Here is a 65,308-nt window from a genome sequence, read left to right on the forward strand (position 1 = left end):
ACAGAGCAGCCAATCACAAGCCCCGGGGGAAACAGTCCGAGGTGATTGATGCGCCGTGGAGTGACCTCAGACTGACCTGGGACACCGCGTCAGAGGTGGGCGGCCCGCGCGCTGCAGCTTCTTCTGTACTAATATCAGTATCACGGTTTCCAGAGGACACACAGAAACTAATACGAGTTCATATGTTGGATCATATAAACATCCGTGTGTGACACTCAGTAAACACGTGTTTCTAAAGGTGATCTGTGATTGGTCATTTCAGAATTTAATCATTTCTTACATCCCAGAATCTAAAATGTGATCAATGAACACATCGTCTCCGATCACTGGTGCTGGAAACTCACTTTTAGATAGTATTTGTAATAGAAAACAACCCTTTGAGTTCATCCTGAGGTCCCTGCGGTGGCTCTCAGAGCCACCGCAGGGACCTCAGGATGAACAAATCAGGACAAAATAAACTATATATATACAGACAGGGTCCTTTATTTATATACGTACACCTGTAAATGAAGCGCACGTTGCAGCGATGACTGATGGTAACATGTATTTGAACAGTAGAGAATATTATCCTGAGATATAAGTACTTTGTACAAACATGATGTATTTCCATGAAGAGCGCCACAGTAGCCGTACAGAACAATCCCGCACAGTTACCGGCTGCTTCTCCTTCCCGTCATCATCTCGACGCCCCAGAACCTCCAACACAAACACCATAAATCGACACCAGCTGAAGGCCGACGGACATCTGAAGAGACTGATTAGTAATCAGTTACTCAGTCTGATGGGCCCCATGAACACCTGCTCTACACACAACTGTCCTTATTCACTCATTAAAACTGTCCATGAAGCTGCATCTGCGCTCTTTCACCAGGACACTCCTTTTAACCCAAACACAAAGAAATCCACTTTCCACCTGGAGATGAAATGAATTCATTAAAATGAGGTTTAAGTCAGTTTTGCTATAAACGACCTGCTGACAGGTCGAAGCTTTAACTTTGAAATAACCGGGCGGAACAAAGTCGGCGTCGAGGAAACAGAAGCTTTATTGAATAGAAGACTCAAACACGTGACGGGTTATTGATCGGGCGTCCTGTATCGCTGACTCAGCAGCCTGGCGAGCGTCCCCGGGCCGATGCTTCGTCCTCCGACCTGCAGCTTCTCCAGCAGCAACACCTTCTCTGCCAGAGCTCGGCACTCGCACAGACGCCGCACCTGCGAACGCAGCATCCACCCGGTGAAGCAGCTCTGCAGCGGTACTGCGTTAGACTGATGAAATACTCACTCGGGCTCAGCTGTACGTGACAGTACTGCAGCTCAGGTGTACCTGCAGGCGGATGTATTTGGCGTGGCGGCATTCCTCCCGCAGGTCGCAGCCGCAGAGACGCAGCTGATCCTCCATCGTCCTGCATGAACACAGAAAACATCTCCAGAACATCTGACCTGACAGCTGATTCATTTACTGAATCTATCTTCACAGCCGGACAGCGATCAATAAATCAAACGCGCTGCCTACAGTAATATTTACCATCTAAATGTTTTCAGCCTCTGCAGGCCACTCTTTCTGTTCATGCCTTATATTCACACACGTTCTACTGTGTGATGAGTCATTTCTCCTCTTTGTGAGCATTTTGTTGAACTTTTTCGGGCAGTTAACACCGTGTTTGTGTGCCGGGCAGAAGGCGAGGACACAGAGATGACCTGCAGCGTGACCTGCAGATCCAGGTGCAGCCGCCAAGAGATGACAGAGCAGCACGGACCGTCCGATACCGCCGCTTTCAGAAAAAGGGACTAAACGTGGTTATTTGTCTCAGAGGTGCCCTTCAGCGCCTCTGAGACGCAGATGAGAACGCGTTGAGCGGCACGGTGGCTCTGCGTGGGTTTCCTCCGGGCGCTGCGGACATGTTGTGGCTCTGCAGACTACACGACTCTCAGCGTGACGTTCACGCCGGACGCCCACTGCTGCCTTTTGGGTTAAAGCTACAGGAGGAGATCAGAAGAAGTTGAAAATCAGTTGTTACATGGCTTCATGTCAACTCTGTCGACCTCCGACCCTCCCGGTGAAACGTTTCTACTCTAACTGGTGTTTGTTTTAAAGGTTCAAGCTTTTTTCTTTCGGCTTGAACTTTTTACTTGGACACAAGTCTGCCGTTCAGCTCCAGCGGTCTCTGCTGGTTTCTTCAACGTTGCCTCCCTCAGTTTCAACACGTACCTGCGGACCAGCTGGCTGGATTCCACATCAACCCTCTGCAGCAGGAAGTCCCGCAGCCGGGCTGAAGTCACGCCGGCGCTCCGCAGCAGGCGGCAGGCGGCCAGACGCAGCTCGGCCTCCTCCGCCGTCTCCACGCAGCGCAGCAGCGTCTCCTGCACGTCCGGCGATGACAAACCCAGCGCGCCCACAGCTGCAACAACCACACACACGTTTATCAGCTGGAAGTCTGTGAACGTGGATCCAACGTGTCGGACCTCGCTGTGCAGCACGTTTCTGTTTCTGTTCTGAAGACAGTTGCTTTAACTCTGTGATGGACGCAGTTTTCACCTCTGAGCGCCGACAGCCGGACTTCCTGCGCCGGGTCGTTCTCCGCCAGCTCCAGCAGGCGACTCACAACCTGAAACAGGAAGTCAGACATGACGCTGACGTCAGTGGCTCCCTGAAACAAAGTTCAGCAGGAGTGAAGGGACGAGGCGGAGAACATGTGATGACAATATATGAAACTCTTATTTAATAAATGTAAAGAATTAATAACAGATCAAATTAAACTGATCTTTTGCAGAAACAAATATTTGTTTGTGTTTATTCTCCTAAATCATGTTTCTTTCTCTTTTAAAACAAACGGCTGTTTATTTGTAGAAAACCAGCTTGTTTTTGTTTAGCAAATAAACGTTTATAATATTAAATCATTTTATTTTATCTTATAGGCCTATAATACTCTAATAACTCTCTAATACGCTGTTATGGCAGAAAATTGTTTCCTCTTAAATTTAATCATTTAATCATTTTCTTTTATTGTTGTGTCTTATTTGTCTATATTGTTTTTTCCTTAACCTTTTCTTATCATCACACTCTTCATTTTAGTCTGGCGCCAGGTTCAGGTTCGGAGCTGTGAGAGTGTTTAGTGTTTGTTCCTCTCCTGGAATATTCATTCAAGGCCTTGAGAGGAGACCTGGACTGTGTAAATGATGATGCAGCTCTTTGCTCGGGCCCAGACGCCCGAGCCGCCCTCGGCAGCAGGTCTCTGGAGCAGCTGTCTATGTGCCGTAGTCCTTCTCTGATCATTCTCTTTTTATTAATAAGTACTTCATTATTTTCTTAATCCCTCACCAGCAACATACAAATTTCCCCAGTTTCTCCAGTTCCCGTGCCAGCCGCACTTTCTCCCGTCAGGTTTGTTTTAGTAAATCCCAAAGTTTGCTCCGGGTCCAGAGAGCTTTAATTGTCTGTAGACCTGACCCGGGTCTCTCTGGGCTCAACACGCTCAGCGGCGTTACAGAGCTCTGCAGAAAACTCGCTCACCGTCTCGTCCTTCAGCTGCAGAAACTCGGCCGTCAGACAGGCCTGTTTCCGGACTGCAGTGAACTCGTCACTCAGGCGGCTCACAAGAGGCTCGAGCAGCGTCTCTATCTTCAGGTGGCTGATTACATCCAGAGCCTCCATCCTGAACTGGAGACCCCGCCCCTCCTCCAGCTTCAACCTGCAACCAATAGGAGAGCTTTAATCTACGATGACACGTAATGTTGAGTGAGTAATTTCTGCACCTTAAACGCCACAGACACGAGTTCACAGCGGCGACAGCCGTCATCTCGGCTCGAGCTGAAGGAAAACTCAGCCTGGCTGACAGTGAGGCTTTGTGGACGGGTGGGAGCCACCGCGGTCCAGGAAAGGGTGCGCTGGATTTGTGACACAAGACAAAACGAGTGTCATTGTGAAAAGGCAGGAAGTGCTTTTTGGCTTGTAAAGGGAAGTCAGTTTGTCAACGGACAGATCTAGCGTCAGCAGTAGGTAGTGGTTACTTTAGCAACAAGTATCTGTCCATCAAGACACTGACTGGCGGCTCCACCCGGCCTGGGAGCCCCGGGCTCTCCAGGCGGACTCAGCTGAGCTACTGCGACCCTCCACCAGCACGTAGAGATGATTGCTGTGTTTGTTACTGCAGTACCATAACTCTTTGTAAACTTCCTGCGTCTTTCCCAGCTTCATCAGGGCCTCTGCAGCGGCGAGACGCACCGTGCGGCGCTGGTCGCTCCACATCAGACGGGTCAGCTTGTGCACCACATCCTGTCACAACACAGGGAGACGGTTTAAACCGGGGCCGGGCAGGCAGCAGGGTGCCGGTCCTTTATCATCTCATTACCTTATTAATGGGCCCTGCGAAGCTGGACAGGATGTCACAGGACAACAGTCTGCTTCTCCACTCAGAGCTGTTCAGCTGCTCGGCCAGCAGGGAGCGCACAAGAGTCTGAAGCAGAAAGTCAAGAGGGAGACGAGTGAAGCTGATCTCAGACTCAGGTCACCGGCAATGAAACTAAAGCAACACTAAAATCATCTGACTGCAGGACAAGTTGCCCGAGTCCACAGCTGCACATTTACAGGCACACATACAAACACACACACACTAAATAAAAGGAAAAAACCTGGAAATTCCCTGAAATTAAAGTCACAAAAAAGCCAAACCACTCGCTGTTTTCATCTGAATACGTCCAATCCAGCCTCTGGAGCCCCAGTGTGGCTGATAATATGGTGATGTGGCTGATTCAGGAGTAGAATAATCTCATTTTCCACTGCAGGTTTAAGAGACGGCAGAGGTGTGTGTGATGTTGTAGCCTTGCAAAGTGAAGCCGTGTGGTTCTAATTTTCAGAGAGTTTCTCTCAGAAATGTGTGACTATAATTTCAGAGAATATTCGAGCTGTGGGTCTGACCGTCTGGCTGCTGAAGCAGGTCAGCTGGGAACCGAGCAGCTGGGCGTCAGGCCGGCGGTCCTGGCAGAGGAGGAGCTGTGCTGAAAGTGTCTGGAGGGACTTCCTGCTGTGGTCTCCATCCAGGGCTGAACACTGTGCCGCATGTGAACCTGCAACACAGCACAGCAGCAGCCAGGTGCAGGAGCTCCAGTCAGGTGAGAGCCTGACTAAACCGGGATAAGAACCGATCAGCTCGCACTTTTCACGAATCATCTGATCCTGGAAAACCTGTAAGAGTTGTGATTTTACTGTGTTTACTGTTTCACCCTGCAGGCTTCATTATTACAGACCAATCGCTGCTTTTCGACCAAAAGTACCCGGGACTTTCAAGCCCCCGGATCTCTTTCCAAGGAGCTAAAAGGTTCCTTCAGCCCTCTGTTGTGTGCGTTTCCACCGCGGTCTAAAGACCTGCGAAGATTAGGCAGATTAACCAGCTGACGTAGGCTGTAGGCCTGCACGCCGTACAAAGCGATGCAGGCATCATTCTTTGTAACCAGGATCCATGAGCAACATTTATACATGAACATCAGATTTAACTGGAATATAATGAAACACTACAGCAGCACACGATAAAGTTTGTTACACATTTAATAACAAAATGGATAAAACCATCACGTTCTTAAAATAACTCCGTTACAGAGAAAACAACGCAGAGCGACTTTGGCTCTGTGGAAAAACCTCCTGACTGATCGAAACTTCAAACAACTCAGGAGCCAGTATTTAGCGTAAACACACCGCTGCACGCCGGCTGCTATTTCCAATATATTTAATGCCAACAAACGATCTCAGGCGACATCGGCGAGACTCGTGTGGCTCGACTGTTGGTTGTGATTTATCGGTTTGCAAACAACGGTGGAAAAGAGACCAGCAGTCGTAAAAAAACAGCCGACATTCTCCAGTTAAAGCCGGCAGCCTCTAAAGCCTCTCGCCCATGCAGAATTTCACTGCAAGCCCCCCCCCAAAGTACCGGTACTTTCGGAAAGTACTACGCCCCGGAAGCAGGGACTTTTTAGGGGGTAAAATGAAGACCCCAGAACTACATTTAGACCTGGTCCCTCCGGTGGAAAAACAGTGAGTTCCTCCAAAGGTTCCTAGTTCTGGGGTCAAGTTCCTTTGGTCGAAACGCAGCTTTGTTTCACTGGGTGGTTTTTGATCATCTTATCAGGGTGCAGTTGGGTGAAGGTTCCTCTGGGAAAGACTTGATCGGTCCCTGCTCCCTTCCTCAGTCACCTGTTTCTTCTCTGGCTCTTTGCAAAGGATAAAACCCTTAAAAGACGTCTGGATTGGACTCTTTATTTCAGAAGACTCACTAAAGGACATATTTCCATTACAGAGTCCAGTTAACCCCCCCCACAGATTTTTTTATACTCCTGAATGAGCAACAGGAAGTCTTAAATGTGGAAAGCTGACAAATATTTATTTAGTAAAAATGGACTTCTGCAGGTGAATGAACTCCTCCACTATACGTTTACCTTTTCCCCTCTTTCTTTTAGTGGAGGAATAACCTATGATACATGTCTGGGAATAACTGTAAAGAATAAAACCAGTTCAGATTAATTCCACACATCTGGAACTGAGCCTGCTTATTTCCTTTGCAGCTGTTTGGAAACGATCAGCTTTTAGACAAACAACGATAAGAAGAAGTGGAAGGTCGGGCCGACAGAACACATTACTATGTTGCTGCCAGGATCCTTGCTCGGTTTTAGTCCGATCATGTGACTGTTGTATGAAAATGTTTAACAAAGACGAAGCAGCAAGCTGGACCTGTGGAACACCTGTCCACGCGAAGGGGCCTCACCGAGCAGGGACAGGATCGGGTTTTGAATTAACAAGTGTTTTTTTATTTCTTTTGTTCGTGTGACACAAAGCATCAAGGATAAAGAATTGCTATTTGTTTTGGTGACCTTAAAAGGCCGCGGAGAGAAACGTACGCAGAGGATCCGACAGTATGAGGCGTTTTTAGAAGTCAGCCATGATGCCTACGTGGCTGCAGATTTGTGGGAGTTTATATTAATAATGACTTTTCCGGACTGCAGAAGGGAACGATCTCCAGCAAACTGAGAAACTCAGTTCAACTTTAACTATTAATTTGATCACTATTTCTTACAGAATACTACAAATTCAGATTGTGTCACTAACTACACGTGAGTGTATCTGAGGTTTCTAATCGCCAGGATGCAGACAAGGAGGACAAATGTCTCTCCTTTAAATTTGACTAATTAATCTATTAATCTATTTCATTTTCTCTGTGTTGCAGTCTGAGAGTCTGATCTGAAGAGGGGCGGTGAAGTCTGAACTGATAATAACAAGATACAAGATAATAAATATCTCCCACATAACTTCAGTGACAACTTCTGGTTTCCAAAAGAAGGTGTTGGAAATTGAATTGGATTATATTCAAAGGAAGAATAAAACATGTTCCATGTGTCCATTAAAAGTAAAAACAAAACAACTGAGTTTGGATTGCTGTCGTCTCATAAATCCTGAGGGAAACACTGGTTGCAGTTTAGCCGGAGTCCACAAATCTAATCCCAAAAGGCCGATTGTTTTAACGCCCCGAGAGTCACTGCGGAGGTCAGGACAAATCCCTATAGGCGCCATTTTAACAACAAGAGATGATCAATGATCGTTAGAGAGGGGAACTGTGACCCTGACCTCTGACCTTTCAGGCCTATAAACTCTAATCAGAGCTGTAGTGAACAACAGATGTGTTTGTCTGTATTTCAGCTCTCTGTAATATTCTGAAACCGCTTCTTCTGCTACGTGACGCTCAGAGACGGAAAGCTTAGCAGCCCAACGGAAACACAGCTTCGTGCACTCTGTCTACCTGACTGTGGCCGCGGTCCTGTGGGGGTCCAGGAAGGGACGGCTGCTGTCTGGACCTGGTCCGCCGGCTCCGTCAGGTCTCTCTTTAGGCCCCCTGTGGTCTCTGAAACACAAAGCTGCTTTCACATCTGTGCTGCTGAAACTTCCGTCAGATCATTTCCTTCACGCTGACGCCACAGATTGACCTACTGTTGTCGGGGGCCGGGCCGGTCCGCCTCTGTGGGCCTGGGGAGAACCACCTCTGCGGGTTTTTGTGGTACTTTGGGGAGTTGTCCCCGGTGCTGTGGTCGTGGTCTCGATGAGCCACCTTCTGGACTGGTTTGGCTGACCCTGAAGCCCTCTTCGGATGGTGGTCAGCAGAACTGACAGCAGTCGCTCTGGCTGGACCGCAGGAACCCTGCAGCAGTTCTGATCCAAGCTGATCCAAAGACTCAGGCGGCTCCAGTACAGGCAGCAGGTCCCCGAATCGCTCGGCCTGTTGGACCTTTGGCCTCGGAGCAGGTCTGCAAAGTTTCCGGTCCTGTGGCCTCCCCTTGGCGGACGGCTTCAGGGCTCCGGTGGGCCTGAATAACGGGCGAAAGTCGGCCCGGCTGTAGGAGACGCCGCCGGCACCGAGGTCCACCACGCAGTCATGGGAGAAGCTGAGGCCGGCGGCCGCATCAGCCAGAAAGCGCCGGTAGAGATTCTTGGATCTGTGCAGCTGGATGGAGCCTGAACCCGACACTTTGGAGCCACAACGTGACGGATCCATCTCACCGGCAGGATCTGGAGAAACAAGAGAGAACAAGTTCCGCGTGAGGCAGCAGGGGGCGGGACTAATATGGACCGCTTTAACAAATCTTGTACAAAACCAGCACAGTATGGTTAGCGAGCCGGCTGCAGTCACGTGTCCAAGAGACCCACAAGTGAATGGACCTAAACTGGACTCCAGCGTTGTGCTGAAAAGGAAACTGACGCCACGAGTCTACAAATAAACTTTAGAATGAGTTCCCTTCTTTTGGTGGGCAGAGAAATTCAGAATTTAAATCTAATTAGTTTCAGATTCAGACTCCAAACCTGAAAAAGAGATGCAGGCTACAGCGTGTAAGATCACATGTGTCTGATCATGTAATATTTGTCAAACTCTCTGTCGCAGAGTGTCGCAGCGTTTGAGTGCAGAGAACCAAACTAATGGAATTAATATCAATGATCTACAGCTGATATATTCAGGACATTATAAAGTCAGGTGATTCTGTGCAAAGGGAGAAATGTTGATTCTCAGTTTATCATCCAGATAATTAAAAAGCTGGATGTTCATCTCTGTAGTAAACTAATATCAGACGAGGTCCAGCTCCATTTGATATGTGAACAGTGAAGTGAAACCAGACTCAGACAGCTGACTGACTCTGTGATGATCTGTTTAGAACACTAATATAGATTTTTGGGTTCATCAGCGGTGAAACGTTTAGACTCATTAATATTTATTACATTTAGGCCGTCTGGAATCAGATTAGTCAAACAAAACCTCTTAAATATCAAACAAAAATAAGAATTTGAGAGAGAATAAAACTAACTGAAGCACCGTCAGCTCGCTGTGTGCAGTTCTGACACTAAAGTCTAACGTGGGCGGGTTTTTCAGCAGACTGAAACATTTGCATGGGATGATGCTTTTGTTAGAACAGTGTGACACTGTGGGACCTGCAGACCCCGAGACAGGCCTAAGATCCAGACCCAGGTAGACCAGTATGTGGTGTGTTATAAGAGATTACCATGCAGCAGAGACATCACAGAGAGAGTGTGTGTGTAAATGAAGGTGGACGGTCATGATGCTGATCGACATCTGCAGAGAACACACCTGATCTCAGAAGATGAAAGTGACGACAAAGCAGCTCGTTGCCGGACTTTCAAATAAAAGTATTATTGTGTAAAATGATATAATAATAAATATATTTATATTATTAGGGGTAAGTTGTCTCACTGTTCATAACTCCAACACTAGAGGCTCGCCATCATTTTGTGTGACGTCTTTTTCTATGTCCAACTTCCTGTTGGTCGCTGTAACCTGAGGTGAGCACAAGTTTATTATTTTTTTGCTTCAAAAGTTAAACATTTGTACTTTACATTTTTACTCCAACCTTATTAGGTATGAATGTTCAAAATGAAAACTTTTGATACTTCAGCTGAAGTGCTATGCTAAGCTAACCTTGAGATTTAGCCCACATTAATACTCACGTCGGTTTGGGGCAAGTCGTCTCATGTGATTAGTTGCCCTTGTACAAATAAACACATGCTCAAACAACTGTGTGAAATTGTGTATTTACCTCTGACACCTGATTAAATGATTCTGTAAATAGAATATTATACTCTGTAGTTTGCAGCAGCAGACTGACTTCACATACGGTCTTATACTGTAGGCATGTAGTGTGTTAGTAGATACAAACACTACATCATACAGTTATTCATTTAGTAGACAGATAAGCTTGTAATTTATTTGTAACTGCAAGGAGAAATGTGTTTTTGAAGGAAGGAAGGAAATGATCAACTGAAGACCTGATGTTAAAGGCAGCGTGGGTCCGTAACCCTGGCCGAGTTCCCCACGCACAATAAACAAGAAATACATAAGAAAAATCAGGAATCTGTTGTCTTAATTCATGAGTTCTATTGTACATTTAAAAAAGATAAAGTGAGCATCAAAGTTCATCAAAACAAGCTATTAATCTAACATCCCCTCCTGCAAACGACTCCTTACCTCCAAGAAAAACTCAGTCAGGCCCCGTGGACGTCATACAAAACTGCACATTGTTGCATTAGTGTGTTTAAACACCACGTCTGTTTAGTTAAGAACTTACACATTCAGTTATCTGCACTCCAGAGAAGGTTTGATTTTAAAGTTCAAAGAAAAGAATGTGTTTTGTTTTGAATTATTTCTTTTCTAGGCTTGATTGTTGATTGATTTTTAGTTGTGGTTACAATATTCCCATTTAAATGTTCTCACTGTTGGATAATGTGACACCTTACCTGCCGATGGGGCCAATTGTCACCAGTGCACTTTCTCTATTCAGCAGACTACAGCTCCGTAATGAGAAACGATATGAAGACGTGATGAATACAAAACTTCTGCCCAAGACTTCATTCTTTCATTTGGTTTGACATTTGTACCATTGTTGTGTACGGTGCTCACAGGGGCCATGATGTTGTGGCCTCAGCTAATTTAAGTTCCTGTATTGTTGCAAACAGGTGTGGTTAACTGAAGAAGAGGAGCAAACTCGGATTATGTTGTTTATTCTACTTTATATGACGTATTATTTATCGCACGCTAAATAAACTGTTGGACAAGACTGGACATCGTTTTTCAGGGTACACGTTAGAAACAATAAATGAAGTAGCGGCTAAATATAGTCAGGACATAATTAATAAAGAAGGGCACAGACTTGGTTTGGGAACTTGAGGGTCGCCGGTTCGAGTCCAGCATGGACCATTGTCAAAGGTGCCCCTGAGCAAGGACCTGAACCTGCTCCCAGAACGGCCGCTCACTGCTCCTCATTAGGACAAAACATTTCCCCTCAGGCATCATCAAGAAGGTATGTTGGAAAATAAAAGTAAATCTTTAGTGATAATAAGTAAATAACTTGTGTGCTTAAATAATAATACATCAGTGAAGATGATCCAGAAATAGTGTCAATAAGATCACAGCACCCGGTATTCCCAGGCCCGACCCAGCAGAGCCACCGGAAGGCTCTTTACACATGAACATCATGTGTTCATTAACACACTATCCAGCCACACTCACGCTTCACCAGAGATTTATGCTTTGTTTTGCTTTTTGCCCAAATGTATGTATAAATGGCCCTTTTTTCATTTTCACAACTAGAATAAAGGTTTCAGAAATCTGAAATAGTCCAGATGTGGCAGGTCTACGCAGAGTGGTTTTTATCTGGACCTGAGCTTCCCCTTACCTGCCAGAAGCTAACTTCAGCCCTCTGATCTGCACCCACCTGCTTTCTCAGCATCGGCTGTGAGTATGTAGGAAATTCTCAATGTGAAGTCTGAACAGCCCAAAACAGGAGCCGAGACGGAAACAGCCGAGACAGAAACAAACAGCCGAGACGGAAACAGCCGAGACGGAAACAGCCGAGACAGAAACAAACAGCCGAGACGGAAACAGCCGAGACGGAAACAGCCGAGACGGAAACAGCCGAGACAGAAACAAACAGCCGAGACGGAAACAGCCGAGACGGAAACAGCCGAGACAGAAACAAACAGCCGAGACGGAAACAGCCGAGACAGAAACAAACAGCCGAGACGGAAACAGCCGAGACGGAAACAGCCGAGACAGAAACAAACAGCCGAGACGGAAACAGCCGAGACGGAAACAGCCGAGACAGAAATAAACAGCCGAGACGGAAACAGCCGAGACGGAAACAGCCGAGACAGAAATAAACAGCCGAGACGGAAACAGCCGAGACAGAAATAAACAGCCGAGACAGAAATAAACAGCCGAGACGGCAGGTGGGTGGAAATCTCGGCAGGTAACTAGAAGACCGGTTTAGCCGAATAATGGATCCACCTGCTGAGGTCGGTTTCGGAGCACAGACTGTATGAAAGAAAAGTGAAAGCAGACTCACCTGTGAGTTCAATCTCAAAACGTTGTTTCCCTGAAACGTTCTGGGCTTCGGGGTCTGTTTTCTCCCGTTTGGTGGGCGTGTCTCAGGTGTTACCCAATCAGCGGCGACAAGTTTGTAAACACACCGGTGTTAAAAATGCAGTGCGCTTGTGTTTCCGTTGGAAAAAACGTTTTGCTAAGTTTTGTCTGCGCTGAACTCGCCCCTGTTTAGCCGAATAATGGATCCACCTGCTGAGGTTGTTGAAAGAAAAGTGAAAGCAGACTCACCTGGTGTTGTTTGTTTCCGGGGGGGGGGGGGTTGCCGGGGCAACAAGCGGCATTCGTCTGTCTGTCAGTCAAATACAAAGAAAAGCAAAGCGACCTGCAGAGGAGGCTGAACCTCAGGACTGACGCTGAACCTCAGGACTGAACCTCAGGACTGACGCTGAACCTCAGGACTGACGCTCAGGACTGACGCTCAGGACTGACGCTGAACCTCAGGACTGAACCTCAGGACTGACGCTGAACCTCAGGACTGACGCTGAACCTCAGGACTGAACCTCAGGACTGAACCTCAGGACTGAACCTCAGGACTGACGCTGAACCTCAGGACTGACGCTCAGGACTGACGCTGAACCTCAGGACTGAACCTCAGGACTGACGCTGAACCTCAGGACTGACGCTGAACCTCAGGACTGAACCTCAGGACTGACGCTGAACCTCAGGACTGACGCTGAACTCAGGACTGAACCTCAGGACTGAACCTCAGGACTGACGCTGAACCTCAGGACTGACGCTCAGGACTGACGCTGAACCTCAGGACTGAACCTCAGGACTGAACCTCAGGACTGAACCTCAGGACTGACGCTGAACCTCAGGACTGACGCTCAGGACTGACGCTCAGGACTGACGCTCAGGACTGACGCTAAGGACTGACGCTGAACCTCAGGACTGACGCTCAGGACTGACGCTCAGGACTGACGCTCAGGACTGACGCTGAACCTCAGGACTGACGCTGAACCTCAGGACTGAACCTCAGGACTGACGCTGAACCTCAGGACTGACGCTCAGGACTGACGCTGAACCTCAGGACTGACGCTCAGGACTGACGCTGAACCTCAGGACTGACGCTGAACCTCAGGACTGAACCTCAGGACTGAACCTCAGGACTGAACCTCAGGACTGACGCTGAACCTCAGGACTGACGCTCAGGACTGACGCTGAACCTCAGGACTGACGCTCAGGACTGACGCTCAGGACTGACGCTCAGGACTGACGCTGAACCTCAGGACTGACGCTGAACCTCAGGACTGAACCTCAGGACTGACGCTGAACCTCAGGACTGACGCTGAACCTCAGGACCGACGCTGCTTCTAGATGCTTTGGCTCAACTCCGTCTGACCTGCCGCCTCTTCTTCTTCTTCTTCTTCTTCTTCTTCTTCTCCTCTGCGGTCCTCCTGCTGCAGGCTCCAGCTGTTTTTCTGGTACATGTCGGGAACACCTGACGGCCAGTAACGAAGTTAACCCTAACCCATGGTGCAGTCACCATGGCAACCGCCGCAGGCTCGCCTTAGAGATGACATCACTTTCATTACCTTACATCACGTTCCCTCACCTCGTGTTTTTATTGGCTTTTACTTTAGTAGGGCAGCGTAAGTTGGTCAAACAGCATCATCAAGCAAAAACTAAAATAAATAGTTGAATAAACTCAGTGTGTCATAAAGTGACTGCATCCCTCTGACTTCATGTGTTCTATGCAGCATCTTAAGTTAAGAAAACTTTGAACCATTTTGACGTTGGTGTCAATGCTTGTTTGTTTACTGTTTTCTTCCTCTCTTAATACGGGGATTTGCCGTGATACTTCCCTCGGTAACCCCTGTGTTTTACGTCATACCGCTATGAACTCTGGGGGCGATTCCCTCAGCCAAAGTCTGCAGAAATGTGGACTTACGAGACGGGTCTATAAAGGGCTCAAACTGTCCGCGAGAGAAAAGATTTGACAGTGGGACAGCCCTGAGCCCTCACAGACTTCCCGGGAACGCGCCTCAAAGTCTGTGAGTCTGAGGGGGGACATTGGGACTGGGCCAGATTCTGCGGGGCTGCGGACTCCTGAAGTGGCGCGTGTCCCGGGGCAGCCAGTCCCGCACTGAAGCCTGTTCGCAAGCTCGCAGGTGTCGTGTCAACATCACTGTTTAACATATTTTGGCAGACTGCATGTCCAGCTTGGTAGGAGGCTGCTGTTATGGCTTTTTGTGTATGAAAAGTTCTGTTTAAATGCATTTGTTATGATAATAATTGACCCTTTAAGGAGGGGGACAATTTCCAGAAATATCCAAAGGCCATGCAACGGAAACATGGAGTACAAGGACAAAATATTGTCTACAATGCTGCATTCAGTTTAATGTACATTTGGAGTCAAGGAGACGTAACGTTGAAGTGTTTTAAACTGATTACTGTGATGTTGATTCAGTATCGATGGCGTATGTAGGAGCAGCTGACTTTAAAAAGGTGACAGTCTGTGTGAATCCAGCTTCTAAACTGTAACATGGATGACAAAGTGATCGACTGCGTGGTCAGTTATAACATCACCAGACAAACAACCTAACGTAACCTCTTGGCCTCAGGTGAAGATACCAACGATGGTCGTTCAGTCTTGGCCTCAGGTGAAGATACCAACGATGGTCGTTCAGTCTTGGCCACAGGTAGTCTTAACGACTGTAACGACTGTCGTCACAGCAACCAGGAACACTAACGAACCAGCGGTATCGATGACCCGGGCCAACGACCCCACTGAGGTTAAATAGCTGAGTTTCCCTGCCAGTCAGTCAGAACTGAAGAAGTCCTTTGGATGAGGGACGAAACGTCTTCCAGTATCTTCAACCAAGTCCAGTTGCCCTTCATTTTAACCTTCGTTGGATAACATCACCAGACTATCGCGAAATAAATGTTTGCTTTACGAGTGAAACTAAATGCTCCTCTTGTGTAGACATGAATAATAGGACGTTCTGTAACACATAGTTTAAGCCTATAAAAACATTGCTAGCTTGTGCTCTACACAAACCTCGTTAATAAAACAATACTTAAACGATAGATTAATCAGCCCACATGGTACATTTTTCATTCACTTTGATGAAGTCGAAACTCCGCCTTCACCGCAGCAGGGGAAACGCTTTCTGTCGGGGAGAACTACCTTGGCACGACAACAGAAGTTAGATTCTAATGGGAGAGATTAGAGATCAGAAACTTTGGTGGAAGATCTCAAACGGAAAAGATGGAAATCTTTACAGAACAAGAGATCTGTTGGAGAAGAAATGTCTGCACTTATTATGCTGTTCACATCTAAAACCATACGTGTCATTTTGTGTTTTGGGGAAATGCTCAGAAAACAGAGCCTAGAAATAAACTAAGAAATAAAGCTGCTGGAGAGTTTAATGGGCGTATTTGAAACATGTAAAGCGTGTTTCATTTCTGGGAGTTAAATTATGGGATGGACTCAGTGATGAGTAGAAACTGTGTAGCTCTCAGTGGACTTTCAAAAAGCCTGAACATGCTAAATGATTAAGTTTTACATTTTGACTTTTGTTTCGTTTCTTCTTCAGTTTCTTCCGTGTTGCTGTTATTCTGCCTTTTCCACTTGTTAGCTGTGAGATTTGTGTGAAATGGATCGCTGTGAGCATCTGTGAGATCTTTGTACTCGTTCTCTCCAGCAGCAGCAGGCCGGACTCGTCTCAGGACCCGGCCTCCTCTGGGGCCCCTGACGTGGTCTGCTTCTGACCGTGGAATGTGTCCAGACCTCCGTTGCTTCCTGCTGTTGCAGTGGAAGGATGCAGTGGCTGTTTTTGAACCCCTTTCCCGGCCTGCTTCCTGCCGTCTTTCTCTCCCCGGAGGAGGTCCAAGGAGTAACCCCAGAGACTTTGAGCCCTCCATCCACAGCCCAACTCAACCGATGCTGAGCACAGCGGACCGGACGTGCTGATCACAGCACGCCAGAGGAGCTACTTCCCTGAGTTTTGGGTAACAACAAGTCACTATATCTTCGGTATTTTCAATTGACCGTACATATAGGCAGAGGTCATAACATTCACTGTGGACGTGAGGGAGGGAGAAAGAAGCAGGCAGCCAAACACAAAGGCGCCACAAACAATCTACACATATTTGAACTACAGAGTGACCAACGAGGAGTCGATGATGGAATCCAGCTCCACACGGCCGGGGCACCTTTTCCGGTTGCCAGGATGGGAGCGGTTCGGTCTCAGGGGTTCAGTGTTGTTTTTGACTGGTGTTTCCTATTCTATACACGTTTGACAAACGTCCACCTGCATCCGACTCGGCCACTCTGGTACCGCATAGTCTTAACAGATCAGAGCGAGCAGTAACACCACGGAGCTTCCCACCGCGGGGGAACGCCTGGTGCCGAGTGCTGAATAGTTCTATGCGCACTACTTTAAATTCTAGTTGCTATGCGTGCAAGACCGGGAAACGGGCAGTTGCCTCTGCCTTACACTGCCTGCACAAATGCGGTTTCCAAATTTAAACCTTTACCACTCTCCAACGCCCGCCAGACCCCAGTCTGGGACCGCATGCTCACACGCAGCTACAAAATCGACACGACCCTGTGAGAAACTAGATGACCACTTCTCCCAGACATGAGAAATGCAAATCCTTCAAACAGCAAAGTAGCAAAGATTAAGACTATGAATTAAAATAGCTAATTTCAAGGGTAATTAAAAAAATAGGTGTTCACACACCTATGAATCTGTAGTAGCCAATAAAATTAGCTGTACACAGGTTTTCTTAACAAATCCACTGTTATGGAAATATTGTTTGACATTAACATATCACACCCTCACAGGGAAAAACACTCTATCACACAACAAGTCTTACCTTACGTGTACATAGAGGCCATTGTGGTACCCAGTGGGGAGCTTGGAGTAACTTTACAGCTGAGTTTGAATCACGTCTCTGTTGATGTGGTTTGTACATTTAACAAAAAATGTGGAGAAAGTGGATCCTTTTATTACAATCAGACGTTAAAGCTTGTGACCAGTAAATATTGAGATATTTACATTTGATTGTCTGAAAGACTAATTTAACTCATTTTAGGGAATCAATTTACAAATAAAGACCAAACTCTTTATTATCAATTCTTTCCGGTAACAGGACCACTAGATTGGTGAGTAATCACACACTTGGAAAAGCTTTATTAAACCTTATATGCAACACATCTGTTCCAAGAGATTGTAACCTGTTAATGTGTTTCTTCTGTTTTGTCCCTGACAAATAAAAAACTACATTTCAGATTTTACTTTTCGCTGATGTCCTGAGTTGCAGCTTGTATTTGACCTTGAGAGTATTTAGATTGTTGGTACAGTGAGACACAGTAACATCTAAAACCTATTGTGGCAAAGCTTCTCTTAGCGACCATGGATCAAAGTGAACTGATGTCACAGGCACAAGCTGACAGAAACGTCTCCAAACATACCGAAGAGTAAATATCAGGAAGTCTAAAGTTATACTGTGGCGTCCACATGGCCGCCTCTTTACTAATCATTAGTGATCCTTAGTAGGATCTGATTATTGATATTTGTAGGAGAGTAGACAAGCTACAGAAGATGTTTATAATTAAATACATAGAGAAGATTCACACAGCCAGGTTGTGATCATTACACAAACTTAGCACAGAGCGTGAAAGTGGAATGAGCGCGGCTGCCGGCAGGTTTCGCTTACACGAATATGAGAATCAAGAAAATGACCACAGCTTCATCTGAATTTTACAGATATGTTTATTGAATACATGGAGGTGAAAATATAAAGTCCAATAATGATGATGAGAAAATAAATCAAAGAAACATAACAAGGACATTGTCAAAGATAATGTTGGAATAATCTGAATTATAACAAAAATATCAGAAGAGATAAAATTCCTCTCTGAGATCTGAAATGCTGGAGATAAAATATCAGAGAAATCCTGATTATTAAACATGACACAATCTATGCAAACACTAAATACTAGAAATAAGATCAAATTAGTGTATTAAATGCAAAACATCAGCGACAAAGTGGACGAGGAGACGTCTCCCTGCTCCGGCCAGAGAACAGCCTGGAGACTCAGAGGAATTTCTCCAAAGTGTTTGAGCAGACTTGGCTGAACGCCCAGTCTCTCCTGGAAACTAGCATTCCTTCCTCAGCCACGTACAGTCGTGGTCAAAAGTTTTGAGAATGACACAAATGTTAATTTTTACAAAGTCTGCGGCCTCAATTCTTATGATGGAAATTTGCATATACTCCAGAATTTTATGTAGAGTGATCAGATGAATTGCAATTAATTACAAAGTCCCTCCTTTCAATAAAAATTAACTTAAACTTAATCAGGCATGTGATTGGCAAAAAAGCAGGAAAATATACTGACAATTCTCATAAGTTTTCTGTTCTTTTCTTGGCGCCATGCTTAGACAAAGTTTTTTTAGTTTTTAGTCTTGCTGACAAAACATCCCTGCATTTCCCTAAAAGGAGTTTGTTCACAAACCACAAGACCCTTTGACCAAACATAAGCATATTTAAACATAATTAAACATATGTGAAACTATCATAATCATTACATATTACTGTTAGGGGTGGGAATCTCTGGGCACCTCATGATTTGATTCAATTCGAATCCAATTCAAAATCCAAAATAAACATCTCCTAATTAGCTTAAAAGGACTAGTTTGCATCCCTAATTAACTTCATTAACCTCAGCTCTGTGATCTCTCATTTCTTCAACAACCATCTGTCAGACTCTGAAAACTGAAATATAATAATCAGGATGTTCAGTCTGTGAACAGGACAGAGCTGCACACCAGTTCAGTCTGAGCTCGTGCCTGATGTTCTCAAACCTGGACAAAAAGGTAAGTTAGTAATGACATACAGCTGAGCTGAGAATTTAGCTAACGTTACATAACCGACGGGACTAAGCAGCAACGGGCCCGACGGGCCTGAAGCACTGCAGCCTCTGCTGTGGCAGATGCAAAGCAGCGGGTGTGGGAGAAGCTCAGAGAAGACATGGAGAAGGACTTTCGGTCGGCACCAAAGTGCTTCTGGAGAACTGTCCGCCATCTCAGGAGGGGGAAGCGGGGAACCGTCCAAGCTGTGTACAGTAAGGATGGGACCCTGCTGACCTCAACTGGGGAGGTAATTGGGCGGTGGAAGGAACACTTTGAGAAACTCCTAAATCCGACTGATCCTCTCTAGTAGAGGCAGAGCTGGAGGCTGATGGGCGTTTCCCGTCAATTTCCCTGGAGGAAGTCACTGAGGTAGTAAAACAACTCCACAGTGGCAAAGCCACAGGGATTGATGAGATTCGCCCAGAAATGCTAAAAGCTTTGGGTGTGGAGGGGCTGTCTTGGATGTCTCTTTAACATTGCGTAACATAAGTCGGGTACAGTGCCCAAGGAGTGGCAGACTGTGGTGGTTCCCCGTTCAAAAAGGGGGACCAGAGAGTGTGTGCCAATTACAGGGGTATCACACTTCTCAGCCTCTCCAGAAAAGTCTACTCCAGGGTGCTGGAACGGAGAGTTCAGCTGATAGTCGAACCTCAGATCGAAGAGGAACAATGCGGTTTTTGTCCTGGTCATGGAACAACTGACCAGCTCTTTACTCTCACAAGGATCCTGGAGTGGGCTTGGGAGTATGCCCATCCAGTCTACATGTGCTTTGTAGATCTGGAGAAGGCGTATGACCGGGTCCCCCGGGAGATACTGTGGGAGGTGCTGCAGGAGTATGGGGTGAGGGGGCCCCTTCTCAGGGCTATCCAAACCCTGTACATCCAAAGCGAGAGCTGTGACCGAGTACTCTGCAGTAAGTCGGACTCTTTCCAGGTGAGGGTTGGCCCTCGCCAGGGCTGCACTTTGTCACCAATCCTGTTTGTGATATTCATGGACAGGATATCAAGGTGTAGTCGTGGCGAGGAGGGGCTGCGGTTCGGTGGGCTTGGGATCTCGTCACTGCTTTTTGCGGATGAGGATTAGCACCTCTAAATCTGCGGCCATGGTGCTCAGCAGGAAACCGGTGGAGTGCCACCTCCAGGTAGGGAATGAGTCCATACCCCAAGTGAAGGAGTTCAAGTACCTCGGGGTCTTGTTCACGAGTGAGGGGAGATTGGCCGGAGAATCGGAGCAGCGGGGGCGGTAATGCACTCACTTTACTGAATCAGAATCTTGCACGTTTTTCTCCCACCCGATTACTGTAATGTTTAGTTGGCCCAGAGCCACCTCCTTACTTTTTAGATTACAGTGCAACACTGTTTACTTAAATGTAAAAATGTGCAAAGTTCACATAAAAAAGCTATAACTTTATTTAGTTTAACCCCGGCGCTCTCACAGAGCTGAAGTGATGATGGTAAATCTTCAGGGCTCAGTCTGCAGGTCCAGAGGGAGCACGTTTAGATTCAGTTAAACTTTGTCTTGAAATGGATTCTTTCTAACAAAAAGAAACCTGGAAGACCAAAACTGACCTCGTGGGATGAGCCAGCTAAGACTAGTTTTACTGGGGTTTATGGCCCAATATTTCTTATCCGTGTGCACCTCTGCCATTATGGAACTGCAACAGGTGCCTGCGTCTCCAGATTGGAAACATGGTGGTCTTGAAGAATCAAAGAGAACCTTTTATTTAAGAATAAATATCTTCCCCTCAGCTGGCGCCAACACGAGTGGATCTGTATCAATTAGATTTGGCTTTGCTTTCTGTCTGAACAAGACCACGTTCACTAACAGCAAATATAAACAGTGAACACAGAAATACAGATATTTTAAGTTAATTCCAGTAAGGACGTGTTCAACTATAACAAGATAGCAAATAATAATAAGTGTGTGACGACAGCAGGATTGGGAGGAGGAAGGACAGGACAGTATGTTGTGGGGTGGTGATGGCGCAATGGATAAGACACATGCCTTTGGTGTCCTGAGCAAGACACTTAACCCCTCGTTGCTCCAGAGGTGTGCGACCTCTGACATAAATAGCAGCTGTAAGTCACTTAGGATAAAAGCGTCAGCTAAATGAATTAATGTAAATGTAGTTGCAGCCACATTACTATACATGCTGCTGAAAATATGAAGTTACTGTTGTGTATCCGTCAGTTTGTAGAGAAGCTCACAATATAACAACACAGCTATCAGGGTAGGGGGAGGAGGAAACAGCTAGCTTTGCTCTGAAGAATGTTCACAACAAAGCAGCGTGACTGTGTTGGTGGACTTTAAGGTGACTACTCTGAGCAAAGATTTTCCCACATTGTTCACACCAGTACGGTTTCTCTCCAGTGTGAACACGTTGATGGATTTTTAGTTTAGATGATGAGGTGAAAGTTTTCCCACACCGGTCACAGCTGTACGGTTTCTCTCCAGTGTGAATACGTTTGTGGACTTTTAGCACATCTGATCTAGTGAAAGTTTTCCCACACCGATCACACCAGTACGGTTTCTCTCCAGTGTGAACACGTCTGTGGATTTTTAGGTCATTTGATGTAGTGAAAGTTTTCCCACACTGGTCACAGCTGTACGGTTTCTCTCCAGTGTGAACACGTTGGTGGACTTTTAGGTTACCTGATGTAGTGAAAGTTTTCCCACATTGGTCACAGCAGTACGGTTTCTCTCCAGTGTGAACACGTTGGTGGGCTTTTAGTACATCTGATGTAGTGAAAGTTTTCCCACACTGGTCACAGCTGTACGGTTTCTCTCCAGTGTGAACACGTTGGTGGACTTTTAGGTTACCTGATGTAGTGAAAGTTTTCCCACATTGGTCACAGCAGTACGGTTTCTCTCCAGTGTGAACACGTTGGTGGGCTTTTAGTACATCTGATCTAGTGAAAGTTTTCCCACACCAGTCACACCAGTACGTTTTCTCTCCAGTGTGAATACGTTGGTGGACTTTAAGGCCAAGAGATTTATTGAAAGTTTTCCCACACCAGTCACACCAGTACAGTTTCTCTCCAGTGTGAATACGTCTGTGGATTTTAAGGTCACCTGGTTTATTGAAAGTTTTCCCACACTGGTCACAGCTGTACGGTTTCTCTCCAGTGTGAATATGTTTGTGGACTTTAAGGTTAACTGATTTATTGAACGCTTTCCCACACTGGTCACAGCTGTACGGTTTCTCTCCAGTGTGAATACGTTGGTGGACTTTAAGGTTAACTGATTTATTGAACGCTTTCCCACATTGGTCACAGCTGTACGGTTTCTCTCCAGTGTGAATACGTTGGTGCATTTTTAGGTGACCTGATGCAGTGAAAGTTTTCCCACACTGGTCACAGCTGTACGGTTTCTCTCCAGTGTGAACGCGTCGGTGGACTTCTAGGTTACCGGACTGAGTGAAAGTTTTCCCACACTGGTCACAGCTGTATGGTTTCTCTCCAGTGTGAACGCGTCGGTGAACTTCTAGGTTTCCTGACTGAGTGAAGGTTTTCCCACACTGGTCACAGCTGTACAGTTTCTCTCCAGTGTGAACTCTCTGATGAATCTTTAAATATCCAGATCTTGTGAAGGATTTGTCACAGTGCTGGCAGCGGTGACATTTGAGTCCATGTCTTCCTCTCCGTTCCTACAGCAACAGAGAGACAGAGATAAAGACAGTAAGTGAGACGTCAGGTGGAGGAAACTATGGCTGGGTATCGAGTTAAATAATTTTTAGGCACCGACCAAATTGCTTTAATACCATCGAGTATCAAAAAGTGTCTTGTCTTTTAGTACCAAATTTCAATACCTAAAAGGTTCTTGTTAACGTCAATGAGCCAATAAGCATGCATCGTGCTTGATGTGCCCAAATCTAAAAGTGATTGGAATTGGCTATGGTGATGTAAAAGACGTGGAGAAAATCAAAAGTATGGCTACATTGCACCGGGCTTGATGCAACAATATTTGCGACGTAAGATAAAAGACCGGCAACACGACAAACACGGTGAAGCCCTTTGACTGTGCATGGAATAAACTCTTTAGTCTTTGACTGCACGAAGACAGAGCCGGTCTCATCGTCTCAGCGCCCTCCTGCCACTGAGCCTGCTTCAACATGCCCACCATCCGAGCAGTGTTGAGCAGTAGCGTCGCTACAAGTAGCGCCGTTACTGCACTGCTCAAAAAAAATAAAGGGAACTCTTAAACAACACTGTGTTGTAACTCCAAGTTAGTCACACTCCTGTGAAATCAAACTGTCCACACTGCCACACTGATTGACAATCAATTTCACATGCTGTTGTGCAAATGGAAAAGACAACAGGTGGAAATTATAGGCATTTAGCAAAGACCCCCCCAATAAAGGAGTGGTTCTGCAGGTGGTGACCACAGACCACTTCTCAGTTCCTTTGCTTCCTGGCTGATGTTTTGGTCACTTTTGAATGCTGGCGGTGCTTTCACTCTAGTGGTAGCATGAGACGGAGTCTACAACCCACACAAGTGGCTCAGGTAGTGCAGCTCATCCAGGATGGCACATCAATGCGAGCTGTGGCAAGAAGGTTTGCTGTGTCTGTCAGTGTAGCGTCCAGAGCACAGAGGCGCTACCAGGAGACAGGCCAGAACATCAGGAGACGTGGAGGAGGCCGTAGGAGGGCAACAACCCAGCAGCAGGACCGCTACCTCCGCTTTTGTGCAAGGAGGAGCAGGAGGAGCAAAATGACCTCCAGCAGGCCACAAATGTGCATGTGTCTGCTCAAACGGTCAGAAACAGACTCCATGAGGGTGGTACGCGGGCCCGACGTCCACAGGTGGGGGTTGTGCTTACAGCCCAACACTGTGCAGGACGTTTGGCATTTGCCAGAGAACACCAAGATTGGCAAATTCGCCGCTGGCGCCCTGTGTTCTTCACAGATGAAAGCAGGTTCACACTGAGCACGTGTGACAGACGTGACAGAGTCTGGAGACGCCGTGGAGAACGTTCTGCTGCCTGCAACATCCTCCAGCATGACCGGTTTGGCGGTGGGTCAGTAATGGTGTGGGGTGGCATTTCTTTGGGGGGCCGCACAGCCCTCCATGTGCTCGCCAGAGGTAGCCTGACTGCCATTAGGAGCGAGATGAGATCCTCAGACCCCTTGTGAGACCATATGCTGGTGCGGTTGGCCCTGGGTTCCTCCTAATGCAAGACAATGCTAGACCTCATGTGGCTGGAGTGTGTCAGCAGTTCCTGCAAGAGGAAGGCATTGATGCTATGGACTGACCCGCCCGTTCCCCAGAACTGAATCCAACTGAGCACATCTTGGACATCATGTCTCGCTCCATCCACCAACGCCACGTTGCACCACAGACTGATCGGGAGTTGTCGGATGCTTTAGTCCAGGTCTGGGAGGAGATCCCTCAGGAGACCATCCGCCACCTCATCAGGAGCCCAGGCGTTGTAGGGAGGTCATACAGGCACGTGGAGGCCACACACACTACTGAGCCTCATTCTGACTTGTTTTAAGGACATTACATCAAAGTTGGATCGGCCTGTAGTGTTTTCCACTTTCTTGAGTGTGACTCCAAATCCAGACCTCCATGGGTTGATAAATTTGATTTCCATTGATCATTTTTGTGTGATTTTGTTGTCAGCACATTCAACTATGTAAAGAAAGTATTTAATGAGATTATTTCATTCATTCAGATCTAGGATGTGTTATTTTAGTGTTCCCTTTATTTTTTTGAGCAGTGTAGTTAACTACATTTCTCAGTAGCAAGGTGGCAGCGTTGCTGTTTTCTGAATCAAATAGCTTTTCAGTAACAAAGCACTTTTATTGACCGAGTAGCTTCCACACACGCTACATTTTCCGAAGCATTTCTGAAGGGTCAGTAAGAGACGCCACCGCCACACACGGACGATTTTTAATTTTATTTAAATATATTAGTGGTGCATGTATGAAAGTGGAGGAGCAGTAATGCTAAAGTGTACCTTGTCTTTGAGAGTACGGAGTGGACCATGGTGAGATAGAAAACAACACGATTGTAAATGCCTATTTTAATATACCACTTATAAGAAATGATACTTAAGATCATTTTCTTTCCCTTCTCTCAGTGTCTGCATCCCGTCTCAGCTTATGAGCTTATTTTCCACACAACAATTCAGGTTTATTTACCCACATTAATACATCATAGTGGCTCAATGCACCATATTGGTGATCACTCAATTCTTACTGGATATGTTTACTCTAATTACAAATTCATATCACATCAGAGTTCCTGTGTGTGAGAACTGTTTGAAAAAATAAAAACATTCACTAACTAACAAACTATCTAGTAACTGATGCCAACATCAGCAGCAAAAGCTGTTGATGAAGTTCCAAAATTTACAATCCACAACTTTCTCAATCAAACCTGTAGCCTTTTACAAAAAAGGTTGAATTGAGAGCAACTGGAATTCTGACACATCCAGATGCTCCCGATTCAACTTTTCTTGGATAACCATGAGTTAAAATTGTGGGCAGGGCAGCGAGTTAAAAATAAATTTTTACGATGAAATTTTAAGCTGGCTCCACTCTGACGAGGTCACGTGCTCTAACTCCAACATTCCGCTCCATCCGCTGCCATTATAAACTCAGAAAGTGCTTGAAATCTTTATAAAACTATAATAGAGATGGTGAAAAAACTGCAGAAGCTATCAAAAACTTGAATACACGTTTAATAGAGAAAAGATTTGTAAACAATTGACAGTTGAATTGATGAATGTAGCTGAAAGTATGCAGAAGCAGTAGCCTTTGAAAGTTGAAGAAGTTTTAAGAGTTGAATATTTCTCCATTCACTTAAATGTTAAAAATTGCATAAAAAGCCTAATAGTTTAAAATGTATAAAAGGTAGAATAAAGTTATATAATAACATAAATGTCCTTAAAAAGCTGAACATTGTAATAGTTGAATAGTTTTTGTAGCACAAAGTATGCAGTAGGAGTAGTCAAGCAAAAAACGTACGGAAGAAGAAGAAGAACTAGAAAAGCTATTTCTGAAGAAATTGCGGTGTGAATGCTGTCTGCTGAATGGCTTGCGCTAAACTGAATTGCTGTCTTGAACAAATTTGAATAGTATAAATGTATGAAAGATGTGGACTGTAGAAAAGCTGACGCTAAACTGAACTGCTGGCTTTAATGTGCAGAAAGTAGCTGAAGGACTATGAAATCTTGGAAACACGGGAAATGTTCTAAAGAATATGAATAAGATTTTAAAGTTGAATAAACTTCAAACTGCACTGATTAATGTAAAACACTTTTAGGTTCTTCCTTGAATACCCACCCATCTCCACTGTCCACAGATTGATTTGGCTGCTCCAGGAACCAGAGCTTAGAGAATCCGACTCGAGTGCGACTTAAGTCGCACACACAGCGACTTGAGACTCGTCCTCAAAAGACTCGACTCGGACTCCAGGTGCAGGACTCGTGAACAATGTTTATTTTTAGGAGATGTCTGATGAGCTTGCCGTTATTCCCTCCCTGTGTTACCTATATCCTGCCTACGTAACACGTAGCATCTGCTGCGCGCGGCCGCACGTGAGAGCGGACAACAAACAGCGGCAAGCGGCTGAGCCGTTCATCAAAAACTTTGGCTTTAAAACTTCATACAACAAGACCCAAACAAAGACGCGCTGAACACAAAATAGGTTAGTAACCTGAGGTGAGTGAACATGTTTAGCTCAGAATCGGCCATCTAACGTAAGCTTGCTTCTTGCTTCAGCTACGACCTACGAGAGGTTAACTCCGACTGTCGTTCGTTATGAAAAGATGAATGAGCGTTTGTTTACTTGCCAAACTTGTGGTGGTCGATTAACGTAATCATTTACGTCCCGCTGGCTGCCGTCACGTTAATTATTACCGTAAGCTAGAGAGAGGTTACAGGTTTCAGTTTTTCCTCCAGGATTTTTTTTCCAGCAGCGAAACCCCAACATGTCTCAGCAGCTCTTGTGTCCATGAGCTTGCGATGCACCTTAGAACAGCTTCAAACTGCAGTGTTTCCCAGTTTAATGTGAGATTTAGATGAATGTTTTGGTGCTGGTTTGGGGGTGCTTCCCAATGAAAAATATGTAATTTCACATCACATTGGGCCGTTATTTTCACCATATCTCTGAACAAATAGTTGGAAAAGCTCGAGCAGATAATAAATAACCAACAGCCAAAGATCCGTCTGCTGGAGGAACGACAACCTTTAGATCTGGAGAAAGTAATTTGGTTGGTTCTGATGCTCCACAGTGATTTTACAGCGATGGCACAGCATGTTTTGGGCATCAGCCCCTAAAACCCTGATAATGTGACCTCAGAATCATTATAGACACGACTGTTCATGTTGCCTTCTGTGACATTTATCTGTAGACATTAATATAAAAAACAGGCAGCGTGAGAAACCTCCTCCCTTCTGAGGTGCATTTTATTTACACATTAAAATCCAGAAAGAAACGTCTCCTCATCAGTTTAACAGGACGAGTTTGCATCAGTAATTAGCTTCACTAAGCTCAGCTCCTCCAGTCTGTGCAGGACGGAGCTGCAGGCTGCACCAGTTTAGTCTCAGTTTGGACCTGATGTTCTCAACATGAACACGTAGGCAGTAATAAAATGCAGCTTCCAGTTACTTTCTATAAATGAGCTAATGTTCTGTAGCTGCTGTAGAAGCTGCTCAGGCTGAAGGGGAGATGTTCGCTAACTCAGCGCTAACAGGCTTCACTTTCCCAGCAGCTGGGAAACAACAGACTTTTCTTGGCCTTGAGAAGCCGACGCTCTGTAACAGACACCGGACATTTACTGCCAGAATATTTTCCTCCGCTCGGACAATCAAACGCTCGCTGCGCAGCTCCTGATTCAGAGCGACGCTGCTCTTATATCATCTGTCACGTGTGTTCTGCACAGAACGAGGACAGGAAGCGAGCCGAGCGTTGAGTTTAATGATCATGTCGTGATTCAGCAGCGCCAGGGGAAACACTGGGTTTATTGTTGATCATGTAACTTTACAGTTTTATTTAGTTATAACGTTACACTGCTTTGAGAGTCTGCAGGGTGTGTTGACTTACAGTAGTTTAAGCTGTCATTTACTGCAGTGCACATTACATGGTTGTGCTCTGCAAGTTAAAAACAGGTTACAGGTTTATTGTTGATTATAGAAACGTCACAGTTTTATTTAGTTAACGTTACACCGGGAGTCTGGGGAGTGTGTTGACTTACAGACTTTCCTTATAGCTCTGCAGTTTTATAAGCAACCTGGATTGAACGCAGCAGGTGATACAACATTCATAATAACCACAACAGACTTGAGACTTGACTTGGACTCTAGCTCAGAGACTTGTGAGCATCTCTGTCACATATCCAGGCCGAGTTCTGATTTGCTTAAGGAAATGTTATACGCACGTGCTGCATTGAAGACATTTCTGATTCAGGACTCTGACCCTTAAATTTGCCAGACAGAATCTAGACTGCCTTCCTAGAGAATATATCACGTGCAAACTTCCCTCCAGATTAGATGCTTTCTATAAGGTCTGGGACCCTTACTTGCAGCAGATTGGGCCCACGCCGCCATCCTCCTGGCTTCCCTACATCAGCCTAGCTGGTCTTTATGACTTTGTTTTTAGTGCTCACTATCTAACAAGCACCTTGTAGCCTTGCTGGGTTTGTGTGCTCTGTATTGATTCTTCTCTGGAGACTGAAAGGGAGGAGGCTGGATGGCAAATGGCTCCGCTGTCATTTATCTTTTATCTCATAATTATTTCCTATTTACTGTACCCACACGCCCACACTCGAGGAAATACGGTGACTGACGCTTCATCAGGAAAATCAGTGGAACACCAAGATGACGGCCTGTTGCAGGTTTAGTAAGGAGGGACACGCTGTTGGGACCCCGGGGACTTCACAGGTGAACTGGTTCATTTATGTGGTCTAAACTGAACTTCTATCAAGGGAGTCACTGAACTCCGGACAGACACAAAGCTTTAACATGCTAACTCCATTTAACGTGGCACCGTTACACAGACCACATACATACAGTGGCAAGAAAAAGCATGTGGACCTTCTGGAATTTCATAGTTTTCTGAACAAATTTGTCATAAAAGGTGATCTGATCATCATCTAAGTTAAAGTTATTGACAAATATAATGTGTCTAAAATAATTTAAAAGAACTTTCAAAGTGAAAACCTCATAATGCTTGTGGAAAAAGTATGTGAACCTTTGAGTTAATGAACTCTAATTGGAGGTTTTAGCACTCCTGGAGTCTCGTTAAGAAAATGAGTTTGGAGGTGTGGCCTCCAGCTACTTTGACTGATAAAATCCCCTCTAACTTTTGGAGTTTGCTCTGTACAAGAAGCACACGCTCATGTGAGCCACGCCTCGCCAAAAAGAGCTTCCAAAAGGATCAACGATCAAGAATTGTTGATTTACATAAAGCTGGCAAAGGTTACAAAGTGATTTCAAAGTCTACATTTTGGCAAACATTCAACAAATGGAGCCACTTTGGGACTGTTGCTATTTCTCTACCAAGAATGGGCGCCCAGTCAAAATGACACCAAGAGCACAACGAAGACTCAACAATGAGGTAAAGAAACAACCTCAAATGACAGCCAACGATTTGAAGGCATCATTGGAACAGGCCAACATCGTAAAACATTAACCAAGCAGGGAATCTGTGGCAGGACTCCGGGAAGGAAGCCACTGCCGGAGCACTCAGATTACAGAGCGTCCATCGAGATGGGGACCAAGGCAGAAGATGATTGAGGTGCTGGAGCAGAGCGAGGCCTCGCGAAGACGCGTCACCTGCTACCCACTTGGCAGGACACGTGTCCTTGAATCTCCAGGAGATCACAGATGATCTTTCTCTCGTATGTAAGCGTTTCATACCTGAAGCCAGTCCTGCATCTCTTTAGAAGCTCAACTCTGGCTGGAAATGAAGAGGACACAGACCTTCCAAAGGTCAGAAAGTCAAGAGCACTTCCTGGAAGAAAGATCCAGTGACCCAGCTACACCGGAGCTTCTACAGATCACTTCATTCCTCGATTTAAGGTTCAAGATGAAGTCCATCAGTCCCAGACATGAAACGAACAGCTGGCACGAAAGGTAACGCTTATACATCTGCAGTCAGGTGAACATAAGATGCAACATGACATGGGAGTGATTGTATTTTTAATGACACAGATTGGCATTTTTATACATCTATGTTTATTATTAGAACTTTAGTCTTTGTAAAAAGTGAGTTTGTTTCAATGTAGCTCGCTTACTAAAAGAAAAACACTTCATCTCTCGCTTCTCGTCCTTAAAGTAGAATGTAAAGTGGTTTTGACGGCGTCTCATGTTGTAATGCTCCATCACACGTTTTATCTCTTACAGAGTGAATATTGAACTTCAGCTAAACTTCAATTAAAAAAAATGTAAAAAACAAATTGCAGATCGAATCATAATCACAATATTGGGCAGAAAAATCGCAGTTAGATTTCCCCCCACAGGCGTCGCTAGACACTTTTTACTGGGACACGCACCCCAGTATTCATGCTCTGTGCCCCAGTAACAGGGTCAAGACACCTTGGCGTCGTTTTTGACCACGTAGGGCTCCGCAGTCAACTTAGCAACAACAGTAATAACATAATAATGTTGCAGGTGTTATTAACAATAATAACATAATTTTCCGTCAATCCGGATTATTAAATTAGCAATAATAAAGATGCAACGTCCGGTTACGCTTTCAAAATAAGACTACAGGTTAAAGTGACCGTTACCGTTTTGAAACGTCGCTAAAAAGGAGGTAAAGGTGAGAGCGAGTGCCTGTAACGAGGACGAGAGGATGACGAGGAGGGACTGTCCTTCTGGGCACAACAAGAACGTCGGGAACAGCAGTCAGGTAAACTTGTGTTCTCTCCACTCAAAGCCTGATGTCAGCGGATCACAGTAATGTTAGCTGCAGCCCGTGCGTCCTGCTAACCCAGCTGGGAAGTGTGTCTGAACGACGTTACAGTGAATTACAACTTTTTATTACGTGTGATAACTGCCGACCGGACACGGTGTTTAGAAACGCGCGTGCATGAAATTAAACTCGGGCATTCGAGCAGCAACATAAGTGGGACCAGTCCAGAGAGACACCGGTGTCACGGTAGGCTACTCCTCACAGCGACGCCGTGCTTTTAAAACAACACAGCGATTATCTGTACAACTCTGTACTAATGCAAGATGGAAAGCAGTGGATTCACATTGACTAATGATTATTAAAATGTTGATTAGCCGGGCAGACTGGACGCACATCTCTCAGTAAATAATAAACAAAACGTATTCAGTCATGTAGTATTTTCCATTTTGAAATAAAAGAGTGGCCCTGATGGAGCTGAGAACATTAATATCTAGCAAGTATTGTTATCTATAATTTACAGGTGCTATGCAGAAGTTTGTCAGTAGATGCTGGATCATCAGCCAGTACCAGCGCAGACCTCTTTAGCAGGTCCCACAGACCAGGTGAGATACAGGGAGCCTCGGCCAGTAGTACAGAAGCTGGAGACACGATGTCCCCACCACTTTATGAAAGTACTGCGAAAGTAACTTAAGCTAAAAAAAGCAAGTTGCTGATTATTATATTTTGTCCTGAATGTTGTTTGTCTCATTCATATATATATAAACCAAACAGACATTAGTCTCCACAATGCACTCCTAATCTGAGAAAATTTCACCACCACTTTTAAGCACAAAGCGTAGACGTAGAGCCAGCAGCTCAGACCCTAACGGAGCAGCAGATTGGCCCCGGTCCTTAAAGAGGACTGCGTTAGTGTGCAGAGGTTCATTCAAACCATTTTCCATCCAGACTTCTTACTGAGACAGACTGAGTTCCGCAGCGTCGGCTGTGACTGAGCAGCGATGGAAAAGTGTTTACATGGCTCACGAGTCAGGTATGAGGGCCCCAAAGCAGAACCTTTTAGGTCCCAGTGAGGTCAGGACCGGCTCAGGTACGTGCGCTTACGGTCCAGTCAAAGCCCTTTCTGACATATCACCATATTTACAATATTACCGTGACGAGGAAGGGAAGCCGGTAAATCCCGACACATCAGACCGTCCTCAGACGTTCATGGGCTCTGTGTTTATTATAAACATCCTCCTACTGCGCCTGCGCTCCTTCTCCGCACAGATGATTGGTGCTCGTGTAGTTTTTGAACCAGGGCCGGATCCAGCAGCAGCAGCGACCCCTGACGGGAACAGGTCTAGTGAACCTGTAGGAAACGGAACAAGGGGGCACGTGCTGCCCTCAGGAGCAGGCGGACCCGGTAACAAGTCCTGAACACTGACCTGAACACCGGGGCTGTCGGAGCTCGAGCCTGCCGCTGGGCTCCCGGGGACCCCGCTCCGGGGCTCCCGGTTCCGCCGGTCCATTCCGGTCTCCTCCGGGACTGCTCTTCAGGCTGAGATCCGGGTCCAAGGTCTGCGGCTCCTTGGTTTCCCGGCAGGCCGCTTCTTCTGTCCCAGCTGACGAAACGCCTCGTGTCGCCCGCGCGCTGTGATCCGCGAGCAGCCGCGCGCTCACCGTCTTTCCGCCATTCGCGTTAGCTGGAGGGCTAAACCGGAAGTTAGCCCGCGCGGGGCCGGAAACGCCGCAGCGCCACCGCCGAGCAGCGTCTGTCGGTGTAACTGCAGAGCGACGCCTGCGGCCAGGAGTGGAACTGAAAAAACATAAAAACTAGTTAGTTTCAGTCATTTTAAGGTATTTTGTCCAATAGGGTGAAGTAAACTTTTTGGTAAATTGCCTTTTAAACAGCCTAAATCAGTTAGAATGTATTAAAATCGTATGTATTTATTAAAAATAGGTTGTTGTGAAGACATCTATGGTGAAATTAAGCCAATTTATTGATTTATTATCAAATTGTTTATCTTTATACATCATCTGTCACCATCTTCGGCAAACTGGAAGCAATCAGGTTGAGTGGGACACTTTATGGGACACTATATTATTTAAAGTTAAAATAAAACAAACACATGAGAAATACTTTTTTACAACATTTAACAACACATTAATAGGCATTTTAAATATTATATTAACATTTAACAGCATATATAATGTGTTGGTGTACAGTAACTCAAAGAGATATAATTTAGTTAAAGATATTCAACAATGTGTGGGAAAAAAAAATCATGTTTGCAAGTAGCCTAAAGACAAAATGTCTTCAGTTTATTAATACTAGGCTATGTAAGTAAGTTATTAAATGCATTTCTGAAACTTCTTCTTTTACCTGATGCCTCTCAGCGGCCCTTTCACTCACTTTTGTAATGTCAGTTTCAGGGTGTTTCATGCCTTGGCTAAAAACCTTACTTATTTATTTATTGCTTTTGCTCAGTGTACTTAAGACATAACAGTAAGTTGTTTTATAAAATTATAACATGCTTATTGACTTGACTTGGCTTTAGCCCCCCTCCCCCGCCTAATAATAATTCTAAGCCGCAAAATAAAAACAGTCAACATTTGGTCTCTAATTTATTTATGCTAAATTTAAAAAAATCCTAACCATTCCTGCACAAAAATGACTGTAGGTTGCAGTTTTACTCGCACATCATAAATCCTTTTTGTGGTTCACACGTATCTATTTTAGGGGCAAATGATTTGATGACGATTTTAGATCCCTCAGTACAGCGGGGACCAATTTAAGTGCGACACACAACAAAACATAATGCTGATCCGCTGATAGCTACAGTCAAAAAGACATTTTCAGGGCGATATCATACCGAATACGTTTACCCGCCAAAACATTTAGACGCCAAATGGAAAATCTACCCGTATTTGGCGCTTGGCAGGTGTTAATTTCCCGCCCTGCCTCCAACTTTTCATCAGCAGATGGAGTCATGAAGGGGTTCAGCTTCAGACCATCTGTAGTTTCCAGCTGTGTGTCTGCAGGGCTGCAGCTCTGGGGACTGACTGCCTTTAATAAAACAAGAACCAACTTACTGGGCTGCTGATCTTCCATTATAGGAGGACTGGCTGCTTTCTGTTGAAGCTGACAGGATTACATTTATTTTTTTACATTTATTTATTTGCACACGTAAAATTACATAGAAATGACAAAGAAAATAACAAATGATATAACCTGCGGAAGAGGCAGGAAACCCAAACGGGCTGATTTAACGCCTCCACCTATAGTTAAAATCAAAGTAAATAATAACATAGAGAGAAAAATATAACTCCATAAAGTAATGACAACATAATAATATAGAAACATCTATAACATCAACAAGTTCATTTTAATGACAGTAACAATAATAGAAATATAAGAACAAAAATATGAACAGTATAAAAGCAAGTTTGTTTCTGTATTAGAATCATAAAACAGCAGTTAAACAGGCTTTTAAATATCTTTAGTAACATTTTAATGAGGAGGAGTTTAATGCCAGGCTGAATCCCAGAATCTGGTGCCCCTAAATCTGAGAGTAAATCTGCACGTAAGAAACTTTGGAGGATGAAGATCTAATGATTGACGCGTTGAATCAGAGTGAACCTGGGTGTTAAAATAAATCTTGAATATTCCATATAAATAAAAACACATGTTTGAGTGATATTAATCTCATGAACAGCGAGGTCTCTGAAATAGAGGGACGGATGAAGAATGGGACTCAGATCGGGTTGCAGTCCTAACAAAGCGTTTCTGTAGGACCAAAGTTCTGCGGAGCGTAGCAGGAAAACTATATTCCAATATGAAAGATGTGGAGAAATGAAACTGTAATAGAGTGTAAGAAGACACAAGATTATTAATCCTCCTAATTATCCCAACAGACTGATTTATTTTCTTGCTAACCCAGTCAGTTTGTGTTTTCCAGACTCTCTGCACACAGTTTGCTCCTCCAGCGACTTTAAAGTGAAAACTATCATCTGCTGAAGCTCCTCTGCTGCTTCCTGTCAGTCTGTTCCTCCATCAACAAGTACATTTACTCCACCGCTGTACTCAAGTACAGCACTCAGGTACTCGTACTTCACTGGAGTCTTTTCTTTTCTTGCTACGTTCTACTTCTACTCCACATCTCAGAGGGAAACGTTGTACTTTTACTTCACTACATTTATCTGACAGCTTCAGTTACACATGAAGAGTTTTACACACAGAACACAGGCAGAGCTTCTAAAATAAAAAACCCAACAGTTTATACAAGTACAGCTGAAAGTATTAGTCGATTAACAGAAAATGAATTGGCCCCTTTTTTGATCGTTCATCTAAAAACATTTTCTGGTTCTCAAATGTGAAGAATCGCTGCTCCGCTTTCCTTTGAATGATTTGAATCATGTTTTTAACAGAACGTTTCCTGGTACGTGATCTAAATCCTCCACGCCAGACTCTACTACTCTAAACGGTCCGTTTAGCTTCAGCAGCTGGATTCTGCTTTCACATGAAAGAGTCATTAAAAGAAACTATTTTAATGCTAAATTATTTTATCTTAGAATCTCAGAAGCTTAAACATGTCGACTCAGCACAGAAGCTGTTGTTTAGGTGGTTGTTAACTTTTCAGGGGCCATAAGGGTCCCACACCCGAGAGGCCCTCAGTAACAACAGAGCCAGAACAGGTAGAATCATTAAGTGCAGCTTCCAGCAGATACAAGCCGAACTGCTTCTGCACGTTACAGTAAGGGAGGAAGACGTGAGCTAAACGACACATTAGAAGAAATCAAAGCAGCTCGTTCAGTCACTAAACGCCAGGGATTTCCTGTCAGAGCACAGCAGCATCCAGAGAGAGGAAAAGCATGAAGGAGAGAGCAGAAGATGGAGGAACAGCAGCACTCTGTTGAAGGACAGAAGCCGGCTTATTTTTGGAAAATCCTCCCTGTAGGGAGAAGCTGTGTTCTGCGGAGCCCTGATCTTCAATCCGTTCCAGAAAGAAAAGGAAAAGAACTTACACGCTGAGAAATGAGTAGATAATTGAGAGAAAAGATGAAGAGAGAGTGAGACAGAGGGAAGGAAGTGTTTTATATCTCGGCCTGAGTGATCTGCAGGATCCTCTAGTCACCTGTAAACGCGCAAGTAGGTGGAGAGATCTGGATCAAAGTGGCCGCGGACAGACGTGTCCTGGTTTTCTCTGTGGTGTCTGAGGGTTTTTGGGGTTTCCAGCTGATAAGTTAGGTTTGCAGCGCTTGTTATATTGCTATGGACCCGAGTACAGACTGACTAGAGAGACTGGACTATGGATTCAGAGTAAAGTGAGGACTGAGTCTGAATCCACTCCCAGATTATCTTCACCAGCTATGAAATTACATTAATGGGACAAGTTGATAAGTGGGTTGAAATGGGTTTCCTGCAAAATGGAAGCTTCAGTCTAAAAGTATTGAACCAGCTTAAGACATGTTTGGAGAGAAAGGAGAGCAGAAATGCAATAGAGCGCACAGAAATAAAAGTAAACATGGGTAGGCTATATGAAGACAAGAACTGAGGCAGAGAGTCCCCTCGTAGCCCGCCGTCGACCCTGTACGGACCCACAGAGTCCCCTCGTAGCCCGCCGTCGACCCTGTACGGACCCAGAGAGTCCCCTCGTAGCCCGCCGTCGACCCTGTACGGACCCACAGAGTCCCCTCGTAGCCCGCCGTCGACCCTGTACGGACCCACAGAGTCCCCTCGTAGCCCGCCGTTGACCCTGTACGGACCCACAGAGTCCCCTTGTAGCCCGCCGTCGACCCTGTACGGACCCACAGAGTCCCCTTGTAGCCCGCCGTCGACCCTGTACGGACCCAGAGAGTCCCCTCGTAGCCCGCCGTCGACCCTGTACGGACCCAGAGAGTCCCCTCGTAGCCCGCCGTCGACCCTGTACGGACCCAGAGAGTCCCCTCGTAGCCCGCCGTCGACCCTGTACGGACCCAGAGAGTCCCTCGTAGCCCGCCGTCGACCCTGTACGGACCCACAGAGTCCCCTCGTAGCCCGCCGTCGACCCTGTACGGACCCAGAGAGTCCCCTCGTAGCCCGTCGTCGACCCTGTACGGACCCAGAGAGTCCCCTCGTAGCCCGCCGTCGACCCTGTACGGACCCAGAGAGTCCCCTCGTAGCCCGCCGTCGACCCTGTACGGACCCAGAGAGTCCCCTCGTAGCCCGCCGTCGACCCTGTACGGACCCACAGAGTCCCCTCGTAGCCCGCCGTCGACCCTGTACGGACCCACAGAGTCCCCTCTTAGCCCGCCGTCGACCCTGTACGGACCCACAGAGTCCCCTCGTAGCCCGCCGTCGACCATGTACAGACCCAGACAGTCCCCTCGTAGCCCGCCATTGACCCTGTACGGACCCACAGAGTCCCCTCGTAGCCCGCCGTTGACTCTGTACGGACCCAGCGTACGGCAGAGCTGTAGAAGCTGCATACCGCTTGTATTAGTCAGCTTGTCAAAGCTCTTTCTAGCAGGACATTCAGGGAGGGGGAAGCAGGTGCTTCCAGGTAAGTGTTTGTCTCCCTGGGTGTTCATAGTTGCAGCTCTTTCCCCTGTTTGAGCGTTCAAGTCTCCACAGATTAACACATTTCCCATGGTTTTATAATGGTTCCTCCTCAAGAATAGAGAAAGTATCTGGGTTGTAGTAGGGGATTCTGATGGAGGTATATAGATGGCACACATGTAGACATGTTGCTCTGTTTGTTCATTTTCAACCATATATTAGCTTCTTCTTCTTTAATAACTGATGGACTGGCTCAGTTCTGATTTACACCATATAGTCAGGCCTCCTGAATCTCTGCCTTGGGTTATTGTGGGATTTTTTGTTGATGGTATAATAATGTCAGTGTAGCCGTGAGGACGACCAGTGGAAACATCTTCTCTGCACCATGTCTCCTGTAAAACTATGATGTCAGAGTCTTTAACTTTCTATTAAAATCTGGATTTCTGCTCTTTAAACCAAAAGCTGATGATCTCAGACCTCGAATGTTCCAACATGTTATTGTAAACGATTTCATCTCCAAGTGTAATCTGTTCAAAAATTAGACCTTAAACACCTTAAAAAACTAATAAACCCTCTCTCTCTCTCTCTCTCTCTCTCTCTCGAGCGACCGCTGACCTGACATCCCAGCGTCGGTCCGTCCTTCCCCAGCGCTGCCCAGGCTCTGTCTGCAGAGGGTCTGCCTGCCTGCCGGCGCTGTGACACCGGCAACGGCAACTGGCAGTGAGCTCACCAATCCAAGAAGTGTCAGCTCTTATTTAGAAAAGGGCTTATTGAGGGGACGTGACATCACATTGAAGCAATACCCCTGATTGGCTGACTACACGTGTGGATCGTAGTCACACACTCTGTGTGGTTTGAAAATACAGGTGAAAATTAGCATATCGTGCAAAAGTTCATTTATTTCAGTAATTCAACTTAAAAGGTGAAACTAATATATTATATAGACTCATTACATGCAAGGTGAGATATTTGATATAATTGCAACAGAAGTTGGATGTTCTCAAAGTGCCGTATCAAGGCACATTAATAGAAAGTTAAGTGGAAGAAAAAGGTGCACAAGCAGCAGAGATGACCGGAGCCTGGAGAGGATTGTCAGGAAAAGGCCATTCAAATGTGTGTGGGAGCTTCACAAGGAGCGGACTGAGGCATCAAGAGCCACCACACACAGACGGGTCCTGGACATGAGCTTCAAATGTCGGATTCCTCTTGTCAAGCAGCTCCTGAACAACAAACAGCGTCAGAAGAAAAAAAGAACTGGTCTGTTTCTCATTGGTCCAAAGTCCTCTTTTCTGATTCTCATTTGGAAACCAAGGTCCCAGAGTCTGGAGGAAGAACGGAGAGGCACACAAACCAAGATGCTTGAAGTCCAGTGTGACGTTTCCACAGTCTGTGTTGGTTTGGGGAGCCATGTCATCTGCTGGTGTTGGTCCACTGTGCTTTATTAAGTCCAGAGTCAGCGCAGCCGTCTACCAGGACATTTTAGAGCACTTTATGCTTCCTTCAGCAGACGAGCTTTATGGAGATGCTGACTTCATTTTCCAGCAGGACTTGGCACCTGCCCACACTGCCAAAAGTACCAAAACCTGGTTCAATGACTATGGGATTACTGTGCTTGACTGGCCAGCAAACTGGCCTGACCTGAACCCCAGAGAGAATCTATGGGACATCGCCAAGAGAAAGATGAAAGACATGAGAGCGAACAATGCAGAAGAACTGAAGGCCGCTGTTGAAGCATCCTGGTCTTCCATAACACCTCAGCAGTGCCACAGGCTGATAGCATCCATGCCAGGCCGCATTGAGGCAGTAATTCATGCCCAAACCAAGTACTGAGTACATATGCATGATTATACTTTTCAGAGGGCTGACATTTCTGTATTTAAAATCCTTTAAAAAAAAATTTATTTCATGTAATATTCTAATTTTCTGAGATTTTGAATTTGGGGTTTTCATAAGCTGTACGCAATAATCATCGAAATTATATCAAATATCTCACTTTGCATGTAATGAGTCTATATAATATATTAGTTTCACCTTTTAAGTTGAATTACTGAAATAAATGAACTTTTGCACGATATGCTAATTTTTTGAGTTTCACCTGTACAATTTAGACTGTGTTTGTTTGTAAATTGTGAAGAGGGCATTTGTAGAATTTTTAATGGGAAAAACAGCGAAACAGAAATTCTGAAAACAAATGCAACACAATCTACAAACATATAATGACCGTCATGCACAAGCAAACACTTTGCATTCATTCAAATTCTGGTTGTCAAGTACAAGTCACTGATTTCTATTTATGAATCATGATGTGTGTATTTGTATATATTTAATCTATTTGTAGATCTTGATCTACATTTGCAGATCATGAGGACTTAGTGGATTTTTAATCTATTTATAGATTGCGTTTTGTGTTTACAAGTTGTAATATCTATTTGTGACTTTTAGTCTGTCCATTTTCAATCAATTTGGCATCATTTTACTTTCCAATATTTTGCCTGATTTTGAACTTCTTGACTTTGGATTGTTGCCTGTGCCTTTCTGGATTTATTTGCTGATACTGGACTTGTAATTGGGTTGTTTCATCTTGCCTGACTCACCATCCTGTAAGTCTGTACACTCTTTATTAAAAACCATAGAACTGTACTTGTTCTGCCTTCGTGTCCAGTGTTTGGGTCCAAATAGAAAAGTTGTTGTTCCATGATTTGACTAAATGTGACATTTAGCAGAGAAACTGAACGGTCCCTGGAGCCAAAGTCTGCAGAAACGGCTCTGGTTTCACACATGAGAGCAGCAGACATACAGCAGACAGCTGTTCCTGAATGACCTACTTTTCACCCTGCTTCTGAGGAATCTGATATTTTTTGTTTTATTAAAAGTTTCATTTCCTAATAAGAAATAAGCTTTAGTATTCTTTCTGAGTATAAATATAACAAAATAACCACATTTGTTTTGTATAACCAATAAATATTCAGTTTCAGTTTCAGTTTCAGTATGACTAGGTCACTGGACACCACCTACTGTGATGTCATTCTGAAACTCTCTTCAGCTCCACTGTATAAAAGCAGACGTAACACTGGAAGCTCTCATTTTCCTTTTTGGTGTTTTTGCATTGCTGATTTCTTCAAATCCAAATAGTTTGGATCTATTAGAGAACCTTTGTATTTTGACTTCTTCAATTGATACTCAAAGCTTCTTCAACAATGCTTCGGTAAGACCACTCACATTTTACTATTTCTAATATAGTAATATAGTGTTTCTGGAAAAAGAGGCATAGATAGCCTCCTCGCTTTCTCCGGCACTGTGGACCAGGAAGTGGATGGAGCACCGATAGAAGTTCCTAATGCAGGAGGTAACCGAGTCTGAGACTGGCTCCTCTAAAGAAGACAGCGGTGAAACAGCAGCCAGTCGACTGCAGTAGAGCCGGCGGACAAAGCTGAGCTGCCCCACAAGGCTCGTAGCAGGAACTATAACCATGTACTTTAGTCTACTCTGCTCGGAAGACTGTTCTTCTTTGATTCAGTCTTAGTATGTTTAAAAGGTTTAATTCAGTTTCAGTATGACGTTACTGTGATTTCATTTGAAAACTCTCCTCACTTTTTCAGTTTTGTTTTGTTCCAACCAGTAATTTTTTTTTTTTAACTGACCACACAGTAAGTAACTAAATTGATCTCTGTTTTTGAAACTATTTAATTCAATTCAGTTTTATTTATATTGCCCCAAATCACAACAACAGTTATCTCAGAGCGCTTTTCATAAACCAAGGGAAGGGTCAGAGAGGGAGTTTAATACAACTAGAACAAAACCGACTACATACCATAAAAACTATGGAACAGCTGCTAGTTAATGTAGCCGCAGTACAAATGTATTTAGCTAACTATTGTTATACTTGAAGTAGCTGTCTGATGTTTCCTGTGTCTCACTGGGCCCTGACTCTCCCTGCAACAAATGTTTGAACACAGAACTGTCTTCAATGCAAACTCTGATGACATGCCATTGGAATAACAAAGTCTTTTTACTACGTGAGTTTTAGAATTTACTATGTCTACTAGCTATCCATACAACTTACAAGCTCGTCCTCCTCAGTTTGTTCTACTCCTCTTGTGACCTCTGTCCTCTTCCTCTTAAAATACAATCAATTCAATTTCAATTGTTGATGGACACGTAGCAGAGACACATGCACACTTCCTGGCACAGGTTTGTTTTCCACAGACAGGCAAAAAAAGTGGCCCAGGAGTTTGTCCCTGGTCAGCCCTCCAGACAAAGCCTTTGTCGGGCCCTCTGGGTCTTTACAGACCTTTATTCCTGCATTCTACCTTACCATAACTCTGCAGAACCAGCTCTGAGCTGACCGCGGTCAGCTGATTTTGTTCTGTGGTGCTGCAGTGTTAAACAGAGGAGCAGAGTGCCCTCTGGTGGGCAAACTATGCAACACTCATACCCTGAGGGAAGGATCAGACTCTGTTTTTTAATAGTCATATCGGCTGTTAGAAATGCAGATGCAAGTGGCTTATATCGGCCGATAATATCTGCAAAACGATAAATCTGTCGGGCTGTAGTTAATACCATCAAATATATTACAGTGAGAATTTCCATTTTCTGCTGCTTTCTCCTTCTACTGCACTACAACTTAGAGTTAATTATTGTACTTTTTGCTTCACAACATTTGTCTGACATTTGTCTTTAGTTACTTTTCAGGTTATAGGTTTTCGTCCCCTTCCCATCCAGGGAGAACCTTGTGTCTCCAGATTATAATAAACTGCAGGATGAAGTGTTGATCCTCCTTCAGCTGAATAAACAATTTTAACCCCCCTTTAGATAGTAACAAAACTGGAAACGAACAGTTTTCCGACTTTTTAGAGACACATGGTTCTCACAGGACTGCAATGCTAAAAACAATATAATGCACTGCTGTAGATGAAACCACCCAACAGGATGTAAACGAGTTAAAGTGAGGTCAACCTCAAACATCTGCCGCAGTAAGATACACCATACTCAATAATGCAGCAGGAATATTAATCCAGAAACAATTAATCCAAAAGCAATCTAGTATGTGCTGTCCAGTGGAATGAGGAATGCGCAAACCTGTATATTGGGGAAACTAAACATCCACATCACAGATGCACAGAAGGGCCAACGCTTCAGGTCAAGACTCAGCAGTTTACTTACATCTAACGTGGAGGGGGAGGAGGAGGGATGTTTTGAATTAGGGATGTACCATTCTGATACTGATATTAGATATCGTCTGGACTCAAATAGCTGGATTGGGTATCGGTGACAAGGGGCCCAATCTGGGGCCGATTTAATCCCCTCAATTACACACGTAGAGCGCCAGCTTCAGCAGTGTGCAGGTAGACCCAAACATTTTGCTAGCAGAGCAAACATAGTATTTTTGGACTCTTCTCAAAGCAAGCTTTAGAAAGAAGAAGAGAAACGTATATACCTGGACAAGAGCAAATATGGCTGGCTTTTACTGGATGATGTAAGCTAAAAGAGCTGAACTTATTAGCTGGGTTCTTGTGTCTTTTGTCTGTGTGGTGTTGTGCTTGCTTGATGTTTGGCTGTGTTATTAAAGTTGTCGAAATCAGACAGAGGTTTAGCTGCTAGCGCTAAATCCCAAGTTGATTTTTGCAAACTAGAAATCACACTGGGACATAATATTACTGTAAGTGCTCTTGTGTCAGTTGCTGTTTAGCGTTTGTTGGCTAGCTTGCCACCCAAGTCAGAGCTAGGCAAGCAAGCAACATTTTAGTACAGTGAACTCATTGTCATGTTCAAGAAACCATTTGAAATGATTGGAGCTTTGTGACATGGTGCATTATCCTGCTGGAAGTAGCCATCAGAGGATGGGTACATGGTGGCCATAAAGGGATGGACATGGTCAAACAATGCTCAGGTAGGCCGTGGCATTTAAACCAGGCCCAATTTGCACTAAGGGGCCTAAAGTGTGCCAAGAAAACATCCCCCACACCATTACACCACCACCAGCAGCCTGCACAGTGGTAACAAGGCATGATGGATCCATGTTCTCATTCTGTTTACGCCAAATTCTGACTCTACCATCTGAATGTCTCAACAGAAATCGAGACTCATCAGACCAGGCAACATTTTTCCAGTCTTCAACTGTCCAATTTTGGTGAGCTCTTGCCAATTGTAGCCTCTTTTTCCTATTTGTAGTGGAGATGAGTGGTACCCGGTGGGGTCTTCTGCTGTTGTAGCCCATCCGCCTCAAGGTTGTGCGTGTTGTGGCTTCACAAATGCTTTGCTGCATACCTCGGTTGTAACGAGTGCTTATTTCAGTCAAAGTTGCTCTTCTATCAGCTTGAATCGGTCGGCCCATTCTCCACTGACCTCTTGCATCAACAAGGCATTTTCGCCCACAGGACTGCCGCATACTGGATGTTCTTCCCTTTTCACACCATTCTTTGTAAACCCTAGAAATGGTTGTGCGTGAAAATCCCAGTAACTGAGCAGATTGTGAAATACTCGGCCGGCCCGTCTGGCACCAACAACCATGCCACGCTCAAAATTGCTTAAATCACCTTTCTTTCCCATTTTGACATTCAGTTTGGAGTTCAGGAGATTGTCTTGACCAGGACCACACCCCTAAATGCACTGAAGCAACTGCCATGTGATTGGTTGATTAGATAATTGCATTAATGAGAAATTGAACAGGTGTTCCTAATAATCCTTTAGGTGAGTGTATCTGGGCTCAGCAGCCTCTATGAATGTAATTTTAGCTAATAGCAGAGGCAAATAGACAGAGCTCTGACAAAGGAAGCTAAGTTGAGAAAAAGCGGCGACCAAGACATTGACGAGAGGTTTGTAAAATAAGACTGCTAGACAGACGTTTCTGTGCATACAGTTGGACTAGTCAGTAATTGCTGTGTCTCCTCTTCCTCACTGTGAGGAAGACATTACAAATTTTAGCCTGGTATCTGATCAGTAGCCTTCTTGGCATCAGCCAAAACCCAAAGCCCAGGCATCTGTTTTATATCAGGACTGAAAAAGCTAGTTTAAAAGTGACCTTTTACACATGAATGGAGAAACCATCACTTAACAGGGTACAAGGTTTGTGACACCACTGATCCCCCACTTGACAGTGCTGTCCTTTCATCCCTTCCCAGGAAACAAATGCTCACATTTGGCCTCCTGTGACTAACGACGGCTGATCAGACTTGGCCTCGGGTGTCTCCAACGACCATAATGACAGCTGTTACAACTGCGAGGAACACTAACGAACAAGAGGTATCAATTAATATAAAATTTGAAAGTCCACATATTTGATCAAAAGTTTATTTTGAAAGAAATCTTACATCTAAACAAGTTGGTTTCAGAAGATCCTGTTCACTCAGTATTTAAAACAAGTGAAAGTAAATGGGTTTAAGATGTTTTTCTCTCTCAACACACCAGCGCTTCTTCCCAGCACCCTGCCAGACACAAGCCCTTAAATTGATGTTATTTAGCCTTTCTGAGGCTGTTGCATGGTTAAAATCAAATGTTATAAAAAGGGTAGCAAGTGAAGTAATGTTAAATCACTGCCTAGCTGGAAACTAATAGTAATGGACACTCCAAAAGTAAACTTCGACCTCTTGGGAAGCCTTACCATGGAGGAGTGGTTTGAACAGATAAGATAAAAAGACACCTGTGAGACATGCAGAGCTAGCATTAGCTAGCCTCTTTGTTTTTCCATCGTCTGCAGCGTTTGGTATTTTTAAGATCACTTATGTAGATAAGTAAAAGATTGATCCAACACTAAGCCCTTCATACAGGACCCTGTTCTGTTACTTTCTACCAGTCAACGAACTTCACTCATTGTAGCTTCCTCAAAAAAGTCCAAGTGGTTTGTAAGGCATGATGGTAAGTTGATCAGACAGGGATGTCATTACCCGGGCCAGTACAGGCTCCTTTCTAATAAACTGGTAATACACTGCCATGTTTTCAGTCATCTGGTATTTTTCCAGTTTTAAGAGATTTAAAAAAACATACTGGCGGACATTTGTAAACAACTTCTCCATTCTTTAAAGGTTCAGTGTGTAATATTTCTGAGGATCTACTGACAGAAATGCAATATAAGATCCATAACTAAGTTTTCAGTGGTGTGAACCGTTTTATTAACTTAGAATGAGTATTTATGTCTCCATAACTGCGGGCGCCGCCTTCTATGGAGGTTGCTGTATTTTGTTGTCATGTTTCTACCATAGCCGACAAGGACAAACAGCGCTACAGAGTGCGTTTCGTCATCACCACGGTGTTCTTCTTCTCCTTGTGTAATTCTGGCAGTGTTGATGCCTGTCACTACAATAAATGCGTCCGTAGAAGAAGAAGAGGGAAAAATAATATAATAACTAGTAATAAAATAATAATTTCTAGAGAAATTGCGGTGTGAATGCTGGCTGTTGAAGGCTGACGCTAAACTGGATTGCTAAACTTCATTGCTAAACTTCATTGCTAAACTTCATTGCAAGCTCTCATTTCAGCTTCTGTCTTAAACAAGCAGCAGTAGATGCTCCTGTCTCTTTAAGCCCCCCCCCCCTACAAAAACCCACTGTGTTCTGATTGGCCAAGATCCTGAAGCAGGATGATTATGCCGCTCAGCGGTAGAGACAAACTAAGCATAGGATTTGCCAGTTGTTATTGAGGCTGCAGGCAAATATATGGAAAACCAGCTCTGTATCACATCATTAAGAGCCAAGAGTAGAGCTTTGGCCATGTTTCACATGAACATCTGACACTGAAAGCTTATAGATAAGACAGAAAATATAAGAAGCCTAATAAGTCTCCTTTAATATGTGTGTGTGTGTGCGCCTGCGGCGACACAGTGAACTAAATTTTCATCATGGTTAAATGCTAAAACAAATTGTACAGATAGAAACAGCTTGAAATATCCTTTAAAATGATACCAAGACCATGTTTATTGGTTCAATAATCGCAAAACACACTGGTCATTTGACAGCCAAAAGTGGTCACTTTATTTTGTCTCTATTAGTTTTCCACTGAAGTCAAAGCAAAAGGTGTGACCCTGCAGTGCTTTTACGTTGTTAGCCAATGGAAGCAGATTTTGCGGGCAATAAAACTCCGTTCAAATTCATTGAAAATTCGTTCACTTGTAGTTTAGCAACTAAACTAAATGTCTATTACAGTTTAAAGAATGTTTTTACTCACTTTCAGCAAAAAACGAGACGACCGACAAACTTTGGTTTGCTCAAAATACCAGTATTTCAACGGGATAGACGGAGACTTGAAACAAGGAGGTTATCTATGGTTTTTCTGGTGGTGTAATCCATCAGAACCCGGAAGTTCCACAAAAAAGAAGCCAACAGGATCAATTATTTTCATAACACCGCAAGTCGCCAGGGAAACTCCCGAGTTACGTCTGTTGGAACCAAGACGGCGGCCGCGATGGTGGAGATCACGTACATAATAAATGTGTACTCCCATTCAGTAAAGTTTAAAGCTCCATGCTTTGATGGCTCTGTGTGTGTGTTGTGTCTGTCAGTGTATTAATGTGTGTGTGTGTGTGTGTGTGTGTTCAGTGAAGAGGACACAAACAGGTGTTCAGAAAATAGCTTAACTTCCGTCCACCAATCAGAACAGAGGACCCAGTCCTTTGATCTTTAATCAGCTAACTTACGTCACCAAGGTAACCAGCTCTACAATAGACAGATAGGAAAATCCTTCTGAGACTTTCTGACAAACAAACCTCCACTGAGACAAAACTATAGGTTTTATCGGCAAAATGACCTGACAAGGCATTTCTGAACGATGTGATGTGTTTTTTGTGTGGATAAAGTAAAAAGAAGCGAGCTAAAAAACTGGTATGTTCTGCTCTGCTCCAGAAATTTTGACTGAATTTGAATTTATAATGGCTTCCAATGAAGGACTTGACTGTCACGCTTGTCCTTTGGAAGGACACAGAGGCAAATCTATAACTCCGAGGGATTTAAAAAGCCCATGTGAGGAACCACAAAAAAATTTAGTACGTTTCTGGTGTAAAATTATGCATGAAGAGTTAAAATTGTGGTCAAGCCAGCGAGTTAAAGAGAAAAATCTAAGAAGATTTTGCGAGCCTGCTACACTGTAGTGATGATGTCACACCCATTATAAACTCAGAAAAGAGCTAAAAAAAGCATAAAACTTCGACAGCGACCGTGAACAAACCATAAAACATATCAAAAAGCTGAATACATGATTAATAGATTAACTTCTTGTGGCCAATTTACAGTTTAAATCAAGTCTGTAGCTGAAAGTATGCTGAACTGGTGAGCTTTCAAAGTGGAGTAGGTATGAGGAGGATTTTGACAGTCTCTCCATTCACTTACAATGGGAGAATTTTCCTGGAAAACCTTGAATATTTTGGAAAGTATTCAAGGTATCAATTACAAAAGTAATAGCACCCCATTCCTCATTGAGCTGGAAAACCTTGAGTTTGAACAGAGTTTCTACGTCAAAAGCTGTGGGACTAGTTAAGGTCCAAAAAAATGTGACGGAAGAATAATACGAAAATAAATTTTAGCAATAACATAGGATGTGCATGCTTGCAACATTCACACCCAATAATAGTCTCTGAGTAGTCTTCTGGTTTATTAGAATTAAGAAAAGAAGTGACATTTGGACAGGTGAACGAGCACACGTGTTATTTAGCACGAGAGCCGACAGCCTGTGGATCAAACACCATGAAGCCAGACCTAGTCTGGACCATAGGACAGATACAAACAGCTGACAGCAGAAATCAGGGTTGTGGATATTCCAGATGGAAGGCTATAATGTGGGACAGATATTTTCTGTCTGTTTTCTGCTGGACAGGTAATAAAGTTAAGTTTGTCAGACTTTAGCAATGCAAATGAAAGCTGTTGTTTGATAGCTTTAGCTTGAATCTGGCCATGATCACTGAGAGAGGTGAGGTGTCTGTCAACATGTAGTTGCATTAATTTCATGTCGCCTATTTATTCTTCAGCCTGTAGGTTAGCTTTGCCGGTTAAGTTAGCGAGACAATCAGCTTATCAGTAACGTTAATTGGCAATATTGGCAATAAAATCGTAAGCTAGGTTAGCCGTTAGCTTAGAGCATCTAAGCATCAGCCAGCTAAACTTCTACTGCCCTGAGAAAAATCAAGTAAGGTTAGTTGGATTGGTTTATTCACCAGCGCTGTGCTTTAGCTTGTGGTGTAAAATATGTTGTTGGATTAGTTTCATGTAGTCTCTCTCTCTCTCTCCAGCGCTCTGTTTTGGCTTTGTCGGTTACGTTCGTGAGACAATCAGCTGAGAAGGCAGCTTCCAGCATCAAAGCTCAGATCAGACAGCAGATTGTAATTTCATGTAGTTCTTCTCCCGCGAATGAAACTAAGATTGTGACTAAAATCAGCAGCTAAGCTTCACATTTTACTGGTGGAAAACATATATTTCTTTTCACTGCTAATGGTGAGATATAACAAGACCGTGTGCCTATCAAGTGACCAATAATGAATACTTTCAGAATTTGCATTAAAAAAAGGTGTTTTTTGGATATTGCTTTTCCACTGTGCACACAAATGTGTAATTTGTACTTTCACATGTTAAACGCCCATTAAAAACATTGCACTGTTTTACAACAAGCTGAAATTATGGCTGTCAGTACTACTTTGTGTTTCTATTGTATTTTAAAAAATTAAAAAGACATGTTGCAGATTGCTTATCTAATTAAGCAAATCGAGAGAAGCCTTGATCCTCACCTGACAATGCCTTTGTAAACTTCATGTATTATGTGGTTTATAATGGACTCTGGTGCAGAAACAGTGAGCTTATTTGTCCTGTTATCTGTCAGTGGTCACTAGATGTGATAGTGTTTGAGATGTTCTTCATTTTCTTTGGTATGTTAGTCCAGATGAGCCAACCCTCCCAAGATGTAAAATACTGTATTACAGGAGTATGAGACATCATGTAGCACTTCATTTCTTGATGTGGCAGTTGTTTATTAATGTAACAACAATATTCAAATAAAACCCACAAGTTTTAACTGAATAATTAAGTAAATATAACTGTCTTAATATATCTATCTAAAGAAACCTAATTTGTTGACTGGCAACTCTCTGCTATCTCATAGATGACATCTTTTGTCCTTTCTCAGACACCGTAGCTATACAATTCTCTTAGATAGGGGAAGGGGTGCAATTCGCAACCCCAACCACTAGATGTCACTAAAACTTACACACTGAACCTTTAAACTGGCATCCTAAATAAAATTTGAAAAAACCTATCCACCTGAAGGCATGCGTGGAAATAATTATAATATTGCAATGATGTTACTATAATAAATCATAGCTCTTTCTTTATTTGCTATATCTCTTACTCATCTTTAATTTATACTGTAGTGGGGCTACAAACCACCGGATATGGTGTCTGACGTCACCTAAAATTCCCATAATGCAATGGGAATTACAGTTATTTACCGGAAAGAGAATATACAGTATTATACTGGGTGATATGTTAACTGTAGAAATTACAGAAATGTCTAACAGTGTATGTGTTTTAATGTTTCAGGAAAACACAGGTTGCACATGAAAATCACCATTTAACTGCTGAATAAATCAACAAAATGGGGAACGCACAATCAGACAAACCATTACCACCATTTCTACCATTACTACCATTATTCAGCCGGAAATGCTGCAAGTGTGGTAAAGTCATGCCTCGATGGACCATTGTTGATCGTTGCATAACTACTGTTCATGGGCAGCATGTAGTTGTGTACAATGGAGGTGAATTCTACAGACCAGTTGGCTTTAATCTTATGTTTGAGTGTGCACATTGCTTTAATAAGCCAATCAGGGATCAAGAGGAAAAGAGTAAAGAGGAGGAGAGAAGAAGAGAGGAGGAGAGACAGAGAGAGGAGGAGAGGAGAAGAGAAGAGGAGAGAAGAAGAGAGGAGGAGAGACAGAGAGAGGAAGAGAGGAGAAGAGAAGAGGAGAGACAGAGAGAGGAAGAGAGGAGAAGAGAAGAGGAGAGACAAAAACTGGATCAAAGACTACAAGAATCGCAGCAACGATCCAAAGAGCAGCATGAGAAACAACAGAGCAGCCACATTTCAGAAGAATATGAGTCCAAGCGAGATGTTGAGATGTGGCATCTGAATGAGTTTGAGGCTAAGTATGAATCCGGCAGGGATGAGCTTCTAGAAATCCTCTCTAAGAAATGCAGTTCCCCTGTTCCAGATCTGAGTCTCACTCAGCTGACAGCAGACCAGCAGCGGGAGATCCTGTCAGTCCTGGACAAACTTCTGTTTGATGAATGGATCAGTGCTCCCCGTCCCTCAGCACTCTGCAGCACACTCAGGTGTTCATCACAGAGCTGTGTGCCCTGTCTCTGGAGATCCCCGAGGGAGTTCCCCTACAAAGCATCTCCAATCAGGTGCAGTCCCTGGTGGACTCCATCAGCCAATCAGCACGCAATGCTTTTGAGAGTCTCCTGCTGACTCAAGCCCTGTACCTGAACCTGATGCACTTTTTCACTGACTATAGCAGCTCTGATACTGACGCAGTCCTCATAGCCAAACAGTGGGCTGGAGATAAGCTTTCCACTGAGAACCTCTGTCTTATAGAATTCCTGAGCACCCTCGCATCATCACTGCAGAATGTAGTGGGAAGAGCCTCTGTGTTCATTTTAAAGATGGAAATCCAGTGCTTGAAGCTTCTCTTATCCACACTCACACATCTAACCGGCAAAGAAACCCACTCAGAATCCACTGAGATGCTCCTCAGACTTGTGCAAAGAAACCAATGGACCCCAACGGAGACAGTGACTCTGCTCAAAGCACTGTCACAGAAATATGCAGAGGATGTTTCAATAACTGAAGTCCTTAAGCTGGTGCAAGCTTATGACATATCACCAGAGTGGACGGATGAGTCCGGACACACTCTCGTCCAGGCTCTGGACTTTGCTGGCCCTGAGAGATTCCATCAGGATTTCCTAAATACTCTCAGAAGGAACAATGAGAGCAGTCTACCTGCAGCTCTAGCAGAAGTGAAGATGTTATGGAATTTGGATGATTCTGTGGTTGATATGATAAAAAACATTACCACTGGCGTCCTGCAGTACGCAGAAAATGCACCAAAAGGAGGCCCAGTTAGTTCCGTTGGTAGAGCGCCTGCCCAACGTACAAGGACGATTCTGCATGTCTGCGTGTGTTTTCTTCTCTCACTCCTTCATTTCCTGTTTCACTTCATGTCAAATAAAGGCAAAAAGGCCCAACATATATCTTTACAAAAGAAAGGAGAAAATGCACCTAAAGATGCACCATTTGTTAAAGATTCCTTCACACGTGATCCCTTGAATGCAGACGACCTCCAGAAGTCTCTGTCTCAGCTCTGCAAAGCAGTTTTTGACACCAAAGGCTGGTGGCCCACAGTGAGGCAGATGCTGCGGTGGTGTGCGTTGGTGCTGACTCAGAAGAGTGGAGAGCTACAACTGGTTGGTGTGGAAGAAGACCCATGTGTCACAGCCATGTTTGCAGCCACACAAGTCTGCATGGGAAACAAACTGGACATTGTGCTGAGCGCTGATGTTCCCTCAGAGGAGCAAACTAAGGAGTGGTCTGACTTCTACAAGCACCTTGGAATCTCTCTCAACACAAACATGAAGAAAACAAATGCATCTTACAGGGAGGTCTATGAAGCAGACATTGTGTACGGTACCATCAGTGACTTCATCTCTGATTACTTTCAGTACGGCATCGAGGGGATGGGAACAGGGAACCCTCAGCTTAGACGTGGATTTATCATTGAACAACAAAGTCTCAGTTCTTCTCATAATCTGGAACTTTCTAGGCTCAAGGACAATGATTCCCTGGTGTTTGCTGCAGAGGTCCTGCAAAGCATCATGGGTAAATTTCAGAGTGAGGATATGGAACTGAGACACAAGTTTCTTAAGGCTCTTTTTCAGGTGCTCCACACCAACCTAAACAACGACACAAACACTGGCAATAAAATCATCACCATCTCAAAGAAAGTTAGTGGAAAGGAACTTCCTTCTAATGAGGTCTTTGTTCTGACCTTTCTTGAGAATCTCCTGAGAGTGGTTACTAGAGAAACAGAAGCTGAGAAAAACAGGACATCTCCTGCAGGCAAATGGTGTTTGGAGATTTTATTTGACTGTGCAGAGCAGTTCCAAGACTCAACAGCACAAATCAAGGAACTCTTCCAGATGGTTTCAAATCTTAGACTTTGGTCCCCCATGGAGGCCTTAAACCTCATTGGAGCATTAACTGACCACCATCATGATGAAGACTGTATTTCCATCATGAAGATTTTACACTTGATGGCAACGTATCAGGTGTCTTCCACGTGGACAGACAAGGACAACCAATCTCTCCTTAAACTCTTGAGTCAACTAGAACTGAGAATCTGATCCAGCATTTAGAAAATAGCCTGAGAGATGAGAAAACAAAAAGCCTTGACACTCTGTTTGATGAAATACGGCAGATGAAAGACATCGATGAACAAACACTGAGTAAATCATACAGTGTAGTAACTCATGTAACAAACCTGATCGAAACCGGTGAAATTAAAAACCACACAGATGTACAGCGAGCTAGGAATCTGAGTCACAGCACGGACACAGAAGACCTTCAGGAGGTCCTGGCAGTCTTATGCAATGCTGTAAACCTGTGCCAGGCTGAAGGGAAGTGGTGGCCCAGAACCACCCAGATGATCAGCTGGTGCCTCTTGGCCTTGTCTGACACTGGGATTCTCCTGGAGATGGGCACTGGAGAAGGGAAGTCTTGTGTCATAGCAATGTTTGCAGTGCTGCGTGCGCTTAGGGGTGAAAAAGTAGATGTGGTGTCCAGCTCTTCTGTGTTATGTCAAAGAGATGCAGAAGAATGGACCAACTTCTACAAGTACTTTGGCTTGACAGCTGACACAAACACAAATAAAACCCAAGATAAAGATCGCAAAGAATGCTACCAGAAGGACGTGGTCTATGGCACTATCGAAGCCTTCGCTGCAGATCACCTTCGCCAGATATTTGAGATGAAGGATGTGAGGCCTGATCGCAGCTATCAGTGCATCATAATCGACGAAGTGGACTCCCTGCTGCTGGATCAGGGAGTGCAGCTGACCTACCTGTCCAGCCCCATGGTCTGCATGCAGCACCTGAACATCATCCTGGCCATGATCTGGGGCCACGTCAGCCAGTACGGCTTCCTGTCTACAGGAGACCAGACATTTGTCCGGGGTCCTCCTGTTTCATTCTTCAAGGCCATCTTTGAATCAATAGACACAGAAGAAACTGACATTAATGATCCAATGGACATTTTACGTATCGCTGAAGAAACCAACACTGTGCCAAGTGGATTTACAGATGATACCTACAAAAGTGAAAAGGATGAACTTCTGATCAAACTGAAAACTGTGAGTCAGGATGCTGTGGTAGAGTTTTTCCAAGAAATTGAGGACTATGTCCCCTATGGTTTCACTGTTTACACTTTAGACGACAAGGGATTGCTCCGTCTTAGAAAACGCAGCCCGTACAACAACAGGGACATTCCAGAGCTTAAATTTCTTGTCTTGGAGGAAGGCTTGTGTTGTACTCTCTATGATTCAGAAGAAATTCTCATCAAGCCCATTGCAGAATTAATCTCAGAGAAGATTCAGTACACCCCATGTACAAACAATAAAGACAAAATCAGCATTCCTGGATTCTTGAAGAATCTGGTGGAGAAGAAAGTGTCAGTGTGGGTTCAGAATGCCTTTCTGGCAATGCTACTGAAGCAAGGACGGGAATATGTTGTAGAAAACGACAACGTCTGTCCAGTGAATTTCAGGTCAACTGGTATAATAGAACTGAATAAGAAATGGGGGGATGGTCTGCAGCAGTTTCTTGAGATTAAACACCAAATCAAACTGAGCACAATTTCGACAGTGACAAACTACGTGTCTAACATCTCCTTTTTTGAAAAGTACCATGGGAAAATATATGGAACAACGGGGACACTTGGGAGCAAAGCAGACATTCTGTTTTTGCAGGAGCTATATCCAAATCTGTCTGCCTGCAAAATGCCAACATTTGACCGGAAGAAGTTATTTGAGGTCAAAGGTACTCTGAAGACCTCAGCTGAAGAGTGGAAATCTGAAATAAAACGTGTGGTTATGGCTCAGATTTCCCCAAATTCATACAGAGATGGAAGAGCAGCCCTGGTGATCTGTGAAACTATCAACAAAGCCAAAGAGATCTACGAAGAGCTGAAAAGCAGCATCCCAGGTGAGATCATTCTCTACTGCCGCAGCGACAAAGACAGTTTGAGCAAAATAGAAAGGGAGCTGCTACCTGGTGATGTCATTGTTGCCACAAACCTAGCCGGGCGTGGCACAGACATAAAAGTGTCCAAACAGGTGAACAACAATGGAGGACTATTTGTGATCCTCTCCTTCCTCTCTGAGAACACAAGAGTGGAACTCCAGGCTTTTGGTCGAACTGCTCGTAAAGGGAAACCTGGATCTGCTCAGATAATCGCGTCCACTGAACACCAGTCTTTCAGGACGGTGTCTTCTCTGGAGGAAGCTAAGAGCACAAGGGATAGACTCGCAGCAGAAAAGATAAATCACATGATGAACGATGTCACTGAGTTGAAACTGCGAGAGGACCTGTTTTCAGAGTACTGCAAAACTCTTGAAGATGTTTATAAGAAGACAGATGGAGAAGAGGAAAGAGCTGTTGTTGCCATCATGAATGAGTTCTGGGGGATATGGTTGCAAACAAAATCAGAGGAAATTGACCAGCTGAAGAGAAATGAATTGCAAACGAGTTTGAAAGCTGATTTGTCATTGGCACAAAGTCAGTCTCAAAGTCAGACTTCACCGTGTTCTAGCATTTATCACTACATCACGTTTGGAAATGTCGCGCTGAGTGAAAAACAATGGGACGTCAGCGCCAGGCTATTTGAAAAGGCCATGAATCAAGATGAAAGCTGGGCAGCCATAGCTTTTTACAGTCATGCATACTGCACTATAAAGCAGCAGAAAGCAGATTACCTGACTAAGGCCAGAGATGATCTAAAGAAGGCTCAGGAGTCTCTGAAGTATCTCAGTGAACAATCCGTGGTCTGTTGCAGTTTGTAAAGATGTCCTCTGCACACTCAGCCAACAGTAACCAAACCAGCCTTGAAAAACAGTTAACAACCAAGTGCAGCATGTTGAGTTACTTTGATAAAAACATTAGTGAGGCCATCCAGAAGCTGGATGAGATCAAAGAAAGAGGGAGGGATGCAATAGTCAATAAATCCCCAATGTTCTCCCTGGTGTCGACTGCTGATGAAGAGCTCCAGGTGGAAGCCTACAACCTCTACAGTCAAGGTCTGAAATATGTATTTTCTGTGGAAGAGAAGCCTCGTTTCTCATGGGAAGGTCTGCTGGTGTTCTGTCTTGGAGTTCTGCAGATTATTGGAGGAGCACTGCTCACTGCATTTACATTTGGGACATTTGCTCAAGTCGGCATGGAACTCATCACTGAAGGAATATCAGACTGCATCACTGGCATAGAGGCCATGGTGACTGGAGAATTCAGCTGGACATCATGGGCTATAGATAAAGCCATTTCTATAGGTGTATCTCTCATTGGGTTTGGAGTTGGAAAACTGATTGCAAAGGGCTTCAAAGCTTCTAAAATGTCAATTAAGGGATTCGGCAAACAGCTGAAGGCGATGCCAAAGTTTCTTTCCAGTCAGGCTAAAGAAGGTTTAAGTGTTGTTGCAAAGACAAACATGAAGAATGCCGTAAAACTTACTGCTAAAAAAACAGTAGAAGAAGTCATGATGTATGGACTTGGGAAGGCAGAAGAGAAAATACTGAAAGAAATACTGAACAGCATCAAAAATGAGGTGAAAAAGGGAATTGTTGAAGATGTGAAATCCAACATGGAAAAAGAGCCCTTGGCTTCATTAGTAGACTCCATCGTCCTCTCACACCTTGAGGATAAAAAGCAGCTTCATGATCTCCTGCAGGACAAGAACAGAAAGAGTGAGCTGCTGGCCATTTTCAGAGAGTTAAGCAACACTGCTGTACAGCATATCTATGCTGACCTCAGCTGGCAGAACAAGCTCAGCTCATCCTTTACAGAGATTGACAACGCTATAGCAATGGCCAGAGGAACTGTACGTGGAATTCTGACAGCTGTCAACATAGGAGCACTGGCAGTCGCTGCCATTAGTGCAGTGCACAGTATCTCCAGCAAGTTTTTCTCGAACCTCCATGAACAGCTGAATATATTTAACGAAAACAAAGCTTCGTCAGAAAAAGTGAAGGTAAATGAGCTGTCTGCTTCAGATGCTGAGATGCTGAAAGAATTCAAGCAGGACTTGGCCGACACCATCAGTGCTTTATTGGCTGATGCTTTGGTAGAAGTGTTCCACCAGAAGTTCTCCAGTCACATTGTTTCTCGTGTTCAAGGAAAAGTAAATGGCGTCATTCGCCGTTATGTAAGAACTGGCTTAAAGAGTGACAGAACAGAGGAAAAACTCAGAGCTGGACAGAACAACAGATACATCTCATACATGCCAGGAGACCCGAATGCTAAACTTGAACCTGCAGGAGAGGCAGGAATACACTCAGAATCACATGCTGAAAAGATCCTGAATGAGGGGACTGCAGGCACCATTCTCGATATCAGAGTCCTGTCAGAAGCCACTGGGACTAAGGTTGTTATTCTAACAGAGGACAGCCATGGCAGACTTACCAAGATGCAGGAGCTGAGCCCAGGAGCTAAAGCCACCAGTCAAACTGTGACACTGATCTACAGACCAAAGAGTGTCCAACACCCAGACGGCCATTATGACGTGCGCATCAATAACCAGACAGTAAACATAGACAGCGAGAGCAAGAGCTGCCTGTTTCACGCTTTGGCACGAGGCATGAAACCAGAGGCCAGTGAAGAAGAGATCGCTTTAGAAGCAGACCGCCTCCGATCTGTGGAGGCCGACACTCTCCTCAGACATCCAGGCCAATGGGAGCCTTTCATCAAGCGCAAAGAGTGGACTGAAGCAATCAGAGGAGGGGACTGGTACATGGCAGAGGGAGCAGGAAGAAACAACAAAATTAAAGAAAGCAAAAAGAGACTTCAGCAAGAGGTTGGAAAAGTAGGACGTTACAAAGATTTGCAAAAAAATGAAAAGCTAAATCCCGGACTTGGACAGTTCATCAATGCAGATCACTGGCCACCAGTAAGTTGTTTATTAGAAGCTAGAAAACTGAACCAGAATAGCATATTAGCTACAGCCTTTCTTAAAGTGGGAACAAACTCATCTCCTCTGGATCCCAACCTGATTCCTGATGTGCACAAATATCATGGCCGTGAACTTCCAGCTGTTTATGTGCCAAAAGAGGTGCATCTTGAGTTTCCCAGTACAAAATCAAAACAATTCAGAACATGCTTAGCGACCTACATCAGCATGGATGATGTTGTGGGCGCCTTCAAAGTGATGACCCTTGGTTCAATGCCGAGAAGTAACTTGAATAGCAACAAGAACTTCAAAGACTTTCAGGACAACCAGAAGTCTAAAACCAGGCTTGACGTTTATGGAAAGAGTTTTGAGAAAGTCAGTCTAAAGATGGTAAATACGTATTTCAACCTGCTTCGAGGAGTCATGACAGAAGACCACTGTACCACCCTTACGAGCTGGATCAAGAACAACGGCTACAATAATCCAAATGATCCACACAGGAAACTAGTGTCCAACCTCCAATTATGAAAAGGTAACATCACATATAATTTGAGTCTAAAATTAAGCACAAACCGCTTTCACTTAGGAGTGTTTATCGTATAAGAATAGTTAATAGTTAAAGGGTGGGAGGTTCATGGCGTAGCCTGTACCTGCTGGCTATGGCAGAAGGCCCAGATTGATGAGAGAGCAACTAGCTCAGCTGATGCAGGAAGCAGAACCCAATGGACCTCCCACTCTAGCAGTTGCAACTACCATGATGGTAAAACAGATAACTAGGCTAATAACCCCTGCCACTGCGCGGGCACCTGCAGTTTTATGAACATAGTTTTGTATATATATGTTATTTATTTTCTGCACAGTCACAAAATGATAAATGCTTATTGCCACAGAGGAGTGCAGCCACTTCCTCCTGAATCTGTGGGACTTAAAAGGTACACATTAAGATATCACTCAAGTTTACACTATGGTGAGCAGTTGACCAAAGTGGATTTGTCTTTTCTTTACAGTGTATTGACACCTGGGAATGTTACTGATCAACCAGTGAAAGTTCATCATCAAGCATCAAGAGACCTCTCTGACGATGTATCATGAGGATCACTTTTCCTTTGGTTTGATTTTAAATCAAACATAGACTGTGCCATTGGACAGACTTTTCACAAACAACATAACTGTCAATGTGCCTATTTTACACCCCAACAGTTCTGCCTTTGGCCATATGATTCTCTGGTAGTGAGTTGTAAATATCTCCACTGAAATGTTCTACGTTCTGTCCATTTGTCCTGGTGTGTCTGGAAATCTAGGAGCAATGGTACGTGGTTAGGACAGAAACATACATTTAAATAGAAATTAGACAAAGTCCATGTTTAAACAATCTATTGCTGTAACTAATGATAATTTGTCACTAGAACGTTGTCAGTGGAGAACATCACCCGTACTAATTACTGTAAAAGGTCATAATAATCTTCCTACCATATATTTAGGGTTCCCCTTTTTCCAAAGATGCAGTTGTTGAGCAGCCACAGCAGGCTAATATAATTTTTAAATTTAAATCAGGTCTGTGCTGTTTTATAGTGAGGACTCACAATGTTTGATTTTAGCTTCTTGGATGCTTCAGTGAAGTCTGAATCCTGACTATAGGTAAAACAATCTAAAGTTAGAAAACCTCAGTCTGTAATGGGAAAAGATTTAGGATGTGTCTTTAATGAGGACCCCTGGTTTGTTTGTTTTTACAGTACAAATCTTTTTTTCACTGTTTTAAAGAACAAAACTTCAAATAGTGGACTATAAATTATTCCACAGTTTCCATATGTGCTTTGATTATCAATTTGATTCACCATTTTTTCAGCCATACATATTTCCTCATGTGTGCTGAACTGCTACATTAATTTCTGTTGTTTTTTAATAAGAAATATCTTCATGTATCCTCACAGTTCAGCATCCATTAATGGAAAAGACTTTTACGGTCAGACATACCTTTTAAATTGATTCTGTCATCCAGAGAAAGTGAGGTAAATCTTTTTATTTTCCTTGTTCTGTGCTCAACATTTCTTACTATATTTTATCACTATCTTCTCATAGTGTGCTGATTGTGTTGCCTCAACAACTAGAAAAATATAATCAACCATATGTATCAATTAATGGAGCAAGCTAGCGACTAGCTAACTTTTGTCAACTTTCAATTTATATGTACTTTATTATACAAGCAAACACATTTTCTATTGGTGTGAGCAGCTGCAGGGAGCTGCCGAGAAACATTTAAAAATATGTTGTGACTGTCACGATCTGGCTCTTGGACCATGACAAATACGGAGACACACCATGTTGAAAATATAACAAAGTCATTTATTTTTAACAAAGGATGAGCAATAAATCTAAATAGAACGTAAAACAAAGCATGTCGTGTGAAAATCAGTCAAGTCAGTAGTGACGGGTGTGAGTGAGGGAAAGTATGGTGGATGTAGAGGTGTTGAAGTGTAGAAATAAAACAACGGAGCCACTTCCCTGAAGGGGGACGCCTCTGCTGACGGGGAAAGAAGAGAGCGAGTTGCTGCACTACTGCAAGGCTGAAGTAATCGGCCCACATCGGGCCCTCAGGTGTTCAATGAATGTACAAGAAAGTTACACAGTAGAGCCCCAAAAGGGGTCGGCACCCAGAGTCATAGGTTTGGATGTGATTGTGATTGTGTGGGTTTTGTTTGTGTATTTCTCTGCTGTTGGACAGCTGATTGGGCTGGAGAGCACCTGCTTAGAAAGGAATCATGTGGATGCTGGGGTCCTACTAGAGGTCTTCTGTGTTAAGCCGTGCTGAGCAAACCTGTTGGTAATTAATTTAGTAAAGAAACCAGAGTTACATGATAAGACAAAGTAAAAAAGTGCAGTCCTTGAAACCTGTAGGGGGGAGCAGCCGGTTTAGTTTAATCCTGTTTCCTCCTGTATTCTTTTGTATTCTTTGTTAGGGCAGCTAGTAGTGAAGGGTATGAGTTGCTTTTGTTTTGACTTCATAACCTGTGGCATTGATCATTGCTGGGAGTGGGAAAAGGGGGGAGACACTGCTGCACTCCAGTTTCCCCTAGGCCGCTATAACAATATATTTTAAGAGTTTGATATATAGATTAATAATAATAAAATATCTCAATCCTTACTCTACAAAGATACCATAGATTGTTCAGTTTTGTGAATCTCATTCAGTGTGGGGGGGTCACTAAGATCAGTGCATCACTGCTTCAGTTCTTCCAAAAACAGACGAGATCATGAATGACCAGCAGGGGGAGCTAAACCTGCTGCTGTTGTAGCGTACACTCCCAGAAGAAGACAGGAGCTGAGCTAAAGAGTTAAAACAGTCTCCAAAGTGTTTTTACTGAGCTGTAAAACACTGTGCACAAATGCATCAGTAAATCTGTGTCTGGTCCTCTGATTTACAACTCGTAGATCATCATTTGGACGTCACTTTAGTATTTTTCAATGGGAATATATTTGTGAATCTCCACCTGTTGTGCGACTGTTTAACACTGTTGTGTCAGACAAAGTTCACTAATGCAGGGCTTTCCAGCAGATCACTGTAATATAACATTTATGGAAAACAACAGCTCACTCCTTCAAATCTCATATTACTACAATTTTTGCACAGTGGCCCCAACACTCCTCAGCCTTTAGGTTTATGTTATTCTCTCGCTAATCTGCAGCTGTTAACTGTTTGTGTAGCAAATATATTGACTAGACACCGACAAGCAACAGTGATTATACACATTTTTTAAATTAAAAAGTATTGCTGAGGACAGTTCAGTAGTCACTCAGTCCTGAAGCTGTAACCACTGCTCGCTCTCTCTCTCTCTCTCTCTGGTGCTCACTCTGAATGCAGGCATGCTGAGTAATGTGGAGTGATTTTCCATCTGCTGCTTGGACAGAGGACCAAACATATCATATTACTTTAAAGGGCTTTAATGCAGAATGATAAATAAACACACACTCACGCAATTCCCTAATATTTCCTACTGGAGGACTGTATAGAAGATGATGAGTTACTAAAGAACAGACTGGGAGATCTGATATTAATGAATCATTAATGATTAATTCATGAATATCTGAGAAATAATCATACTGACCACTTTCTATAATGTCCTCCATTATCAGGGTTGTACTCTTTAACAATTCATCAACAATGAATTAATCCCTGATTTGTTCCTCACTTGTTTCATAATTATCTAATCATTAAGTAAACATTAGCTACTCTATAAATTGCTGTCCTCATTTATTCCCTGGTAATTACTGAATATGTTGTGTAACCTTATTGTAAAGTTGCTGAAAGACGAGCTCTTTTTCAGACTGCTCTGTAAACAGATGCATGTGGGAACAGATGATCTGGCTGCAGGATGTGGATCACAGTTTGTAGAAGTTTCCCATCAAAGCGCTTTCCAGTGGATGAGGCTGAAGCTTCTAGATGCTGTAGAAACTTCCTCATGAGCTCACCTGACATGTTGTTTGTTCCACAATCAGGAGCTAAAAATATTTGGTTTTGATTTTTTGAGCGTGTGTTCATGATGATTACGGAGCATCATAAAGATTTAACGAGGTAAACAGAAACCAAGGCAGCTTTCATGTCTGCAGCTTTGTGAAACCTCAGAGGAGCGACCTGCTGCAGTTAGTAACACAAAGAGTGACAAACTGCTGAGCCTTAGTGCTGATAACAGGTCAGTGCACCAGGGAGGGCCGAATGTAAGAAGGGCCTCACCTCATCAGCTACACATCTTTCATCATGGCCTCCTCCTCAGAGAGGGGAGCTCCCGGTGAACTGAGAACTTCTTAAAGCTTGAATATTATAAATATACTGAATTCCTTGGATTTAAGCGGACAACGGTTTTAATGATAAACTTTATTTATGTTGCACTTTTCAAAACACATTACAAAGAGCACAAAAACACAGACTTAAAGACTTGAGGCTGGTGTAATTTTATAATTTTCTTAATGTCAAGAAATCTCCAGAAAACAGTCAGTCCATCTCTCAATGCTGTCTTACTTCCCAATGCTGTATCGCAGTGCAGCAGTGAGGCTCACTGATACTTTAGTAAAAGTACAGCTACTGTACGTCCAGGTACAGCGAACGTCCCGGTAAGTTGGCGCAGATCCCACGTGCCTTGTAAAAGCGGATTCTATTGTGACACTCTGGCCTCTTCAAGGTTTTGTTGTTTAGCTAATGTTAGCTTGTTGGCTATTGTGTTCAAGCCAATTTCAAATAGTTCTTTTCAGAAGCTTTACACTGTAAGCTAATGGTAAATTTTCCTTAGTTCATGAAACTTTAGCTATCTGAAGATGGAGTGGAAATGTAAATATTGTGGTTTTATTAGTGTGAAGAAGGCGCAGCTATTTAAACACTACCGGTTAAAACATGGAAGTTACACAAGGACAATACCATTTCCTTGTTTGCACCAGGACTGTTTGTGCACATTCAATTCCTTAAACAGCCTTAAAGCGCACATATCTCGTGTTCACTCTAAAACTCATGAGGAACAACCAGGAGAAAATGAACCTGTCAAATTCTGCTGTCAGTTGTGTGAATTCATTGAGCCCTGCTCTGAAACTGAATTTTTCACCCACCTCCGAAACAGACACTTGAAAGTGAAGTAACAGGTGGGGTCCAGTTGGTAAATAGCTCTGCTGTGTATTATTGTTTGTGTGTGTGCACACAGTGTTCAGGATAACATATGGACCCTATTTTAACTGTGTGATGTCCTCTCTGCTCCCTCAATCCACCAGGCTTCAGGATGTGACAGAAGTCAGATGCCTTGTCTGGAAGCCTTGTGGGCTTCCTGTCCTTCTTGGCGATGATCCATCCGCCTTCTTCAAGGCCTGCTTTGTAAGCAACTTTGATTTTTCTCTACCTCCCTTTACCTCCTCTCCCTTGTGTTAATAGTTTCTTTTTTTTGGTTATTGTTCGAAAAAAAAAAACCTCTGGAGGAGGCATACTCTAAAATTGTGACCTGTGTTCACTAGGGGTGGAACGGTACACACACATCACGGTTCGGTTCTGTACATTAGAGGGAAAAGCAAAACAAAAATGCAGAAGGCTTTTTTAAAATTTTTTATTGTGCATGTCTCAGGCTGTACCACCTAAAGTCATTCAGTCTCTCCCCTGAACTAGCTGCAACATCTTACTTTATAGTGTGTAAAGTAAGATGTAAACAATAAGTACCCTACATCATCTCCAGACTCCATGGGCTCGCTTTCCGGGTTTACAATCTTTGTGCACTGTGCACGGCACCAGTCTGGTGCAGAGCGCATAAACACAATGTGTTGCTGTTTACCTCTCTGCAGTGTTCGTGTGTTTGTTTTCAGATCAGACACGCGGGGCTACAGATTAGGTGTCCCAAAAAAACCCCGCGTATCTAACAGTAGGTTCGCATTACATAAATAATTTACACCCAAGTTTTATTTATTTTTATACTGTGTTTATTCTGTAAATTCATGTCCCGAACTGAGACACCTGTACCATTTTGGTTCAATACGAACACATGTACCGTTCTACCCCTAGTGTTCACCCCAGATAATTTGTGGATGCTTCTTTGCACCTGTCCTGCAAGATTTTCTGTAGCGGTCGCTGCACTGGGCGCTGCACTGGGCAGTGGGTGGACAATGGATAGGGCTGACATATTGGCTGTGTACCTATAGAGGGTGTTTGTAGCACTATATTGTCATGTTGATTTGATCATGCCCGGTTCCTTTTTTCAGAACGTTGATGATGAGGAAGGTTCGTACAATGATGTGCCAGTGGGAATCCTGTGCCATGAACAGCAAAACATCACTCCACACACCCAGTCTCTTCACCACAATGCATCCTCAGTGGGAATCATCTTGGAGGGAAACATTGTGATGGATGTTGAGAGCCTGCCCCAGGCCATGTACATCGTCTTCGGACTTACCTATGCACTGCATCTCAACTACACAAAGTACATGAAGAACACTTCCAACAGGTACTTCTGAACTTAGGTAAGACAGATCTGAAACCTAAACTTCAAACACTTAAGAATCAGCTTGCAATGTAAGATCCAACATCTCTTCTTCTCAAGTCTTCAAATGTGAGTTTTCTTAAAAAAATGTATTAACTGGCAGTGAAGAGAGAGGGGGTAAGGAGGGAAGGACAGCCTAAAAATGTTACATGGTGGATAGAGAAAGCATGGGGGGTCGTGAGGAGGGGAGATAGAGGGAGGAGGAGGGGAGATTATGGGCTCTAGATGGGTATTTACTGTCAGTTTTATTTTTCACCCTTATTCTGTCTCATGTTTTTTATTTTATCCAGAGAAACATTTTTTGTTAATGATCGAGTTCACAATTGCCAAGATGGAGGAGGGGGTAGAGAGAGGGGGAGGGGAGAGAGAAAGGGAGGTAGAGGTGGAGGGGAGAGTGAAAGGGAGGTAGAGGCGGAGGGGAGAGAGAAAGGGAGGTAGAGAGAAAGGGAGGTAGAGGCGGAG

At 44.0% G+C, this 65,308-nt stretch overlaps 4 protein-coding genes and 1 long non-coding RNA gene across 6 annotated transcripts; 3 read left to right on the forward strand and 2 right to left on the reverse strand.

Moving 5' to 3' along the window:
- Positions 1-1,024: 1,024 nt before the first annotated feature.
- heatr4 (HEAT repeat containing 4) lies at positions 1,025-12,594 on the reverse strand. 2 transcript variants are annotated; one of them, XM_038729857.1, is made up of 11 exons: positions 12,385-12,594; positions 7,970-8,545; positions 7,782-7,883; positions 4,916-5,064; positions 4,350-4,454; positions 4,155-4,273; positions 3,512-3,689; positions 2,537-2,606; positions 2,210-2,399; positions 1,325-1,403; positions 1,025-1,212 (listed from the first exon to the last, which is right to left on the reverse strand). In XM_038729857.1, the coding sequence occupies exons 2-11, from the start codon at positions 8,529-8,531 to the stop codon at positions 1,075-1,077; spliced, it is 1,692 nt and encodes a 563-aa protein (XP_038585785.1). In that variant the 5' UTR covers positions 8,532-8,545; positions 12,385-12,594; the 3' UTR covers positions 1,025-1,074. The 2 variants fall into 2 exon arrangements, with proteins under 2 accessions (XP_038585785.1, XP_038585784.1); XM_038729856.1 differs by lacking the exon at positions 12,385-12,594 and adding an exon at positions 10,509-10,615.
- Positions 12,595-20,162: 7,568 nt separating this feature from the next.
- LOC119910912 (zinc finger protein 271-like) lies at positions 20,163-33,213 on the reverse strand. Its single transcript, XM_038729760.1, has 2 exons — positions 32,572-33,213; positions 20,163-22,931 (listed from the first exon to the last, which is right to left on the reverse strand). Exons 1-2 carry the CDS (start codon positions 32,653-32,655, stop codon positions 21,558-21,560), a joined length of 1,458 nt encoding a protein of 485 aa, XP_038585688.1. The 5' UTR covers positions 32,656-33,213; the 3' UTR covers positions 20,163-21,557.
- Positions 33,214-40,743: 7,530 nt separating this feature from the next.
- Positions 40,744-50,934, forward strand: LOC119910927. Its single transcript, XR_005445718.1, has 3 exons — positions 40,744-40,869; positions 44,786-44,906; positions 50,177-50,934. It is a non-coding gene; the product is annotated as an uncharacterized LOC119910927 (long non-coding RNA).
- Positions 50,935-50,942: 8 nt separating this feature from the next.
- LOC119910774 lies at positions 50,943-53,038 on the forward strand. Its single transcript, XM_038729583.1, has 2 exons — positions 50,943-51,737; positions 51,912-53,038. Exons 1-2 carry the CDS (start codon positions 51,131-51,133, stop codon positions 53,036-53,038), a joined length of 1,734 nt encoding a protein of 577 aa, XP_038585511.1. The 5' UTR covers positions 50,943-51,130.
- A 2,703-nt stretch (positions 53,039-55,741) lies between these two features.
- Positions 55,742-60,189, forward strand: LOC119910911. The gene is made up of 2 exons (XM_038729759.1): positions 55,742-58,377; positions 58,853-60,189. The coding sequence occupies exon 1, from the start codon at positions 55,752-55,754 to the stop codon at positions 58,371-58,373; it is 2,622 nt and encodes an 873-aa protein (XP_038585687.1). The 5' UTR covers positions 55,742-55,751; the 3' UTR covers positions 58,374-58,377; positions 58,853-60,189.
- The last annotated feature ends 5,119 nt before the right edge of the window (positions 60,190-65,308 follow it).

This window comes from Micropterus salmoides, unplaced genomic scaffold (assembly GCF_014851395.1).
Source record: "Micropterus salmoides isolate LMB-PRFRI ecotype aquatic unplaced genomic scaffold, ASM1485139v1 Ms_hic_scaffold_19, whole genome shotgun sequence".
Taxonomy (NCBI): domain Eukaryota; kingdom Metazoa; phylum Chordata; class Actinopteri; order Centrarchiformes; family Centrarchidae; genus Micropterus; species Micropterus salmoides.

Coding starts and splice junctions, on each gene's coding strand:
- heatr4 (XM_038729857.1), bottom strand. CDS start 8,531: ATGGATCCGTCACGTTGTGGCTCCAAAGTGTCGGGTTCAGGCTCCATC. Junction 2,607..3,511: donor TGCAGCTGAAGGACGAGACG/GTGAGCGAGTTT, acceptor TTCCTGTTTCAG/GTTGTGAGTCGCCTGCTGGA. Junction 1,213..1,324: donor CCAAATACATCCGCCTGCAG/GTACACCTGAGC, acceptor CTGCGTTCGCAG/GTGCGGCGTCTGTGCGAGTG.
- LOC119910912 (XM_038729760.1), bottom strand. CDS start 32,655: ATGGACCGGCGGAACCGGGAGCCCCGGAGCGGGGTCCCCGGGAGCCCA. Junction 22,932..32,571: donor CCGACAGCCCCGGTGTTCAG/GTCAGTGTTCAG, acceptor CTGTTGCTGTAG/GAACGGAGAGGAAGACATGG.
- LOC119910774 (XM_038729583.1), top strand. CDS start 51,131: ATGCACTTTTTCACTGACTATAGCAGCTCTGATACTGACGCAGTCCTC. Junction 51,738..51,911: donor CGTCCTGCAGTACGCAGAAA/ATGCACCAAAAG, acceptor AGAAAGGAGAAA/ATGCACCTAAAGATGCACCA.
- LOC119910911 (XM_038729759.1), top strand. CDS start 55,752: ATGTCCTCTGCACACTCAGCCAACAGTAACCAAACCAGCCTTGAAAAA.